The sequence below is a fragment of the Rhipicephalus microplus genome, chromosome 5 (genome assembly GCF_043290135.1).
Source record: "Rhipicephalus microplus isolate Deutch F79 chromosome 5, USDA_Rmic, whole genome shotgun sequence".
In the NCBI taxonomy this organism is placed as follows: Eukaryota; Metazoa; Arthropoda; class Arachnida; order Ixodida; family Ixodidae; genus Rhipicephalus; species Rhipicephalus microplus.
Window position 1 is genome coordinate 32,955,373 of NC_134704.1, and position 51,868 is coordinate 33,007,240.

The 51,868-nt window shown below is 44.9% G+C and overlaps 3 protein-coding genes and 1 long non-coding RNA gene across 5 annotated transcripts; 3 read left to right on the forward strand and 1 right to left on the reverse strand.

Annotated features, from left to right (window-relative positions):
- Nucleotides 1-1,414: 1,414 nt before the first annotated feature.
- Nucleotides 1,415-9,345, forward strand: LOC119174749 (uncharacterized). 2 transcript variants are annotated; one of them, XM_037425791.2, is made up of 3 exons: nt 1,415-1,594; nt 7,480-7,692; nt 8,884-9,345. In XM_037425791.2, exons 1-3 carry the CDS (start codon nt 1,525-1,527, stop codon nt 9,186-9,188), a joined length of 588 nt encoding a protein of 195 aa, XP_037281688.1. In that variant the 5' UTR covers nt 1,415-1,524; the 3' UTR covers nt 9,189-9,345. The 2 variants fall into 2 exon arrangements, with proteins under 2 accessions (XP_037281688.1, XP_037281687.1); XM_037425790.2 differs by having other exon boundaries at nt 1,420-1,594; nt 8,881-9,345.
- On the reverse strand, nt 2,817-4,719 carry LOC119174750 (uncharacterized). The gene is made up of 4 exons (XR_012895320.1): nt 4,354-4,719; nt 3,833-3,929; nt 3,201-3,761; nt 2,817-3,020 (listed from the first exon to the last, which is right to left on the reverse strand). It is a non-coding gene; the product is annotated as an uncharacterized LOC119174750 (long non-coding RNA).
- Nucleotides 9,346-14,235: 4,890 nt separating the features above from the next.
- LOC119173929 (uncharacterized) lies at nt 14,236-19,781 on the forward strand. The gene is made up of 5 exons (XM_037424712.2): nt 14,236-14,571; nt 15,623-15,729; nt 16,397-16,590; nt 16,672-16,789; nt 17,710-19,781. Exons 1-5 carry the CDS (start codon nt 14,256-14,258, stop codon nt 17,899-17,901), a joined length of 927 nt encoding a protein of 308 aa, XP_037280609.2. The 5' UTR covers nt 14,236-14,255; the 3' UTR covers nt 17,902-19,781.
- A 7,676-nt stretch (nt 19,782-27,457) lies between these two features.
- On the forward strand, nt 27,458-46,615 carry LOC119174748 (uncharacterized). Its single transcript, XM_037425789.2, has 10 exons — nt 27,458-27,707; nt 29,452-29,640; nt 33,984-34,109; nt 35,593-35,739; nt 37,545-37,673; nt 39,848-39,958; nt 40,827-40,970; nt 42,177-42,365; nt 43,920-44,087; nt 46,416-46,615. Exons 1-10 carry the CDS (start codon nt 27,635-27,637, stop codon nt 46,541-46,543), a joined length of 1,404 nt encoding a protein of 467 aa, XP_037281686.2. The 5' UTR covers nt 27,458-27,634; the 3' UTR covers nt 46,544-46,615.
- Nucleotides 46,616-51,868: the final 5,253 nt, after the last annotated feature.

The following is a 51,868-nucleotide window of genomic DNA, read 5'->3' on the forward strand; positions in this document are numbered from 1 at the left end:
CATATTTCTGCCCATTTCCGTCTGTATGTACTTCACGGAGGGAACAAAACGCTATCCGATGTAATCCCATGTCAGTGCGGCCTGTGCCCTTCTGACCACCCTTTTGCTTTAGTGCGTGTATATGCATATTAACGTATAAACAAATGCATTAATTAAATAAAACACATGAAATTGTCGAAGTTATACTAGTCACAAAAGTCAGACAAGACCACGAAATACACACACCCACTTCGTTACATGGGATAATTTGCTATATAACAGAACTCTTGCGGAGTACTTGCTTCCTACTGAACTACGAACGTGGTGCTGCTTCTCCGAGTGAACTGGACTGTGCGCTTGTTTTTCTTTTTTTTTTGAAAGCGAAAGCCTAGATGCCTCATTCAACGCAAAATTGGACCATCGACGTCTCGAGGAGTCGATAAAGAGTGATACAAAAGATCACCTTATTACGTGCTTAGTCCACCACCACCATATCACGTCAAGATGACGTCTCAGGTCACTAATGTTATTCACGTCATAATGACGTTACGTCACCTGATTACGTCATATATGGAACAACCGTTCGGCCAAAGGTAGTCCAATCACGGAGGCAATGCAAAATCAGGTGAGCTGCCTTCAATCTCGAAGGTGGTGCTAAACCACGTTCGGAGCAGAAAGCTTTGGAAGGGTGGATGTCAGGATGAATACATCGGCTGTGAGGTAAAATACAATGGTTTCCGCCTTTGAGTCGTCTTAGGACAATGAATAAAGGACCATGCGTGTTTCTTTGATTGATTGATATGTGGGGGTTTAACGTCCCCAAACCACCAAATGATTAGACAACCTGGGGTTCTTTAACGTGCACCCAAATCTGAGTACACGGGCCTACAGCAGTTCCGCCTACATCGGAAATGCAGCCGCCGCAGCCGGAATTCGATCCCGCGACCTGTGGGTCAGCAGCCGAGTACCTTAGCCGCTAGACCACCGCGGTGGGGCCGTGTGCGTTTCTTTGATAGCTGTGTAGCTTTTCCCGCATATACGCCGAGTTAGAAAGTTCATATAAATAGAGAGGCATTTCCAGCAGTGTCCCTGAATGCTGCTGCGAACGTTCTTCACCACTCCACCCTCTCCTCATGCCAAGGTCAAAGTCCAAGCCGAGGGGAAGCATCGCGTTGTTTTCGTCTTAATCACCGCCTCGCAGTCGGGACCGCAGAGATCTACAGCATGCCGAGAGCATAGAAAAGACGCGAGTGCGAACGAGGAGGAGGAGGAGAGGTGCAGCGCGAAATATGAGGGAGACATAATCTCGGCGCCGCGTCGTAAGCGGATCGTGTGTCTCTATTTCTTTTTTTCTTTTCCCGATTACGTGTTATCGTCTTCGTGGAGGGCACCGATAGGCAGGCGTCGTGACAAGTCAGCCACCGGTCGCTTCTTGCGTATTACAAGAGAGAGCGGAGACAGACATACTGTACGGGAAGCGCGTGTTGTCTGGACGACACTCTCTTAGGACCTCGCGACTTCTGAAAGAGCAGTCGCGACTTCATCATGAAGCCCAGGACACGCTGCATCGCCCTGGGCGTCCTCATCGTGGCGCTGTTCCTCACAGAGACCACAGGTCAGTGGGGTCACGATGTGATTTATTTTTACTTATTGATTTTAATTCACGCGCACATGTGAAAAGAGTGGCAAATAGGCGTGGACTAGAGGGGAAAAAATCCGCGCAAGCACTCTCGCCCCCTCGAGTATATAGCACAGCTCATGACAAAGCTCAGTATGCACTTTGTACAATGTGCGCACAAAGCATGGCAGATATGCAATAAACGAAAAAGGAGAACAACGTTTTGAACGAGCTACTACGCCACTCATGTAATAATGCCGTGATAAAATGAATGATATGCACTTGTTGACATGCAAGAAACCACGAAGCGAAAAGACAAAACAAACCATAAAACACTTAGCTGTCGTAACACGTTCCAGAGAGGGGAAATCATTGAAGTTTTGAAATTATGACAAAGTTAAATCTTGTAAATTATATCCTACCCTACATATGAGTTCTTTAGTCCTGGAAGATCAGTATTCCCGGACTGAAAGCAGGAAGGACTGACAAGTGCCTCGGCACCCGCGTACACCTAGGCATATATTTGAGCATTGAATAAGTAGCACTGTTCGAATGTTTGTATTAAAGGGACACTACAGAGAAATAATGATTTGATTTGGAACTGCGAGTACTCTAATGCCACACGTTTCACTAACATAAGTTCATTATTAGTGGAGAAAATCGTGGTTGAAGTTTCAGTTTAAAATTTCGCGCTGTAATCTACGCGATTTATGTCCAAAGTGTCAAAATGCATCTTCCGCATTTTCGCAATATTATTTTCTTTGTAACATGACCCCATTACTATTTCCTCGCACCCCGTTGCCTCCACCCTCGTCACGAGGCTTTTTTTTTTTCATGAACACGGTAACACCGATGGCACAGCTTCCATAACAGCTTAGCTGTTTAAGGGTGCGTATTTGATGCAGTCAGACTATCGACACGACGTGGCCGTGCAAACGATTCTTTGCAGGCGCATTGTCACCGCAATTGGCTTCGGCAATGAACGAGAACAGTTTTACTGGAGCTGCTGCTACGAGTTTCAGTGCAGAAATATAACGTCTAAGTACTCTTGCGCTGTACATTTTTTTGTGCCTTACCCGATTACTATAGGAAGATCTGGGCCGAAAGGGGTTTGCTTAGACGTCTTAGCTTGCAACAAGAAGATTACCAATGAAACTAAACGCCAATGCGCTCAAACTAGCCGAAGCCAGTGAGCATTAGAACAGCGGCAGGGAAGAGATGCGTTCATAAAAATCTTTATTGGAGTGGAATCGCGGAAATATTGTCCGTGGCGAAACAGGACTGCACATCCTCTCGAAGGGCACCAGGTGACAGCAAGGAACCACTGTCGACAGGAGGAGAAAGACTGAAGGCGGGGAGACTGCAGCACGAAGCGGCACATCCGCGAATACTGGAGGCGGCGTCCACAGATGACTTCGTAGACCTGTGGTGTTGAGAGAGCGTCAAAACATGCTAGATGTGCACAAAATTTGCGCGGACAGCAAGCTAACCAAAACACGTTGAACAGGAGTGCGCTACACTTCAAATGAAACAACTCGCCCAGCTGCAAGTATCCACCATACCACGAGATATACGTAAATACATTACATAAGGCAGCCCTTACAACAGCCCCAGTTTTGGGAGAGATGCGCTGACGCAAAGTTATTGCTGACGCTCCGGAAGACCAAGGGCGAGTAGATTTCATGTGATAGGAAGGTCGCCATGGTAGGGTTGCATAGCCGCGTCCGGGCGAGGAGGCAGGCCGGGCGTTGAGGCACCTTGGTCACCAAGCCCTCCGGTGACCCACGAAGAGCTGTCGACGCCTCTCGGCAACGATCGGCGTGGTCTCGAACGACGAATGCAGGAGCCACAAGTGTCGCCTATCTGCAGTGACGAAAGAAAAATATTGAAATGCGCAAGCGAATATGCGATGTACTCACCCGATAACCTACGCGGCGCGTAACGCGCTGAAGAAATGGAAACCCGGACATCAGATCTGACGAGAATCGCAGTGAAGGACGCAGATGAAAAATGGCGTATTCACTGCCATGACGCTATAGCTTTGCGAGTTCGACAGTCGATGAACATTGCGTTAGGCAAGTGGCACGGTGCGTGTGTGAACATTGCGGTCATCAGGAAGGTAACGAGGTTCACAAACTTGTAGCAGGATTCATCGGCGGCAAGCCTATAGAAGTAGAAGAAAAAAAAAGGGACAATTAAGCAGAAAAATAGCAACGGCTGACATAATGTGCTTACCTCTGAAGGCAGCGGTCGGTTTGGCGGAACGTCAAATGCGGTCGCGCATACGTTGAAGACACGCGAAAAATCGTAGCAATGCGGGAAAAACCCGAAGCTGGAAGCAGAGAAAAGGTTAGCATGTTCGTCGATATACCCAACACGCACACCATTCCGAATGCCGAACTGGTCCGGGCAAGCACTTATCGTTCAAGAGCACTTCAGGCGCGCGGGCATTCCTTGACACGACAACGTGCACCGTTTGCAGCGGCATTCGAAACGGGCCCTGTTCGTGACGCAAACGCAGAAGAGGCAACCCTAGACAAGCTATGCCTGCCTAGTGTTATCTCGGCCTGAAACTAATGTGCGCAGACAACCCCTCGCGCTTCCGTCACTGACAGGACCCGACACCACTGTTCAGGAAACCGAAAACTCAACTAGGCGTTGCAATGCTGCACGCAATTTTGTTAACTGCGGAGTGCCAACCTAGGCGCCTGGTTTCCTGAACCACAATCGCACTCACTAGCAATGATTGACCTTACTTTGACGCAGTCCGTTGTTCCTAGCCGGGCCCTTGGTGGTCCGATGACGGTAACGTCCAGGTGTCTCCGACGACTGGCCATAGGTCCCAGTACGCGGACATGGCAAGAGTACAGTTCGGCGTGAAGCGTCGGTCCATATCTAACACATCTAACACGGTTATCCCTGGAACGTAGCGAGGCGTGGCGGCGACGACAAATGATTCCCCCGCGCTGCTGCGTATCGCGTTTATTAAGACCAAGCTAGCCATCGTGCGCACGCGCTGTTGGCCGGCGCCAACCGTTCGTGGAATTTTCGAGAGCTTCATTCTCGATGAAGACAGGAGGCGCTCATGCATGTATGCGAACCGTGATGCTGCGCTTCTGCTCTTTCTTATCGGCAGATTGGCTTCATGAAACCGTCGTCTTGGCGTGTTGGTAAACTTCTCGCGCCTAACCGAAGCCACGTGGATTTTGCTAGTGCGCGGACATCTTTGCAGAAGTAAGAAAAAAAATAATAAACGCTGTCTTAAGATTTCTCATCGAGGTGCTTAAATTGAAAGTAAACTGCACAGTATGCGCGAAGTAAGATTACTTTAAAGATAATCCCCGTGCTGATTGATAGATTGATATGTGGGGTTTAACGTCCCAAAACCACTACATGATTATGAGAGACGCCGTAGTGGAGGGCTCCAGAAATTTAGACCACCTGGGGTTCTTTAACGTGCACCCAAATCTGAGCACACGGGCCTACAACATTTCCGCCTCCATCGGAAATGCAGCCGCCGCAGCCGGGATTCGAACCCGCGCCCTGCGGGTCAGCAGCCGAGTACCTTAGCCACTAGACCACCACGGCGGGGCGATCCCCGTGCTGTTGTTTTGTTGTTATTGTTTATGTTTTGATCAAACACACTAAAACCGTTCCCCGCCAGGACTCCCACAGGACTCGGGGGTGCTCGAAACGGAGACAATAGCCCATCGTTGGAGCACGGGATAATATCAGGCATTATACGTCCCTAAACCACGATGTGACTATAATTGACGCCGTGGTGGAGGGCTCCGAAAATTTCGACCATCTGACGTTTATCGTGCACTGACATCGCACAATACGCGGCCAACACCTCCATCGAAATGCGACCGCCACGGCCTGGATCGAATGCACGGCCATCGGGTCAGCATGTCACTGTACGGGGTCCTGTGACATTCTTCAAGATCTTTCTCATCAAAGAAGGCGTTGAAAGCGCCGCTTATTGTTTCCAACAGAAACTTGAGGTTTAACAGCATGAAAAAATACGCGGTGGACAGGAAAAGAACGGGACAAGCGCTGACTTCCAACTACGATTTTTTATTGACAAGAAGGCTTTTAATATACCCGAGTGAAGAGAAAAAACAGTGAGAAAGTGACACATGTAAAGATACGAATTATCATCAACAATCACTGAGCCTGCTACGCCGAACCTCGTCCCTAAAAAAAAACAAAAAAAAACATAGCTCTCTTTCTTTCAGAGCAACTGATGGCTTGCTTACGCATGCGCTCGTTTTAAGCGCCATCTGAGAAGCCTCAGAGATTATACGCTCTTGTTCTTCCTTCTTTAGTCTTACCTTTGTCTTCCTTTAGCCTTACTTTTAGTCTTCCTTCTTTAGTCCTTCTTTAGTCTTACCTTTTAACTCTTGTCTTTTCGAACCGCGGAGTGCACCCACACGTGCTCACGTGTTGCGCCAGGAAGCCATCTTTGCCATTACTAACATTATTGGCGTGTTGCCGTAAGTGTTCGTTTAGGCATCTGCCCGTCTGGCCCATGAAACATGCACCGCAAGACAATGAGGTCCTGTACACCACGCCTAGCGCACAGTCGACGAACTGCGTCCTGTGCCTAACCATGTACTGCTTTCCGTTTCTCTTTACGGGGCAGGTCCTGTTTGTCAACTGGGACAATTTGTCAGAGGCACTGAAGACCACCTTCACGTTGAGGCGTTGTCCTATTTTCTTCAGGTGGTGTGACACAGAATGCATAAACGAAATGACCACCACCTTCTCCCGCTGCGGTGCCCTCTCTGTAAGCGTCAATACCCATACGTTTCCTTTCCCTGTGCATTGATTCCGCCACAGAAATAAACAAAGGGCGCGGGTACCGTTCTCTTTCCAGGTGCTTCGACTGTGCTAGGAGACTAGCTTCCAAGACGTAGTGGCAGGACTTCTCTAAGTTGTTTTCGAAACATGACTGTACGATGACTCTCTTTACTAATTTGCTATGTGCAGACGAGAATGGCAGAACGGGATTCTGGGAATGAGGCTCGTAACACCGTTTTAAGGTGATAATGCCATCCATTTAAAGGCGACAATGCCATCCAAGGCTTTGAGAAGGCAGCCTTATTAAATGCAAAAGGTCAGTGTCGATAACACGAGTGATGCAAAAATCATCATCATATGATCGCCTATTGATACGACGTCCCGGATTGCCGAAATTGGCGTCATAATGACGTCACATCACGAGACAGCACATGATGACTTCATCGCATGACATCTTCTCTTGGTCAAAGGTGGGCCAACCACGGAGGCCCTGCCAAACCACATTAGGTGCAGAAGGTTCCGATTCTTACGATCTCGAATGCTGTGCAAAACATCGTTGGGCGCTGAAAGCTTCCAGATGGGATCAGTAAAATCGACTGAGAAAAAAGAGAAGACGGCTTTCGCCTTCGAGTACTCTAAGGTACATGCAAACGGGCAGTGTGCCTTTTACCAAGATAGATACATGCTTATGAAGCGTAAAACACAAAATAAAGATACACACAAGACTCTGCTTAGTACCCATGTGTTTGTTTTGTGTGTGTGTGTGCGCGCTTCATAAGCGTGAACCAATTCCTGCTAAATCAGGTAGCTGTGTTTTTTTCATCATGGGGAAGCTGAGAATATGCCAAACGTATCAGCGAGGATTTCCTGCACATACAACGAGATCAGTAGCATAGCCAGAAGCCTTTTTCGAGATGGCGGGGGGGAGGAATATATGTATATCCGCGCGTGGATTTGTTTGTGTGCGTGTAAATGTGCCCATGCAAAACTGAAAATTTGGGGGGGGGGAATTGAGCCCTTTCTTCACTCCCCTCTGGCTACGCCAGTGAACAAGACATTGACATCGCTGGCGCACGCAGGTGTTCCGACTGAGCCGTCGGTGGCGACGCCCGAGGCTTGCCCGGTACCTCAGTGCTCGGGACCGAAGTGCCGCGGCACCAAGCTGGGCCCGAACGGCTGCCAGGTGTGCGACTGTGACGGGCCCGAGCAGTGTCCCGTGGTGCAGTGCGCCCCGGGATGCATCGCCGAAGAGTCCGCACCAGAAGGGCGATGTCCCACCTGCGTCTGCAATGGTGAGCGTCCCATTCGATTAGTAAGCGCTGTACAAGTAACGCCTGCTTATAAGGTGAAAGCCCGCGAAGCGATTGAAAACTAATTTCCACCTTGAAAACTGTTCAAAATCTTTAAAAAAAACAATAATTAAACTTACTAGAATGAAGATAGGAAAGTCGTAGTTTTCGGCTAAGTAGTTATTTGACCTGCAGGATTATGAGATGTTGAGGAGAGGGAAAAAAAGAACTATTTCTGCAGTCCTGCAGTTGCATGGGAGCACGGCTCAGAGCCGAGTTATAGGCAAGCGCTGGGCAGAAATAACACATTTCTCTTTTCAGCTTTAAGTCACATACAGTTCGCAAGTGTTTGCGTGGGTCTATGTTTAGAGAGCTTGAATTAGGTTGGTGTTGCCTTTACCGTGAGGCTCACGGGACGGCTTTATGTTCTCCCATAGTATAGTACCAAGTACTCAAAATCATTAACCACTTTTTTTTAAACAATCGCGCTTGTGATGCCTGTCAAGTTGAGCTGCCGTGTTGGTACAGCGGTTATAGTGCTCGACTGGTGACCCGAAAAGCGACTGGATTAAATGCCGGCCGGGGCGACCACATTTTTGGTGGAGGCGAAAATGCCCCAGGCGCGTGGGCTATAAGCACGCGTTAAAGAACTTCAACGAGTGGTCCTGAGTTATGGAACCCTCTGATACTGCGTCCCTCATATTCAAATCTTGGTTTAAAGACTTAACGGTTGATTAGTTTAATCTCTTGCGTGAATGCAGCATTGGAGAAACAGTTGTCCAGTGTTAGGTATCGCTGTCGCTGACGATCTGCCGTGGGCGCTAGTCTTGCTACGACGCATATCACGACGAAGAACAAGCTTTTACGATTTATGGTGATGTGAGCATAGTCTGCGAATGAACTTTCTTGCGCCATTGACTTTTGGTGGCAAAATACAAATAGCTAAATGAAGATCCCGATAGGCGAATGGTAGCGTATGCAAATAATGACGTGAGCATAATTTCTTGCAGTGGGTGCTAACGGCAGTCTTTTGAATGCTTATATCATTTATCCACATGAAACTCGTTGAGCTCGTGCATTGCGCGTATATTAACGCATTTGCGGAATATCACGATCCTTTTGCTGTGGTCTTTTATTTTTTCAAGACAGGGCTAGTTAACTGAAGTCCTCGTTTGTTCGTTTCTCCCGCAGCAGCGCCGGCGTACAGCAACCGCGCGGTTGACGTGCCCTGCTTCACGCCCCTTCTGCGCGAGGCCCTGCGGCGCCTGGCCGAAGTTGAGGAGCAGCTTCACCAGTTGCGCCTGCTGACCCAGGAAAACGGCGTGAGGCTGCACAGGCTGTTGCCTCCCGTCGAACATCACCCGCATCAGCATCCGCCCCACCACCCGCATCACCAGCCTCATCATCCGGCGCCACCGCACGCCGGTAACCCGGAAGCCCCGCCCCCGCCCGCAGCGCCGGCTGGTGGCGATGCGAAGCATGCCAACAGCACCGCTTGAACAGTGTGACTAACACGAATGCTCGAGTGCAAGCATGACTTTACACTTGCTTCTGCGATGAAGCATGGTGCCTGAAGGAAGAACGTGCACTAATGGCGCCGTTCCGTCGCATGCGCCGCTTGCACTAACGTTGCCAATAAACTCGACTGCCACTTCCGCTGCTTTGCTTGCGTTCATCCTACTAGTTGTTCAAGGCTATAACAGCGTCACTTTAGACTGACATGCGTGACAGAGTAGAAAGCACACGGCACTGACTGTCAATTGAACTTTATTCCAGGAAACAAATAGTATCAACTATCATAACCTGTCATTTGCTAGTATAAACTTCAGTTGACTGTTCGCGCCCTGTGTGGTCCTTTTGCCATTTAGAACGCGTAAGGACACTTGTTTTCAGCCACGCGCGCTCCCAACCAATGCGCCTGTTTTTCCACCCTTCGATTTGTAGCCACTCGTCTTGAGAACGCTATCGTTGTAATACTAATCGCGTAAGAACATCTTACTCTGCGAGGGTGTGTTTCGTGACAAACTTTTGCTTCGACACCCACAGTTACGACATATTAAACAAAAGGCGTCTTCGAATCGAACATGTTTGCGACTTTATATATCACAGTGTATTGATGTTCTAATATTGATCACAAAGAGTCCGTTTCCATGAACATTACCCAAACATTGTTCCACCATCCTGATTTTTTCCACGGCGTGAACGGGCCATCAGTGCGTCTTTCAGCTCAAACAGCGATGACGCACTCCAAGCAAGTACGCATTAAAAGTGCTTCATACTTAAAATTAGACCAGTTCGCTTCTGCAATCAACGAAAGGCGGGATATTCAGTGCGAAATTCGCGAGTATATACCACGAGACTGAAGGTAAATGATGCGCTGCAGAGGTTCACACCGACACATGAACAATTACAAAAAGAAGGCTTGGCGCATAATTGTTATTGATGGTCCTGTTGAAGTGACATTCACGCCTGGTGTTTGTGAAATCTAGCCCAGCAAATGCCATGGTGACCGGGAGTTGTAGACGGAGGGTTTACGTTGAAAACGAACGGTTAGTCGGCTGGCTACAAATCACCTATATACACCAATGTTAATCACGGTTTGTGTCATAACAATACCATCATACAGAAAGCGATCGTAAACATATATAGTTCTACACCAAATTAACGCTCAACATCCAAGCAGGGACTCAGCGTTAATATTTCTAGGAAAACATTCTTAAAAGCCATGTCTGCTGCATGATTGCAGCATAGATAATACAGGAGGCGTAACTGCCTTAATTCCGTTGTTATTTGTGGCTACTGCACGTAAAAAAAACGCGGTTACATAATAGATTCAACTTCAGGAAGTCCCAAAGTGAAAATTTGTCTGGGCTAACAAAATTAGTACAGATATCGTCTGATAAACGAACGATGCGACATAAAAGATAGTAAGATAGTTATTTGTTTGTAAAATTCTAACAAACTATAAAATAGGCATAAAACCATGTGTCCTGTTTCTGTGTGTGCTAAAGGTGTAAAATAAAGCTACCGATTTAAGATTAAATGAACACGTAACAGCCAGCAGCAGTATTATAGAACGCAGAGGCTAAATGAAGTAAAGAAATAAGCTCCACGAGGTGTTTAGAAAACAAAACTTATTGGCGGCACTACGAATCACAGCCCTGGCCCAGAATTCAATAACTCGAAACAAACAAGTATGAGTCACCACCGGCGCATTTTGACAACAAATACTCAGTAGCGAGGACCGCATAATGCTCGACTATCAAAAAACAATAATAAATATTTAAGCGAAAGAAACCGCCGTGGGCATGCAGCAGCAGCACCGTGCAAGAGGCAAATACTGTTTGTGTTTACTGTTAGCAATATATCAGCTTTAGCTACTTAGTTATATCGAATCTTCACACATAGATAAAACTAGAAATAAAATGCACAGGTGCGTGTTTGGAGAAGAGCAGCGGCCTGTCTTGTGAGTTCATGGGACTTGAACGTGTAGCACACTTCCTAAGACGAGGGCAGCGCAGAGCAACTACATTGAAAATAAATAAGCATCTATTTACATGAACATCCTACACGCTTTTCACAATAAATTAATGGAACGAAGCCGCCAGCATGTGGATACTACCATATAAGAATATGTGAAGTTTAGCTGCCAAAACCTTGATATGATTATGAGACACGCCGTAAAGGAGTGATCCGAAAGCTTTGGCCATCTGGTGTGTTTTTTTTAATGTGCACTGAATTGCGCACGGTATACGGCCACGTTTCGATAGAGGTGAAATGCGGTCGCGCTCGAACCCACGACTTTCAGCTCAGGAACCGATCAGCGCAGCCACTCTACCACCGAGACGGACCGCCAGAATGTGGAGACTAGAACCGCGGAGATTGTTAACACGCGTTGAGGTCAGCGCAGTCTTCGTGCACTTCGTACGTCATATTTAGATTGGCTTTTTACGTAGATACGACCAGCTGACTTCCAGTTACAACCTTTCTGATACAGTGACCAAAAATCTTTATCCTTCTAAACGCACAACTACAAGACACCGGGGTCCAACAAAGGTTGATGATGCCGAATTAGACTCGGACAAAGGGCCTGGCTGCCACTGATGCAGAACTTACGCTACACATATATAGTTCCTTCTTGGAGCACCACGCCTTGCGTGTGTCGACAGGGCCGTTCCACGCGCTTCCCGCACAGCCGCAACGCACGTGCCGGGACCCCTACCGCACGCAAGCGGGGGGCAAATTAGCCAATTGGCGACGCTGCAGAGGTTGAAAGAGCGTCGCCAATTGGCTTATTTGTCCCCGCTTGAGTGCGGCAGGGGTCCCGGCACGTGCGTTGCGGCTGTGCGGGAAGCGCGTGGAACGACCCTTACTGATGTACCTGAGCTAGTCGGTTGTAAAAGGCAGCAGTAATGCGGCATAGTGCACGGTGTTGCTATCGCTCGACATGGAGCTCCCAGCGAGTGGAGTTATAGATGAGTGTGTTGATGACTGACAACTCGTCTCGGTAGGCGTAGTGACATTCGTTGATACGCTATACGCATTCATTGTGCCTCTTTCTGTCATCACTTAGCACTCTTCCTGCCGTGTGTAGAAGTGGTAGCTCATGGATGAGAAAGGGATGAGCTCGTACATGTGACGTATATAGCACGGCTTGGAGTAATAGCTGCGTCCACGCTGCGCTGTTGTAACTTATATCTTTCAAGCACTTTACTTGGCAGCGTTTGAGAAGCATGTTGATGGCGTGCTTCTCGCATCAGACGACTAAGTGTCTGGCGACGATGTATGTCCCCGCTCCTTCTTCCTACATTCCGTGGTCACCGGTGCACTTACGGAGCCTGCGGGACAAGTTCCGTGACCTTGAACATAAAAGCAACCATGCGCTTCTTAAGCGCCTAAAGCATGAATGCTCATAGTGTATCGCATGCTTACGTTAGGTTAAATGCATTAGGAACAAAGCTTCCCATTTTCAAAGTGACTGATGCACTTCGCGTGGCATACCGCATGAAGCGTACGAGGCTTCAAGTGGGTCACGTTTCACAAATGATATATAAGAATGCACCAAAGGCGGCTTAAAAGTAAGATAACGTTTACGTTATACGATATCGTAAGCTATTTCAATAGTTATACGTTACAATTAATCGATATAACTTAAACGGGCTTCCACAAAAGTTTCAAAGGCAAGTATTTCAAGAATAGAAGTTTGTTGAAAGATTTAGAACCAAGGGAGGATATCACTGGGAAAAGTGCAGTGGTCAGTTTTTTTTTATAGTAAGTGAGTATTACTGCAATATAAACAGCTCGGTATTTCATCGAAGTCGTCCATATTGCATTTTTTATTCAGAAGTGGCAGTGCACAGGTGATGTTAAGTATTTCAAACTCCACCATCGTGTGATTACTGTTCGTACAAATCGCAATTATTTTTTTTCTTTATGCACTGATGATTACTATCGTACGTGTATACCAAAGATATGCCCAGGAGCCGTAAAAACAAACGTAGAGCGAAATCACACGCTATTATTCCAGTGTTATAGATTTTGATCGACTCCATGGAAGTTTTTTTCTCACTGCTGAAGTTATTGTTGCGTTTACGTGCGTGTGTCTTAAAACATATTGCTTACGTTATATGTCACTGCGACACTCTAAATAACGAATCCTGAATATTTATAATATTAACAAGTAATAATTACGACTGGTAAGAGTTTGTCTTAAAGCCCCTGTTTTAACACTTCTCACCACCTGTCAGGTTACCGTACTCATTGGTTTATAGCGATTTATGTTGTTAATATTGTTGTTGTTGTTGTTGTTGTTTATGATGATGATGATGATTACCCTATATCTTTATGTTCTTGTGGCTGTCGTAATTTACCCGGCTTGCAAGTAGGCAATATTGCTCAACTAGGCCCACTAACAACCCTTACATTGTCGCGATAAAAACAAATTTCATGTTAAGGCTTTGGCATCACGCAGTGATACGTTACCTTCCGTTGTGCATTAATGTAATCTATTATTGTGTGGCTTCAAGTGTTATGAGTTTATGAGAGTATATCGTAATCAGGAGCCAGCCGCTTCAGTGACATGTAAGGCGAAAAGCCAGGCAAACATCTCCAGCTCTTCCTTAAATCTCTCTCTCTCTCTCTCTCTCTCTTTCTTTGTACCCTTTAAGAAAAAAAAATATTACTGGATAACTTCCCATTGGGTCAAACCATGATATTGTGCGAAGCCTTTAATGGGTTGAGGCAGAGACACAGTCGACAAATTATTACACAGTCATGTTTTTACCGCAACTGACCTTCGATCAGTACCAATACTCAATTTGTGCACATTACTCAGATTGGCACAATAAAGAAAAGTAACATTCTTTTCGTGCTCATTTGAAAAATGGACGAAAAGTTGCTCCTGAAACCGTTATTTACTTCCTGCAACAATGCTGTGCATGACATACGGTCATAGTTTTGTAACGCTGGAGCCTGAAAAAAGAGATAGAGAGAGAGAGAAATGGAATTGTGCAATCACGACTTAAAATGTATAACACCGATTCGTTGCATGTCTCTTTGGAACAGCCATGACCACTGACGAGGATTCTGCGGGCGGTGGTGGCGAACCAAGCGTCGACAAATTTGCGAAGGAGAGAAAGTTGGGTCGCGTAGTGAGCAACTCTCTCGAAGCGAAGCTTCACGGCGAGGATTACGGCAGTGACAAGGGTGGCTGGAGGGAACAGGGAAGGAGTGAGCCAAGCCACAACAAGAGCCACGGGCACCACCACCACCACGGCAGGGCACCCGGCCTGCACCACGATTCCGAGGTGGCGATGCATCAAGGCCATCGACACAGGCCGCACAACGGGCTGCTGCAACGGGAAGATGCCAAGAAATTAAAGCGTACGTAACGACTTTTGTAACGCTAGTTCACAAGTAGTTGAGAGAGAGTTTTACCGTGGAGCTGCTTAGGTCGATGTTTGTCGTGTGTCGCAGGTAGAAAACTATCGTCATCATAAACCGGTAGGCACTCAGTGACCGACCAAGCATTCTGTACAAGTGGTTAACAAGAGAAGTTGCACGAAACGTGCCCGCCATCTTTGCTGTGACCCAACCCAAAGAGAACAACGTGAGTTTATGACAGCAGGCGACAAAACAAACAAAACAAAGTCACGACCGCAGCACCGTCCATGTACTACGCAGCAACATGGTCTGCAAACAGTCACGGTTTCTGACCGATTCTGGTTGCTTGAAGAAATCGCAGGAACGCCATCAGAGCGATTAGTGTTAAAGGCTGGGTACGCCAGGGCTCTGAGATTTTGTTCTCTGTAAAATGGTGGTTGTCCAGCTGATTTGGCGTGGCTGAGAAGGTCGCTTTTTCGGAGTTGAAGAGGTTGTACTCGTATAGAAGCAGCGAAGGTGCGTGACTTTTTCGATGCACCCGCATACTTCACCCTACGGCCAGCCAGTCATTCCACTAACAAAATGAGTAGGCAGTTGAGATGTCTATGGGGCGGCAAGGTACTGTCACGTCAGGATAGACTAGGCTGCATACATAGTTGGAGATCAGGTTCCAAAGTATGCAGCCATGCAATTGTAAGATGTCGGTGCATGCCACAAGTTCAGCGTTAGATGACGGGCTAGGACACGAAGCACTCTCCTATAGAGTGTTAGTTGAAGCTAACGGGATGGTTCAGTCAGTAAAATTAAATGAAGGCTTTGAAGGATGTCCATCTGGTCGGGAAGAATCATTGAATAAAGAGACGAACGGGAGCCTTGCAAACAAGCCTCCCGTTCTCGGTGTCAAAACGTCTTATTGCATTTTTATTGTTGTCTTTTTATTGAGTATTTTTATTCAGTCAGTAAATTTGTGTTTGCGTAATTCAACAAAAGGCGCCACCTGGTATACGATCTTATAGTAGTTAAATCATATTACCTTTTTTCTACAACGCAGTGTCGGCGACCCAATACGACTTCGCCATCTGCAAGCTCCAGCCAAATACGGCCATTGCGAAGGAACTTCAGCAGCCCGTGACCGGACTGATAAGTCTCTGGCAGCAGGTAAAATGAAGGAAGTATTAAGTGCACCATAAATTTGATGGATTCCAAAATGTGCTGAAGATAGATCTATGTGAAAATAATTAACTCGCATATAATTAACTTACATTAACTCACGACTCCTGTGCGAAATCCAGCTTCTGTTCTTTCTCAGTCGACATACAGACCCTGTCCCGCTCTCCTCCGCAAGATATCGGCACAAAACACGATTTAGCACCGCCTCCGGGATTGGAGGCATCGCGAGCTTTCTTCCCGTCCCCTGGTTTTGCAGCGCCTCTGTGATCGGCCCATGTTTGACTAACTGCCGCTGGGAGGGATGTCTAAAGGAAAGAGAGGAGGACGTAAAGAAGGAGAGAGGGGAAGGGGCGTGCATGCACTGCAAGGGTGGTCACGCCGAACACCGCATTGAGCTCGACCATCAGAAGGCCTTCGGTACGCGGCACCGATACAGCGTAATCCAGGAAGTAGCACTCCGCTCTGTAGAGTCCGGACATTACGTCACAACTTCCAGTGTTTGGACGTCCAGAGGGCCCACGATGCGGCCTTACTGTTCCATCGTGGCAGGGGCCTACAGTGTGCTAGGGCACACGTCTTCGGACTTTCTAGAATATATATATTTTTTCTCCAAACAAAACCAAATTATGGTGTACGCTCACGTTGCTTCACGCAGAAAGGCGGCCATGATCTGAATGTGCACGTGCACGTCATGGGACTCAAGGTCGACGAGAGCGCACGCGATCACCGAGCCTTCATGCACGGCATGCACGTGCATCAGCTGGGAAACCTAAGCGACAGCTGCCAATCAACGGGACCTCACTTCAACCCCACCGACGCCACCCACGGAGACCGCAGGTCCATCATCAGGTAGGTGCCGCTGAGCTCAACGCGAAGTAATGTTCAAACAAAATTTTAAGAGCTCAGGACTATATTGATTTTGTAACGCAGACACGTTGGGGACTTCGGAAACATTGCATGTGACAAGCATGGCGAAAGCAATGTCGTCTTCACTGACACCGTGGCGTCGCTCACTGGTCCACACTCCATTGTAGGTCGTTCCATCAACGTAAGTACTACTGTTTTATTTTTTGTTTCATTGTCCCATAAAAGTCAATGATTAAAAAGGTATACTTAGCTCGAGATAGTGAGAGAGGAGGAAGGCAGAGAGGTTAACTAGATGCTGGTATATAGCATGCTCGAAGTTTGGCCACCAGCAAAAGACCATGTGTGTAAAGGAGAGAAATACCGGAGGGCATGGTTAGGGTTTAAGACCTAGGGGTTTGTTTTGTTAGTCATACCACATTATGTTGCAGTATGTTATAGCATTTTCAAGTTCTTGTGTTATTTCGGTTATTGGTGCTGTATTTTTGCATCTATTTTTTTTTTGTATCCACGGCTTTGACTGCAGTCAAACTGTTTTTGGTCTTCGCACTCGATAATGCAAAAACCGGGGATTACAACTCTTTTCAGTTTGGATGGAGCCGAAACGACATTTCCAACCTTGATCACAGCACGTCGTTAGGCATTCCACTTGTTCTTTTTTGTTTTTTTGTATAAGTAAGGTTTTTTTTTTCATACGAATGGGATGTGCGTCTCATCTCCGGTTTATAAACTATGTGACCGATTAATTTGGTAGCTTGACACGTGGATAGAAAGCTGGTGGTCATTATATCTATCTATCTATCTATCTATCTATCTATCTATCTATCTATCTATCTATCTATCTATCTATCTATCTATCTATCTATCTATCTATCTATCTATCTATCTATCTATCTATCTATCTATCTATCTATCTATCTATCTATCTATCTATCTATCTATCTATCTATCTATCTATCTATCTGTCTATCTGTCTGTCTGTCTGTCTGTCTGTCTGTCTGTCTGTCTGTCTGTCTGTCTGTCTGTCGGTCGGTCGGTCGGTCGGTCGGTCGGTCAAATCAAACAATAAATAAATCAGTCAATCAATCAATTATGTTTGTGCAGATTCACGCTGGCATGGACGATCTGGGCCGGAACCCGGACAATCCAGCGAGCGTGTCGTCTGGAGATTCCGGGCCTCGGGTGGCCTGTTGCATCATCGAAAAAGTCGACAAGCTTCCACAGCTGAGCAGCAAGGCCGCTCGACGGATCCTGCGTGACATCATGCAGCCGTTCAGTGACTTCGAGAGCGAGTGAAAGAGTGTCCGCTTGAATCAGAGAGTTTCGTAATAGTACCATAGAAGGAAATCTGGCACTAGTGTCAATGGCAGCTGCAGTGCACGGCGCTTCAGCCAGCACTGGATAGTACACGGATTCACCAAAGTTTCATTCTTTCGTGCTCCGCGTGTCTTCATGTGGCCTGCAATGGCTTTATCGCAAGACGAAGGAAGGAGGAAGAAAACAGAAAGAGAGAAGGCAGGGAATATAATGATGAGAGAAAGAGAGTGGACGGAATAGAAGCTAAAGAAGAGAGAGAGAGAGAAACAGAAAATTAATCCAGCGTGCAGAACTCCACCGCAAGGCGACGTTGAACAAAAGTTCAGCAGCTCCACTTCGTCACCTCGGTTCCTTCAAGCTGGCCAACTGAAGTCAGCCAACCATGATCACAACGAGTCAGTCTTCAATCAGAAACAAAAGCCAACACACAAGAATGATTTTAGAAAAGCCACAACTGTGCTTAGGGGTGCAAGCGGGAAGACTAGGCAAATCCATGTACAACGAATCGTTGCCGTGATGCCTGAACGATCGCAGTGCCAGTGTTCTCTCTAAGAATATTTCAGAAAACTCTATGGCTTCAACTATGTACAGCGAAAAGCCTTTATAACGAACTTCTAGAGACTTTCAACGTACTTGGTTAAACAGGTCGCGGCGTTGTATAGATCATGCAGCGCAACGTTCATATTGGCGCTGGGACGTAATGATTCATCCTTCATACGAGTAATGTGCTTGAAGATGCATTAGTTGAAGTGGTTTACGATGGACAACGGGATGACGGGAGCCAGCATGAGGCGCACTAAAGCCAGAACATTCAAATCCACAACGCTCTTTGGTCTAAGTGCCTTCTCGCATTCACCAGGTCGCTCTTTTAAAAATAACTTTAGCACCAGTATTCGAAAAAAAAGTTATGCGTGGCAAACAAATCTGGCATAAGAAAATTTCGTGAATACAAGCCAAGATTTTCTGTCTCATATTTGTTCATGATCCTTCATTTTACTTGCATGCTAGTAACCCAATTACCATCATTCATTTATTGTGAGAGAGACTTACAATTAACATTACGGTCTCTCAAGTAAGTCATATATAACGAAAGTCTTCTCACATCGTACCAAATTCACCGTGATCATTTTGCTTGCGCAAAACACTCCCGATATCAGGTTCGCACGGAGTATATTAACTGACGACATTTACGCGCGGCAAACTCCAAGTGGCCTCGACAACTGCATCTTGGTTTTAAAAGCTAATCTTTGAAACACCCATGGATGTACTGGTGTCACTTGAGGCTTACACAAGACTGGCTTTCCATTATACTTGTCGACGATTGGCTGGTACACTTATTTTTTTGTTCGTTTTGATTTCATCTAAGGATACGCATCCCTTAATTTCACGCCATAGAAAATACTATATATACGTAGCAAGCATTTCCTTCGAAGTAAATCCCACAGACGAAAAGGACGATCGTAATGCTGTAGGCAATACCTCCTTTTTCTACAAACTGAGCATGTCCCCGTGACTAAAATGCTACGTTGCGTTAGTCGGTGGAATGCATGTTTTACAATTGCCTCAGTCTAACGTACGAGGTGCTTACTTAGGTGCTGTTCCTGATTATTACAAAAAAAAAATCCGCTTTTAATGTACCAGCTCATGGGTGTACTTGCCAATGGCTTTGGAGTACTTTACGCTACTTCCCACTAAAACGGGTCGGAATAGTTATATCTACGCATAAATAAATCAAATGTGAGAAGCTTTATAAAAAACGCCGTCATGACATTATGTATTATTACTTTTGATACTGCTCTACTTTCTAACAAAGCATTGTATCCTTCTGTATATAATAAATATATATCTGTGCACCAAAACTTTGGTTCTTTCTGCTTGTCAGTAGAGCAAACTCGGGTATTTGTAATTCATTCTGTACTTCACTCTGTTCTGCATATCACTCTGTTCACTCCAACTTGGCACAGTTGCGATGTCGTGCACTCAAGCGCCAACACTTTGACTCGTGCACTTGGAGTAAGGAAAATCACGTTTCCTACGGCGATGAAAGTTTGCCGGTCACCGGAGGCACACTGCTCCAATTGACATTCGAATCCCAGTGTGCCTCACTTGTTGACCCCTCCTCGTGCGCGTACACAAGAAATGGCTCGTTCTAAGAGCACTCGACAGAGCGGCCAGCTCGCATCCGCTGAGAGATACGGCAGTTCGCGTATACTATGTCTTTTTAGTCGCGAATTGTTTTGGGGCTGGGTAGAATGACGCCACACAAAGTGGGACAACGTACACACTCTTCTTATTCATTCGTTTTGTTTGTGTTCTTCGCTGCAACTTCAGAGCTGTTACCATGATGCGTGGGGGAACGAGAGAGAGAGATCGCAGACGACGCAGAAATGTTTTCTGTGGCCACCCCTCACAGGCTTTGAGGAGGCATACCGCAGTCCTCGAGTTTCGATCATATCATCTAAGTTGCCTGCGCTGACTCGAACAAAAAAAAAAGAAATGCTATCTACAGGTGACCCTAATTTTGAAGTTAGGTGTCTGGTAATGCCACCCGCACGTCGGCGTTCGCATTCACTGGTGTATTCTTTGAGTTAACATTGTGTTTCATCGGACTGCCAAAGCAGATCGCGGAGGCCAGGTTGAAGGAAGCGTGTAGTTGATATTTGCTCCGCCAGGTGCCGTTCCGATACTGGAGGCCGGCAATATCTCATTGAACTTCACCAATCGAATTTAATTACGTAACATGACAGGGAATGGGTCATTATTTTGAGTAAAATTATGCCCCGATGCCATTAGTATTCAATATAACTCCTTATTTTGAAGCAATACAATATATATTTATTTTTAAGACTTTTTATGAATATTAGGTAAACCGAAAATAAGCGCTTGACCGTATAAGTTTGAAAGGGAAGCAAGAGAGGGGCACATTCCTCGTACCAGTGAGAGAAAAAAAAAACATTCGGTCTAGCCAAAGCCCACGTATTGCTGCTTAGTCACGCGAAAATGAACTAAACAAGCACCGCACTGAAAACTACTTGGTCAGTTTCCCGCGCATTTCTGTTTTCGTCTTCATTTCGAGGGCTTCGCCCTTTTCCCGCAACTGAAGCACGCAGACGTCGCTTTCTCGGAAAAAAACGAAAAAAAAAACAAAGGCAGGTAACACACTTCCTCAGCGTCTCGGTATTCTTGAATAACACCCTCTTTGGGACACGGAACAGATCGGTCGAAAAAAACAACTCGAGGGTTCTCTTCGGCGGCACGAAAGACTCGAAACGCTCTATTTTATCTATCTCTCACTGAAGATAGCTATTGGGTTACACAGCGAACGCGACGTTCAGATGCGCCAACGGTGTCAGCTAAGTTGGTTATCTCCCGAGCACGTGTTGAACACCGCTGTAGATTCAGAGCCCGAAGCGTTTGTCTGAGCTTACACGTGCTGGCACAAACTTTGCTGCATCGACGGAGCCAACGTATTTCTACGAGTTTTGTTCAAACGGGCGTTGTTTTTATGCCTACGAGGTGGCTTTTAATCTGTTATACTAAAAAAAAAGAGCACTGAAAGAGTGACACGTGCATAAGTAAATACTTCGAAAATCGCCTTCTGGTAAGGAGTTGACATATTTGAAGAGGTTGCTTTCTGGGGGGGTTCTTGACATATCTCCACACGACACGTGCCTCTACGAGTCAAGCAAACGCACTCAGAGTGCGATACTGCAAGAAAAAAAAAATGACGTGTCTCAGAGTCGGATGAAGTAATCAGCGGGAATGCACGAGTCCTGATGGAGAGGCCTTCTAAATATTGTTGACTGTGACTGCCTTAGACAGGTGTGCTGTCTGCATTCCCCGCCTCCGCACTGGCCCAGAGTGGAGGCGGGGATGAGCCAAGGGGGGGGGGGGGGGGGGGGAGGGGAAGAGCCAACACCGCCTCCATGCCTACCGGAGGGGGTAAGAGGGTTGCACCCCATCCTCCCTTAACGAAAAAAAATTTCTGGCAATTCCCCTGATGACTGCACAGTTTTGCAGGGAATCGTTTCTGTGGAGATCACATTCCATGAAAGCTTTCTTAAAAGAGAGAATAGACCAGGTTCGTATAAACAACCAAGACGACAAAAACAAAATCAATAAACATGAGTACACACGCGATGAAATCACGTTTGTAAACCTTGGGGTCTTGGGTGATAATTTTCTCGTCAGACGGGCCTCAATACACGCCATGCCGATGCTCCATATGTGTCTTTTTGCTCAGTGACTTCCATAAATTCTGATGATAAAAAAGAAGTGGTTGAAGGCAGTAGGCCCTCATGTGTCCCTGGCCAATTTATCCACACTAGTGCAGCGGGTAACTGACGTGTCAGTCTCTAAGCAAGATGCGAAGCGACAATATACAAGGAGTTATGTACGCAGCGTCAAGTGCTGTGTCCAATAAGCAATGATTCGTATCATGTCCCTGAACGCACAAACGTACACCTAAACAGCACATCTTTAGTATACATCTGCGTGTAAATAGGCACGCAGTAAGTGATACCAGACATATTATAACTTGTCCATCGGATACAGCGGCTCTATATCACTGCCTTATTCCGTATTGGGCTTGTGCATCTGATAGAGCATATATAACGCACTGTCTTATCGTGCATCGGACGTCCTCGACTGCGTCCTCGTGCTGAAAATATTCTCATAAAAAACGTACGAAATTCCACGTTGTCAATCATCGTATTATCCGAGCACTTCGCTCTGCGACGTATTAAGCGATATTTAATTGACCGGTGCTGCAAACATAGCCTTTCGGAGCTGCATTCACGTGCAACTTTTTTAAGGCATCACTGGATGCACGCGAAGCCGAGGTTACGGTTACCATCCTACGTCCTTGCCTTTACTTGTCTGATATCATTCGACGAACGAAACTCATTCTTTATCTACTGCCCGCATGCAGCATAATTTACATAGGAGAGAAGCCTCATTGACGTGATGCGTTTTCATGTCTCAGTATCCTTAATAATCTCAATCAAAAAGAAACACGACCGTATACCTGGACGTGATGTGATCGTCTACGGATGCCGAGCGTCAAGACGTGAGTGCTGTTTCTTGTCCGCCATGATCAACGCTCGATCGCTCATCCCGAGGCAACATACTTGACACGAAGCAAGATGCCGGCTACGTTTCGATTCCTGATTCGCAAGTTTCCTGACAGCAACTTAGTTAACGTCTGTCCAGTGACATACTGAAATCGCTCAGAAGGATGTTCTGAATGTAAATTTTTTAAGTGGGGAAACAAAGGAAAATGAATAGGCGGCTAAATAACGAACACTCCTAAAACTCAATGACCACATCATATCTTGCAGCTGTTTCTGGCGCAGCACTACTGCTGTAGCTTGTTTTATGTTTTTATCTAGTAACCTAATCTCTCTCTTTTCATGATCGTAAGTCTTCAACAACAACAACAACAACAACAACAACAACAACAACAACAACAACAACAACAACAACAACAACAACAACAACAACAACAACAACAACAACAACAACAACAACAACAACAACAACAACAACAACAACAACAATAATAATAATAATAATAATAATAATAATAATAATAATAATAATAATAATAATAATAATAATAATAATAATAATAATAATAATAATAATATTAAACTCTTATACACTCCTTTCAGACGATTCGAAGTTCACGCGAAAGCAATATTTTTTTTTAGTTTTAAGTAAACTGTATTGATACCCCTCGCTTAAACTTTAGGCATCATACAAGTTTTTCGCACTGCCTCAGGGATTGGAGTCGTTGAATGCCTCCGATCTTCGAGGCAGTGAGGACCACACCACGTGAGGGCAGTCCCTCAAGTGGTTCAGTAGTGCCTCCGGGATCGGACCAGATTTGGCCTAGCGAATAAGCCGGAATATGGCATCACGTTATGACACGGCAGGGAGATGTCATGATGACGTCACAAATTTTGGCGATCTGTGACATCACAACACGATGATTTGCATCACACGTGTTGCCGCCCATGGTCACTTTCAGCGTTTTGAGAAGGCATCCAAGGCTTTCTTCCTAAAATAGATAATGAAATCAGGGAGACAGTTTTTATAGCTCTTATCCTCACTGAAGTGCCCACATCTTTGGCGCAAACACTTCACAAGGAAGGCAAAGACAAAAAAAAATGATTACGCTTTTAGCATACGGCACCAAAACTGCTATCGGTGTGCGATATAGTGATACTTTAAGTTTGCAAATGGTGTAATTGTGTGAACGCTAGCTTAACAGAACATTCTTTTGTTAAGCCTTCCTTTTTTCATGGGTCTACTGATTTCGCCATCGAGGACTCGATATGATCTGGTTGCCCACGTGATTCGACTGTGGTAAGATGGATAACCTGCGAACACATTAGGTACTGCTGAGTTTTCGTCCAGAACAAAATATCCAAACAATTAAAAAACAATTTTATCGGAAACATTCATTTTTGTTGCCATACTACAATAGCGAGAACAATTCAACCTTTCACTGTAAGTTTCATAAGGTTTCAAATTTGGCGTGAATACCACAAAGCCAAACGTGTCCTTGTTTTTGTCTGCGCTCGCGTATACCATTACGAAAAGCTCCTGTATCTAGCAACCTAATATTGCCAACCAATTTCTTGGATTCACTAACTCACTCCATCGCGCAGGAAGTGGAACCAATCTCGATAAGTTGTGATAATGCGCATGGCTACAGATAGAAAGTTTGAGAATAGAGCAAAGTGGCTAACTGTTAATGTATGTCGTACAAAATCGCTGAAAGCGACAATATCGACTTTTCCGAAGAAACACAGAATACCGTGCAAACAATTGTAATCAAATATATCCTAGGGTATCTCAAGCATTCGCATTAGATGACCCCAAGGCGAAAACAATCTCCATTGTATACCTGCTTCTTTTTTTTCTTCCTTGATCGTACAAATCCTACCATCATGTTGACGTTATTATGGCGTCACAAATTTTGGCGATCGGTAACGTGATGACTACGACACAGAGTGATGGCGTTGACGACACAACAATGACGTCATGGGACTTACAGAATTACATCGGTATATCACGTGTCTTTAGACGTGCTTTCGACCAACTTTTATTACTCAGTTGTTATTTTTCATCATTCGTGCTTGTGCCACCACCTTGCGATTTTTCCTCACCTCTCACCAAAACTCAAAATTTCTTGACTCAATAAGGCATGAGGATTTACCGTTAATTAACGCGGGTTGTCTATTAAATAATTTTTCTTCGTGAGGAAGAGCAAGCGCCCGGTGAAAAACAACAGTGCAGTAAGTTAAATAAATGTGACAGCGTCGCCAATCAGCCTGTAACGAATATTTGTTTTTTCTCTCATGGATTCAGAGTACATTTAAGAATTGATGTCACACTGCACTTCAAAGGAGTGGCACGTGCGTTGGATCTGCAATCTTTTGTCGTCGACTTCTCAATCGTAACCTCATTGTTTCACGGTGAAGTCCTCGAGAGAAAGAGAGCGAGAGAGAAAGACGCGATATGATACGCCCGATTCTCACAACTAAAGAATGGATAACATATGATTTGATGTGCAGAAAAATGCATAATTGTGTCAGCATATTTAGAACAGTTCAAAAACCAATAGAAGCTGTGCTCTTATGTTCTATGTAAGGTATCGAGTACTTCATATACGCTTTGAAGGAATGTTCAACGAGAAATGTGGCAAATAAATGAGCACAAAAGAAAGTACTCGACAAGGTCAGTTCCAGAGAAAACATCGATATGGCCTCAACTCATTCGTGCGTGCGAAAGAAAAGCAGCAAGTAGTCACTCATTAACCAATTTCCATGAGAACAAACACTTCATCCTGCTAGAACATAGTGGTTCCCTGTTTATTAAACTTTGGAGCTGACTCTGTATAGGTGAGCGGGTGATTACACGTATACAAGGGTGCATAGAAGTTTTTTCCTGTGCGTCTTGCGATTCCCATGTCATCTGCATTCCACACCCTCTCACAGCAAATAAAATCACACGGCACTGGCCCACCTGCTCTTCAACTTGAGCTCTAAGGGATTTGTTGCGGTTTCAACGAGAAACCGGACTGAATGACAAATTGTGACAGACATTGTTGGCGCACTGCACTTGGATGATGCTGTGGTAATGACCTTGCAGCATCGTGTCAACCTCATCTTCTCTTCAGTTCTTTTACAACCCTTCCTTCTTCCCAATTGAGCGTAGCAAATCGGTGACTTCGTCAGGGTGACATATAATTTAGCCTGTTTGTCTGTTCGTTATCTCTATTTTTCTATTTCCTCATTTAAATGAGATAAAGAGAGAGCTCACTGCTCCTTAGTAAAGATAGTCTACATCATCTAAGGTGTACTAGCCCCGATGATTACTTCTTACTGATTGGTCGCGCCTCTCCATGCAATCACGCCCATCGCGTCCTGTTTATACAATTTCGCAGGTATGCTGACTTGGCCTCCCTTTTGAATAGCAGTTTTTCGTTGCTTTTCAGTGTTCGTGAACTGACGTGCATCTTGTCCCTTCTTTCCCTTTTGCTTCTGTTCATTCCATAGTTCAACTTTTATTACCAGTCTTTACTTTTTCGTAATATTGAGCAGGCGTTGTGCTCCTGTCCGTTACAGTTGTCATCTATTTTTGTTCTTGTTCTTGCTCACCTTTAACTGTGGCTAACACCCACCTTGAGGTGTTGGCCGAGAATGGAATGGTCTCATAGAATGCTGTTTACTCCTCATATTACTCTTTGTATTTTGCACATGCGTATTTTATGCCGAATACCAACAATAATAATAGGTCAATGCATATATTCGAAACGTAGCTCCCCTTGCATCGAACCAGCTTACACTGTGTTCAGGGATGTCACCACGAACACTTTAGAAGTGGGGTGGGGAGAGGGAAGAAAATTGAATAACTTTCGGGAGGGTTCGCCCCCCTCCTCCGTGGTCATCGGCAGGTCTTTTCTTTTTTTCTGGGATAAGAGGGGGGGGGGGTGCACACTAGTGTTGCTACGCGGATGAGGGAGGGGGAAGGTATTGCTGTGGCTCGAGTGAGGGATGTGCTGGGGTGTCTTGAGGGGGACAAGTGCCCCCTTTGCACCACCCTACTAACGCCCATGCCCCCCCCCCCCCCGAACACGCAAATGAGCGTTATTGCATAATTACCCAGGTCAGCGCACAACATAGCTAGAATATTTTTTCCCAGTTTGGGTGTGGAGGTGGGGTATCCTATGTATGCAGCGTTTGTATGTGAGCATGTGCATATGCATATCCAAAATAAAAAAAAAATCGGGTATGGGCTGAACTCCATCAGCCACCATTGGTCGTTAGCTACGAAGGTGACGATATACACCCTATTCATGAGCAGCTAGAGAGAGAGAGAAGCAGAAAATAATGAGAGAAAACGAAAGGAACCAGCCGTACGAAAGATCACGGCGAGAGATCCCCCCCCTCCCCTCCATCTTTTTGGAGTGCGGTCGCATCAAGCGCGCAAAGGTCAACAGGGCGACGCGGTCGCAGAATTCTGACGCCGCTGCAGTCTGTACAGGACGATAAGGCGGCGGCGCCTTGGAGTGAGCGACGCGACGCCGGCGTTGGCACCGACGACTCGACCGCGTGCCGTGGCCCCACCACGCGACAGAGTCCTTTGCTTATTTTTTGCGTGTGTGCGTGTGTGGACGCGAGACCGTAGACCACCCGCTGTCATGGGAGCCGACAGGACGCTTCTTCTGTTCTTCTTCTTGGCGGCAACGGCGACCTTCGCCTCATGCGCGGATGGTGAGTGCTGCCTGCATCGAATGTCCAGTCTTGTCTATGAAAAACGAATGATGAAAAAGAAAAGATGAAGCGAGACTTCCGGATATTTTGCGTCGAGGAAGCGAGTGGAAGACGCAGGCTGACAGAACGTACGATGATCCATTATGTGCAAAATTAATAGGCTAAATAACAACGTTGAGAGAGACTTTGTGTCGGGCGTGGCGATCTAGGTTCATGGTGACAACCTGAAGTTGTCTAGCGTACAAATGAGGGATTATTTGCAGTGTGAACTTGACGCAAGGACACTAAAAGGAAGACAACACACGCAGCACTGCCTTCCTGTGTGCTTGTGTCAAGTTCGCGCAGCGAAAAAATTCCTCGTGACTTGCCAACAGGCCCACCTAAAAACTCATGCTGGCACGTAAACGAGTTCAACAACTCGAGTGATTTCAAATTCATTTGGTGGTGATTCGGCCACCGCGGAAAGTAATAAAAAAACGTGGCCTCACACAGGCAACAACGGTACCACAGCGACATAGTTTGTAGCTTTTTTATATGATACTGCTTCATTGATTACGTTGATTCACCCCCTCGTTTGATAGTCCGACCATAACTTGCCCGAGATACTGCCTTACTAAATTACATTGAAAAAGCAAGTGTGCAAGGTTCATTAAGTAAATAGACCGACTTGTCATCTTGCATCATTTTCATAGAATAATATGAAAATACGCAAGCGAAAGCGATACATTGTTCAGAGATATCTTATATTACTTCTCTTGTATCTCGCAAATCTGTGCTACTGGGATATTTTTATTTTTTATTAATAATTTTCGATGATGCACTTGTCCGGAGTTAATGTTAATTAGATAATCCCGTCCGTACCTTTTTAAAGCTTGTTGTATTACGTGTTTCAGTTATTGAATAATGCTCCGTGAAACTTTATGTAGACATTTTCCAAATTCCGTCTGCGTACTACGACACCTTTTTTGACACCCCGTGCGATGCAGTTCTCTTTAACATAAGGCGTGTTTACACTGGTGTGAGCGAAGACCAGGAGCATATATTACTTACGCTTCCATTTCCAAGCAGCTTTTTTATCTTTTTTGACATGGAGTTTAAGGTTTTATGTATAAACCCTTGCTTCATTGGGGTCATCAAACAACTGCTTGCGAGTAAAATAGTTGTTAGACATATTATAATGTACATGTTACGCACGAAAGCTCGTGTCAATACAGTGATAATGACACAGCCATGACACACTATTAGTGTAGTGAGCCTGATCCTGTGACTTGTGGAAACCCTTTTTTCTTCCTTTTTTTGCAATTTATTCGTTTTATTTCTCATAATTTTCACCGCTCACCTCCTTTCTGGTATAATATAGCTCAGCAGAAGTTTTTGGTTAAAGTGTTCAACTTTCACACATTTGTCTCCCTTACATAGGAAGTTCCAATAGGGTCTGCGTTTTGAATAAAGTTTGACCGAGTTAAAGTGCAACCACGTCGGTCGTGCCGGTAACTCACGTGGCTAGAATCTAGTTTTATACGGATAACGCATTATGTTAAACTACGTGTGTAAATATTCAGACAATGGTATTAATACCTCCTCAAGGAGTTCGTCTGCAAGTAAAACGCATCACAGTGAGAACACAGTAAGACGTATCAAATTTGACAAAATAAGAAGCTTTTACATGAACGCTCGATAAGTTTAAAGGACACGCGATGGAACCGTCCATCACGTACCGTGTATTTCCCTTATTGGGCAACAGATAAAACTACCAAGGGTCCACTGGACTGCCCGGAGCCGGTGTGCGCCAGCAAGGACTGCAAGACAAAGGTCGGCACCGACGGCTGCCTGGTGTGCGACTGTAAGGGCGACTGCCCGCTCCTGGTGTGCGGACCCGGATGCCACGAGGAAAAGAACGCCACGGCCAAGTGTCCCGAGTGTGTTTGCGATGGTGAGTGGCAAGAAATACTTGTACACTGCGGCGAGCGTTTATTGTCTCATAGCAAAGCGAGAGAAGCTGCTTGCGTCTGATCTCGACGAAGCCAGGGACAGGTAGAGGCGTAGAGATGATGTAGCGAATAAATATGAACAGGTACGTGTAAATATTTATTTATTTAATTTATTTTATTTATTTTCAAATACTACAGCCCTATACAGGGTTATTGCAGGAGTGGGGTACATTTGCATGAACAGAGTACACTGATTACATGGTTGAACAATCATAGCAAAAAAAAAGAAACAATGAACTACTTATAACAGTGCATCTACAAAATCTGACAGCGTCAATTCACGAATACTACCGGGTAATTCGTTCCACCTCTCAATAACTCTAGGAAAATAACTGTTCCTAAAAAATGTTCGTGTGCGTAAAGAAAGGCTTTAAGATGAGGCTCTGGTAACGCCTAGTTGAAGAACTATTAGCATACGAGATGTAATCATCAGAAGATAGTCGACAAGATGAGTGAACAAATGAATACAGTAGCTTTAAGGAATCGGTATCCCGTCTGGTGGATAGGAGAGGGAGTTTGAAGGAATTCATTGCAGAAGAAGGTGAAAAGTTACGATCGTAGCGATGGCAAATGAAGCGAACCGCCTTCCTTTGTACATATTCAACTTTGTTGACAACACATGTTTTATACGGGTTCCAGACACACCAAGCATACTCCAGTATAGGGTGTATAAGGGTTTGATACAGCAGTAACTTGGTGCATTTCGGAGGTTTAGAAGACGTACGGCGCAAGTAACCTAATTTTTTCAGTGCTTTGGATGTGATGTAGTCAATATGCTGCGACCATTGTAAATTGTGTGATAAGTTAACCCCAAGGTATTTGTACTCTTGTGCCTGGGTATTAGTTGTGTTCTCGGAAGTGTACACATGCGGCAACGGGGACTGGTTGTTAGTGAATGATACCACTACTGTTTTCTGAGAGACAATGCGCATCTGCCAGTATTATTAGTGAATCAATATTATATCCGGAAATGATTTAACAGAAAGTATGTTATGTGTGTACCTAAGTTAAGTAGGTCTAAGGCTATAAACAAATGTGGTCAACAAGAGGCCCCAGGCCCCATGGGTCTCCACTGTTCGGACAGCGACAAAAAATAGCTACGGCATAGCGGGGGCAAGTTCTTTCTGACATCCCAAAGCAGCTTTTTACTGGGCACATCTTTCGTTAACACTGGCAATACGTTCGTACAAAATAACAGGTGCAAATAAAGAAAGAAATACTAACAGCACAGTACAGTTAAGAAGTCTATTTTTGATTACGCATAATTCACACTGGCGAACGTCATAGGTCCACGTGCCAGGCAGATAACTTGACATCCATGTGAAATGAACTGTTAAATTTGCTTATAAATTACCCAAAGTCACATATTACAAGTGCAAAATTAAATCCACACAGTTGTGAAGGAGTGTTCACACAAGATTCGCTCTGAAATCAATGCCAGTCGTCTAAGTATGCCAATTAATGAACTAACTGCGTTGTTCATATGTCTCATATCCTCTCATGCTTTGAGCGCTAAGACAGTTAATATCTACAGATCAGCCTGTTCGCAAACGCTCAATCGATCAATCAATCAATAAATCAATCAGTTATTAATATGTGTTAGGTATTTTTCTCAAATTTAATATTTTATATACAAATTATGCATTTTCATATGTCTAAAAAAAGCGAGAGCGTGGTCTAGAAAAGCGTCATGCTTTTACTTTTGAATGAAAATTAAAAAAAATGAATCGGTACCTATTTAAATAATCTCGAAACAGGCAATAAAGAAGATAATGAACGCTCCATATATACAATGACGTCAAGATATGACACATAAGTTTAACCAAAATTGTATGACTAACAAATGCAGCGACAGCACTTCAACGCCCGACGGGAGAAACCCGCTAAAAAAATTGCTCTAATCAAAATCGGTACATGCTTAACAATAAAATTCGCGGCACCAAAGCCGCGTCACGCTTTAAAAGCCGCACCAACGATAGCGGCCCTATCGGCGTTGTTGGGTGAGAGGATTTAAGGATCATTATATGGGATGAAGGCACGAAGGAAACGAATTGAATATATTACAGAAAAGAGAATAAACTGGAAAATAATAAGTGTAGCAATGGAAAGGAAAGAATACTGTAGGCTGAAGCCGATCCTGCGAGGGCGCAGGGGGGATGTTTTTTGAAAGAGGGTAACATGACACTTTCTCATTGGGCGGTGTATATAGCGCGTTGCGAGTCCCAAGCGACGACGAGTGTGTCCGAAACGGTGTCACACGATATTACAGCGATGATACAATGTTACTTCCTAGTTTCGCAACCAAAAGAAAAAAAATTGCAGCGTCGAGTTTCCCTTCGTTTGCTACAAGAAAGTAAAGCAACTCGTGCTTGCTTGTCGCGTTGGTTTTCAGCCTTCGCCCTTGAACGATCACGAAAGGAGAGATGTTGTTCCGCTGAAATGGCGCCCAATTATCTGTTGTTGTTTTTTTGTGGAAACATTCGGTACGGTAAAATGTTAGTGTTTGTTTCTGTTTTATTTTATTTTCTTCGTTATTGGGCATTCCCGTGCGCCCCAGTAAGTCAACGAAGCGCTACGCGTTAAAAAAAAACAAAAGTGTATGAGTCACTAGTTGAGGCGTAAGCGGAGCCAACGACCATGGAAAACTCATTCATCCAGCATCCTCACATAGAAGGCGCGTTACTCATTTTTTTCCTCAGTGATATTTCTTTACTGAACTAATTTTCAAAAGAACCGCGTTTTAAGACACCTTACTAAAGCCAGATTTCGGGAAAACACAACTTCAATTATTGATTGATTGATTTGTGGGGTTTAACATCCCAAAACCACTAAATGATTATGAGAGATGCCATAGTGGAGGGCTCCGGAAATTTCGACCACCTGGGGTTCTTTAACGTGCACCCAAATCTGAGTACACGGGCCTACAACATTTCCGCCTCCATCGGAAATGCAGCCGCCACAGCCGGGATTTGATCCCACGACCTGTAGCTCAGCAGCCGAGTACCTTAGCCACTAGACGACCGTGGCGAGGCCAACTTCAATTATGTTGCTGTAGAAGCAGTTTACATGATGGTAAAATTTTGGCAGTGCAGGGTGGGGCAGTGCATCCTGGTGTTTAGAACTTCTGGTAATTCACATTAACAGGCAGAGCTTGCTGGCAAATGTTTCAAATAATAGGGACGAAGCGCCTTAATTAAGGTCGAGGCCTGTCCGTTGGCGGCGTTGGCGTGCGCCATAGCCATGATGACGATGAAGATGATTACCACGGACGATGACTGGATTCTGCTATATATGGCGTCTCAATAAGCTCTACGATGCATTTCGTATGACTGGAAACAACCAACAACCACAGACCTCGTCTTTGCTAACTTCATGCTAGTTCCGATACCACAAAGCAGTACAATAAGGAAGGAAGAAACGAAATTCACAACTCAACACTACATACCAGTTATGCCCAAGTGACATTGTATATAAATACACATCGCTTGGACACTCATTTACATGCATGAGTAGTAAATATCACGGGTGATTTACGGTAACAACGAATGATCCTACTGCTGCGCCCACTCATCATCATGCACTTCGTAGCCATGCCGTATTTTTTTTAGAATGGTGTTCTCATATGAATGAAAGGGGGGGGGGTGTAAATGGGTGGCAGGCGGTTTTCTCGAACAAAAAGGTCTTCTCAATTAAACTTCTTGCTCTGGAGAATCTGCTATTGAAATCAAGTTATTTAGCTTGCTGCCTACAAGGGAACCTCGAATGATTCTCAAAGCACACCTCTGTTTCACGGGGAATGACCGTATATAAAGCGTGCGTAACAAATGAGGTCTCTCTGTTCTAATTCGTGTTGATTATCAGTAGGCCGCAGATTGATTCTGCGGTATCCATTAAGGTGGTGGAAGGATTAAGAATTCTCAACCGCACGTTCTTATCATGACGCCACTAATAAATCGATACGGATTTCTCAAACAGAAAGCTTCCTAGTTGCCGAAAAATGAGTTCTGGTAGTCCGGGATTGAACCCGAGCCAACGCCTCTCCAGGGTGATCGCTCGTTGGACTGTATCTTGGCAGCGCTATTCCTAGGTTATACACATAAAGAAGAGCTCTACAAAAGCTGCAAGATTAACCATGTGTGTTGTCGGGCTGCACTGATGAATCCAGACGTTGGCCACTCGTTCTTTCAGCTGCCAGTGGGCGCTTCCTGCATGCTGTATAATGGGTAATGGGTAATGCTGTATAATGGGTCGCTGCATTTGCCGCGTTTGGTTCGTGCCCGCACAGGTGACCCGAGGTCAGGACTTCCGCCGAAGCCTCCTTGCGGCGAGCTGACGTGCCCGCCCGAGTGCGAAAAAGAGACGGTGACGCCCACTCACCGATGCCCGTGGTGCCTATGCCCCGTTATCACCGGTAAGTGAAAACCATAGAAAAAATACGAAAAGCATGACTATAAAGGTTGCTCAGTTTGCACCGTACCATTAAAGGCTTGCGTGACTTTACTTTACGTTAAACTACTGTTGTCATAATATTGCCACTAGTACAATCAATGATAGTACAATCAATCAATCAATGAATCAATCAATAGATAAACGAATCAATTTCGTCATGCCACCTAGCGCATCGAGAATGCTCAGTTGGTACGTGTGAAGACCGCGAGTACTGAAGCTGTGTCGTGAATTTCGTGGAGTCCAACTTGCCGTTAGGACACTGCGCTAAAGTTAAACGCGAGTTCGCATCGTTGGAGAAGCGGGAAAAGGCGGTCCATAACTTTAAACTCGAAAAAACTGCGCAAAGGCAGGGCGAACGAAATGAACACGAGGACGGGCACTGACTACCAATTGAAGTTTTTTATTGACGAAACCAAGAATATGTAGATACAAAAAAGAAGGATGAACGATAGGCTTACAATTTTTCGTTCCCTCTCATTACTCCCTGCAGCCGCCTACGCGTCATGAAGCGAACTTGATCCTGCAAAAAGGAAAAAAAGGGGGGGGGGGGGGCATCGCCACGGCACGGCTTACGTTGAACAGGCGTACGCCCCGTACTTTGCCCTCTTTGTAGCCAAGCAGACCCTGTTGAAATACGGCGAGCGGCACTGTCCCCGCGCACTGCTAAACATGGTGTTGAGGCCCGTACTTTGCCCTCTTAGCAGCCAAACAGACCCTGTTGAAATACGGCAAGTGGCACTGCCCCCGCGCACTGCTAAACATGGTGTTAAGGCCCGTACTTTGCCCACTTTGCAGCCAAGCAGACCCTGTTGAAATACGGCGAGCGGCACTGTCCCTGCGCACTGCTAAACACGGTTTTCAGGCCCGTACTTTGACCTCTTTGTAGCCAAGCAGACCCTGTTGAAATACGGCGAGCGGCACTGTCCCCGCACACTGCTAAACATGGTGTTCAGGCCCGTACTTTGCCATATGTGCAGCCAAGCAGACCCTGTTGAAATACGGCGAGCGGCACTGTCCCCGCGCACTGCCCCCGCGCACTGCTAAACATGTTGTTCAGGCCCGTACTTTGCCCTCTTTGCAGCCAAGCAGACCCTGTTGAAATACGGCAAGTGGCACTGCCCCCGCGCACTGCTAAACATGGTGTTAAGGCCCGTACTTTGCCCACTTTGCAGCCAAGCAGACCCTGTTGAAATACGGCGAGCGGCACTGTCCCTGCGCACTGCTAAACACGGTTTTCAGGCCCGTACTTTGACCTCTTTGTAGCCAAGCAGACCCTGTTGAAATACGGCGAGCGGCACTGTCCCCGCACACTGCTAAACATGGTGTTCAGGCCCGTACTTTGCCATATGTGCAGCCAAGCAGACCCTGTTGAAATACGGCGAGCGGCACTGTCCCCGCGCACTGCTAAACATGGTGTTCAGGCCCGTACTTTGCCCTCTTTGCAGCCAAGCAGACCCTGTTGAAATACGGTGAGCGGCATTGTCCCCGCGCACTGCTCAACATGGTGTTCAGGCAGGCCGACCCCCTCGCCAGGCACGTGCTTCACTTCCAAGAACAAGTCCGCCACCAAGACGGAGTCGTCCAGCATCTACGTGAGTGCCACTCCCGTTCCCATCTCACAGACATCGACAATATAGGTCTCTAAACACTGCGCACCCCTGGACGTAGTAGGTTCGCAAGTTTACTACGTGCCAAAGGTTGTGTGGAGCTGATGCTGTTCAGTCACCGTGATAGGCCATGCGTACCATTCTTTTTCAGTTGGTCATTAGGTTTTTCGAAAAAGAAATGCACTGAGGTGCTAGTTATCGGCACCATAAAATTTTAGTTTTTGCCTTTTGTTTAGCAATCTGTCAAGCACTTTCTTTCTGCGTTGTCACATTTCTGTGAACAATCAAGACAGCACAAAACGCCCACCATAATGTGAGCAACCTCGGCCTTGTGTATGCACGTCTTTAAATTTGGGGCAACACAAGGGCCGGTGGTCAGTTCACATTAAATTTATTTTGAAGTTATTAATGACCTATCGTTTATCTCTGCTGCTACGGATTAACTCGTCATCATATAGTCGTTAAATAGACGAGGAAATCTCAGGAATGGCGATCAGGAAGACTCCGTGCTTAACTGATGCGAATGGAAATGAAAGCTATATCGTAACGACTTTCTGCAACGACTTTCTGTAGCGAGTGTCGTGTTTTCTTGTCCTCTTCGTCCCCGTGAATTTGCGCTACTACACCATATGGTTAAATGATTCTGCAACACGCTAGTTTTCCCTGAGAGTCGCTGAGAAAACCCATCAGAATACCATATTCGGATATGATATAAGCTAAAGAATTGAGGTTAACTTTTTGAATCATGGTGTGCCTTATGCAGCCTTCGTTCCAAATCGGGTATACCGAAACTCCAATTTTAACATGTCAAATAGATGTATTTGGCATGTTTATTTCAGAAACAAGAGGAATTACGCATCAAGTATTTCGTTCGGGCTTTCTTCATTTTTTTTTATTCACTGTCGCGTACTACCTCCATAAAGAACAACACGTTAAGCCTGAAGTTAATGCTGGACCGAACGATGGCCTTGGCAAATGGCCAAACACTTCACCACGAGCATATTTATTAAAAAGCTTACGAAAGAAACCAAGGGAGAAGGAGAGACCTTCTTTCGGGTCACACGAGCCACTGATCATGTCATCAAAAGCACTGTTTCATTATTCACGAAACGTCAAAGGTAAAAAAAAGAAAGAAAAAAACTTGCATTCATCGTTGGGCTCTCAAGTATTTCTCTAACCATGGACTAGCGATCTCTTTTCAAGCTTCAAGGAAAGTCGGAACACACTGCATTCAGCCACACGCAGTGAAAACGACATTAAGGAAAGGAACGATTTATGATTCTGGCCCTCGCACTCTTGTTTTTTTGTGTTTTTGTTGTGTTTTCGTAAGTGAATCAAAAGATCGACTAAGATGAAAGCGAGTGAACTAGACTTACACAAAAATATGCATTTTCATCTTAGTGATCATTTTAAGTCTATCTATCTATCTATCTATCTATCTATCTATCTATCTATCTATCTATCTATCTATCTATCTATCTATCTATCTATCTATCTATCTATCTATCTATCTATCTATCTATCTATCTATCTATCTATCTATCTAATGAAAATGAAATGGAGAGAGTGTGTTAGTTTCAAACTGCGTTATCGTTCAGTCATCAAAATTATGTTTCAGTTATTCAACAACATAACCAGAATACCATATTCAGAATACCATATTCAGAATTATTTTCAGATGTATATACGGAATCAGTTCAGGTACGCATGACACAAGCGTGTTTTGCGGTACATGCATAATAAGCCTCACACCCATAATTTTATTGGCCTTGCATGTGGATTCTGCGCAGTCGCAACCAGCGGGAAGCCCGCTGATTCAAATGTTCCCAAACCACCAGAGTGCGTCACTCCCAAGTGTGAAGGAAAGGGCTGCAAGCTCGTGCCAGGAGACCATGGATGCCCGAGCTGCGTCTGCACAGGTGAGTGACCGACCGAGCGAGCGAGCGAGCTAGAATAGCCACCGTTTACTTCGCCACGACGCTTTGCTGTAGGCATTTGTTCTACTTAACGCTGCTTGCTTGACTAATTCATATGACATCGCCTCGTCAGAATTTACCAAGTTTTGCCAATATGCCTGTTAAATGACCTTTTCAACATTCAAACAGTATGTTCTGTGATTGTTTAGTGAGTTACAGATTCTTGAGGCATCCATGCACAAACACAGTAACAAATGGGGTTACGTGGTGGAAAAACAAAGAGCGTTAATTTTATGTTTATGCGCCATTGGTGGTCTTTAAGCAGTGTGAATGTCCTATTCCACTTGTAAACAGATACCATACCACCACACCACACCCCTTTTCGTATTTACCACCGGGAAAGTGGGAGGGGAAGAGAAGAAATTCAGTGCAGAGTTCAGGGCGTAGGTACATCAGCAGCCGCATTTCTCGAAGATAGTTCATGAGATGCATTTTCTGTTGTCCATATCATCGCTTGGCCTTATCTAATTCTCTAAGATTAGGCCAAGTTGGAAAAAAAATGAGCACCTGCTACATTTCTTGATGAGTCCTAGTCTTCTGCATATACAGATACAGATAGCCATACAGATACTTCACACATACGCGTTAAATCCTTTTTTGAGGGTCCATAAACTCTCTTCAGAGAGTTATCGGAGGTGCAACACTAAAAAGAAAAGCGTTTAGGTGTGTTTTTAAAAACATGAAGAAAGTATGGGACCTTCAAAGAGAGTAACGGGTACTTTTTTTGAGAGTTCAGTTCACAGCTAAGTGATGTTCTTAATAGTTGTGTTTCGTAAATGGCCGGATTTCAAGCGGATTTTAATGAGATGGTGAGAAGTAAAAGTACAGGAAAAAAGGCCAGCGAAGCGAGTACAGCAACGTAGAGAGCTATTTGACATAAAAGACAAATCGACAAAACAGTATAGACGTTTACCGGCAGTCAGCCCCACGAAGACCGTAGTATGCCCACCGCCGCACGTATTGATTGCGAGCAACAAGTAGGTCAGGTCATGCATGCACTGGAATCACGAGCTCGGTCTTAATTATTACTGCAGTGCCGGAAGGCTCGTGTGTAGTTGTGACAATAAGCTTTATAAAACATTGTCGTTGATATCAGTGTTTTCCTCAATACTACCGTACCTGAAAACATTGAGTCGGATTTAAAACACCAATCACGATGTGCACTTTTTTCTTTACCTTATAATGGCTTATTCGTCCCTAATGCTAGACATTTATGTATATGTACAAGATATTGTATGTGTAAACAACGCTGGTTACGGTGGTGAAGCTTACAGGCTTTCAAAAGACACTAGCAAGAAGGAACGTCACGAACGGTGTTGCCGAGGAACTCTCCAGTCTTCAACACGTCGGAGTAAACAGCGTTATAATAATGTAGTAATCTCATAGAATAAACCATAGCTGTTCACGTTTATATATATATATATATATATATATATATATATATATATATATATATATATATATATATATATATATATATATATATATATATATATATATATGTATATATATATATATATATATATATATATATGTAGTCCAATAGATCCTCCGTGAGCGGTCACAACGTGGTTTATTCCGACGTTTCGGCCTAGAGTCTGGCCTTCATCAGGATCCTGATGAAGGCCAGACTGTAGGCCGAAACGTCGAAATAAACCACGTTGTGACCGCTCACGGAGGATCTACTGGACTATATGCAACGCTACGGCCACTCAACCACTATGCCTGCATATATATATATATATATATATATATATATATATATATATATATATATATATATATATATATATATATATATATATATATATATATATATATATATATATATATATATGTATATATGAAGGCATGGACATCTGAGTGAGTTCCTGTAATATAAATACTGATACAAAGCGCCGACTATGCAGAAAGTGGCGAAATACAGAAAAAGGATGAAGGGGGTGAACAACTGGACAATGCCATACTATCCTACAAATTCTCCTTGCTCCTTTCTTTTCAGTGTTCGCTTCTTAGACGCTATTTATCAGCACTGCTATAGGTAGGCTAAGTGGCTTGCTTTGTGTTGACATCGGCTATAAATGCTTTTTTTTTTCAATTGCTTTTTCCTCTCGTAGAGGCTGGCCAGAAGAAAAAGGGCGGCAAAGCTAAGGCATCCAAGGTGCGGGCCATCAGCAAGAGGAACAGCACCACTCGCAAGGAGAGCTCAGAAGAAAGTCACGAGTCTAGTATGAAACTGCCCGTTGCCGGCGTATTTTCGTATGGTTTACTTGGGAACGTGTAAACGGTGATGTGACGTATTTAACGCGTTACGTAATTCAGTCCCATCTTACTTGGGCTCTATCGGAAAATTCTCAGTATTATACGAGTGACAGTGTGCAGTGTTAGTGGGATTATTATCCCAGCGTTCATTACCTCGTTTCTCCCATTTCTTTTCTCATGCGACATTCTCCTTTGTATACTGCAAAGTTAGCCAACAGCGAAGAACACTTAAGAAATCAGGCTTTCACCAAGTCAACCCTAGTTATGCGTCGTGTTTTGCTATGATGCAATGCGCGAACCTTAAATTTTGCGTCCCTACATCAGCTGCGCACGAGGCACTCACTGGTGCTGGAAATGGTTCCGCACACTCTCCGCGCTTACATGGGTGGGTACGTGGACCACTGCAACGATCTTTATTAGACTTTATGCATTTATCCAACTTGTCTGTTTACGTGTGATGCGCCTTTTGTGACATCAGTTGAATATGTTGTGGCAGTCTTACGAATAATAATAATAATAATAATAATAATAATAATAATAATAATAATAATAATAATAATAATAATAATAATAATAATAATAATAATAATAATAATAATAATAATAATAATAATAATAATAATAATAATAATGCTGAGGACGACGACGACGACGATGATGATGATGATGATGATGATGATAAACATAACGCATGGAAACGAAAATATCAAGCACTTTCATAAAATTCTGCATTCACTTACTGTATGTATGTGGAGGTCTTTTGCTGTTTCACGAGCATGCTTCAACATGCATTCTTTTTATTTTATTATTATTATTATTTCGTTTTATCCACAGACAGCCGAGAGAGCCACGAGAACAGAACTTCCCGAAGCAGAAGGGAGCACACTAGGCTCGATCACAACGGACACAAGAATGGTCTCAGGCATGCTAACCACACCGCGCCCAACGTGAACGGCACGGAGCTCAGACAAGTGCACCGTGAGTTCGTTAACGCCCGACACAACACACGTTGGCGTTCGTTGCAGCGGGTCAGCGCGCGGACTTGGCGCCATGCCCTTTCCCCGTGAAGGGAGAGGATGAGCGGCTACACGAAGCTGCGTGCCATCTCTCTCCATAGTGGAGAGGGCGTGGCGCCGAGTCTACAAGCTAAGCACTGACGCCCTGCAGCGCGCACATGTGGTCAGAACTTCAAACAAAGCGTCTACTCATCGCATGTGACTGAGTTGAAACCAGTGATGACACGCTAAACACGGAGATGTAGCACGTGCAACAGCACGCGCTGCAGTTAGCCAACTCACTCGTTCACCCCTAAGTAAGGCACTTTGTGTACTTATATGAAAAAGGAGCATTGCCAGCTTCGTAGTATACTCAGCATATGTCATTTATGTGATCGGTCAACCCTTCTCTGACTCGAAAATTTAGGAAGTGTCGATTGCCACCTTCGTCCACGTCTCTTTACCCTAGCATATCAGGTTCTAACTATCATAAATACAAAGAGGAGAAAAGACTATCGGAAAGATGAAAGTTTGAATTGAGAGAGAAAAATGAAGAAGTGAATCTTCTGCCGTCAGTTCCTTCACGAAAGACCATTTGTTTACGTACTGCTAATGCTTGATACAGTAAAAGAAACGTGAGAGAAATTCTTATATTAGGAACTGTAAGTAATGCCGAACAGAAATCTTTATCTCTGTTGCTTCTTGTCTTACGTCACATTCACTGGTTATTAATTCGGAAGATGTTGACAATGCGGGGGGAAACCAATCATCAGTAGTCGTGCACTTCTACTTCACGGGAGAATTGAATAACGCCTTACATAGACACCCAACAACAGTGTCGATAGACAGTTTACTATACTATACATGTTAACATCGGCTGTTAATAATTGCTCGGCCGTACTATGAGGTGTTTGTTCTAAGCGTTGCGCACCAGGCCCATAGCCAGGATTATTTTTTTTGTGTGTGGATGGGGGGGGGGGGGTAAGATTTGTTGAAGACCTTGCAAAAACACCAATTTTATCTCTTTTTTTTGTAAAATACGCTCTCCTCCATGTGATTTTTTTTTGGGGGGGGAGGAGGCCTCAGCGCTCCTCTCCTTTCTCTACAGGCCTGTTGCTTACAAAGTACGTACATACGCGCTCGATCACAACGAGTGCGGAGTTTACACCAGTCCTCGCACGATGCGCAGCTGTTCACACGGCCGTCCAGTGCGTGGTCCCCGTGTGCGAGCCGTACTGCAAGTACCGCCAGGGCGAGCACGGCTGCCTGGTGTGCGAATGCCCGGACGTGTGTCCCGACATGGTGTGCGGAGTGGGCTGCCAGCCGTACTTTACCGATGCCAGCAAGTGCCAGAAGTGCCTTTGCGCGCCTCACGCACGTAAGAGTTGTTGTCGTCCACATCACTTTAAGACCTTTACGGGGCAACTCTGAACGTTCTTTGTATATAGCTCTAGCAGTGCTGCGAAAAGCCCGAAAACTCAAGATTGCCTAACGTTGAACATGTAGAGTGACGTTCACTGGACGCAAACGTAGGCGTCAAGCCCTAACTACAAGTACGCGCCCCAACGTTCCACGCGCTGACTCCTTGTAGCGCGTACGTGTGGTTATGGCTTTACAAGTGACACCGGTTCTGTAAACAGCACTGGTGTGAGGTTATGAAGAGCTGGGCGAAAAGTTTTAGGGACTTAAACCACCCCGAATTTTTTTTATTTTACATGTGTACACGCACAGGTACAAACGCACGCACAAATGTACATAAAGTTTGGTTGTACTCTCCAACTTTCCTAAAAAAAGATTTCTGACTATACGCTACCGGCAGGTAGTAATGTGGATGAACTTTTACTACCCATCTTCTTATTTTGCAGCGTAAACTGTTATGGGCTCTTATAAGCGTTAGCTGTTTTCTGCTAACGTCAGCCAAGCTTTACTATTGAAACGGAGCTTGGAGAGACGCTGTAGAGTATTACAGCACACTTCGGACGAGTTTATTTATTTATTATTAATTTAGTTATTGATCTATTTATTTATTCAATAGATTACTTCCCGGTTCCAAAGGCACCAAAGAAAGAAGTGGGGAAAACGCAGTAATAGGTGCAGTTAAAAAAAGAATATAGAAAGGTCAAAAGAAAATAAGAAAAGATTAGAAGGCATATTGCAAAGCAATCTTGAAAGCTTTTTCATTTGTTTTGTTGGTGATTGAGGTGGGAACGTGGTTCCTGGCAGCGACTGTTCTACGAAGAAGAAAGCGATTAGAGAATTTGAAACGAAAGAAGGGAAGTTCAAGGGGTTGTTTTCCTTGTTAGCCACAACCTAACTGAAAACGAACAGAAAGCGAAACCAATTGAGGATAGTATAGAGAACGTTATTCGTACTTTTTTAACTGTATTGTAGCAATTATGATACGAATGTGAAGAAACTAGAGTGGTCGAAAACGACAACTTGCCGGCAGCAGGGAACGAACCTGGAACCTTCGGATAACGCGTGCACAGTTCATGATTTCATTGATTGATTGATTTGTGGGGTTTAACGTCTCAAAACCAATATTTGATTATGAGAGATGGCGTAGTGGAGGGCTCCGGAAATTTTGCCCACCTGGGGTTTTTTAACGTGCACCCAAATCTGAGTACACGGGCCTACAAAATTTCCGCCTCCATCGGAAATGCAGCCGCCACAGCCGGGATTTGAACCCGCGACCTGCGGGTCAGCAGCCGAGTACCTTAGCCACTAGGCCACCGTGGCGGGGCAGTTCACGACTTCGTGTGACAAAGATGGCAGACCCAAGTAATAACAATGATCCATCCTTGGGCGATGTGTAGTGAGAGGTGGAGGGTATACAGGGCGTCCATGATCACGTAGCTGTTCGCGCCTTGCGGGAACGGTGTTTGGGCCAAAGCGGTGCGCCGCGGTTGATGGCCCGTTTCCTGTGGCGCAGGCCGGGAGCAGCTGGCCGAGGTGTTCGCATCGTTCTGTTCGGAGCACACGCTGCATCGGATGGTGGCCGACTTCGACGACTTCCGGGACACCCTGCAGCGGCTACAGCACCGAAGCCTCGAGCTGCAAGAACTGCTGAACCGCGTCGAGCACGCCCGAGGCATCCACGGTGCGTATAATGGCGTCGTCATGGCCGTGTCGCGAGTGTGACGCAGAAGACGTCTATATAGCCAGCTTACCGAAGCCGACGCAGCTGTATTCACTGCGTCTGACTTCGTGTTACCGCAACACTGAACGGGCATCGTGCTCGTTCTCTCGTAAGAACGGGTCAAAAAGGTCTATTTACTCTTTCGTTTCTTACGGAGCAAAAAACGCGTTTAACTCCTTCAGATGCTTCGCGTCTGTAAAACTCTTTTTTTTTTTCGAAGAGTAACCTGATCGCTGAACAATCGCGATATTCAAGCATGTCATTAAAATGGGTTGCACTCACGCCTGAAGTCACGTATTCAAGCAATGCTGCAGAAAAAAATCGGCAGATCCCACGTACGTGGGAATCAACATTATGCGAAGCAAGCGGAGGGAAGGTGATCGTACTACAACTTTTTATTGAGCGACACGTCATGAAATGACGCTAAATATATGTACAAATGTTGCACGCACAGAGCTGCAGATGCTTATATAACTAGTTGTTTGCACTTGCGCAACGACGTCAACAGGAACATGCGTATTAGTAATACTAGAAACTGATATGAAGCTGATGCTCGCAAGAATGCTGGCCCTGGACACTGCTACATAAATCAACTTCAGCGCATTGCGACTAACCACAATCAACGTTAACCCGACGTGACCGCTGAATCAAAGGAGTATATATGTAATGTTTATAAAATTGGGTAGGCAGCACTGCAACCACTATTGGCGTTTCACGAAGATTAGCAGCTATTTGAAACAAAGTTCTGAGACCTGGCGTAGCTTTGTGGTAAAATGCTTCTTTGCCACGCAGAATGCTTGGGTTCGATTCCAGTGGAACCCTCACATTTATTCTTTTAATTCGTCTGGTCGACGCTACCAACGTAGGGTATTGCTTAACGCTCATGCGTTAAAATTACCCATGTGTGTTCTCGTCGTTCCTTGGTAGATACTCAGTGTGAATTATATACCTGTGGCGCATACCCACATACCAGTGGCACGTACCTTCCCGTGAGTATGTGCCACTGTCTAGCGCGAAGTGTTTGATGACATATGCGACGGCATTGTGGCATTATTAATGTCTTGACCAGCGTGTCATATTCGTCAAACGATCTTACCCTTGCATGCTAATTTTGGTTCACGCCAAGTTGAGAGGGTGACCACGAGATCACTCGAACGTAAGCGGATAGATAGATAGATAGATAGATAGATAGATAGATAGATAGATAAGCTCTAAGTCGCCGAAGTTCGCTAAGAAATGCTTCGCATTTAATAAACCGAGAGGCATATTATGAGCGTAAAAAGTTATGTTTTGCCTAAAGACAGCTATAAAGTATTTAGTAAAAATTAAGTGTATGCAGGTGCACTAAACCTGTAACGTTATGAAGGGTGGGAACTTGGACATGTTGGTTGGTTGGAACAACTTTATTCAGGTCCTACGGGATGCACCCTTGCGCGCAATGGGAAACTCCTACGTCTGGACCACCAGGCAAAACATTTCGAACATGTTGGTAGGACATAATAATGCAACGTTACGGCAACAGCAATAGGGTTGGTGGAAAAGACGCATGCACATCTGTATATGTGTTCTTCGCTATAACCATTTTTCTTTGTGCTGCTAAATGTATTATGTACCGGTCACTAGTACAAACTGAATGATAAGATAGAACATATGATGAGCAAAAAAAAAAAGATTTAGCAAAAGAAAGAGAGAATTGTTCTCAGTAGCCAGCCTTTTTTCAAAAAAGACAAGTGCTGTGAGTATCACGAATTTTTCCAACTGGAGAGGGATGGTAGAAGACGGCTACAAAGTGAAATGGTTATGCTTCTGCGGCTCAAACACGTAAGATTGCAGCTATCTATATTATTATCGTTTTATCGAAACACAAGATGTAAAGCTTTGAACACGATTTTCGGTCCTGTAATTTTTTCTCTCTTTGCAGCTCTGCCTGAAGCAGCTCGCGAGATATGTTACATTTGCTAGTGCCAGTGCCTTATTTATATTTTAATGTGCATAATTTCATAACAGCCAATATTATTGCACACTAGTTAGCATTACCCACCCTGTAGTTGATGATAGAAGCGCGGGAAGACTTTAATAAAAAAATTAACACTGTGGTTATCTCCCCATTGCAAGCCACAGTCAACCGAAATCAAAATGAACTATAAGAAACCCTACCCGGCATAAAACCTTCTTGAAAACCCCAAGCGAAGCAAGTGCATATATACCGCTGACTGTCATTTCAAGCTAGAAGCTTGGCCTTTACGTAAGCTGCTTCTGTTCTTTTTTTTTTTTCTGTACACACCACAGGACCGGTGCCCGAGGAAGTCAGGGCGAGCTTCGGAAGGCATCATCACAACCATCACCAACCACTGCACCATCAAGCTGATCACCACTACAAGTATCATCCCAAGCTCGACGAAAGGCACCACAATTGAGCGTTTCCATTTCTATCACCGTGTTCTATGCTCATAGTAACGCTATCAATAAAGGTCCTTCACATATGACAATGAATTGAGTATTTGAATGCTTCATTTAAATTTGGCGCAAGATAAGCCCAGTACCGTCGTCGTCTTTATTCAAAAGGCCCAGATGCTTCAAGAAACACAAAAATTGACTGTGGGCGTTGGTGTGAACACGGGGAAAAAAAGTCATCCTCACGTAATGACTTCACAGCATGAAGCCACAAATCTCTAAAACTTGCCACGCCATCTTACGACATCATCTTTTGGTCAATAGTGGGCAGATCACATAGGTATAGTAAAATCATGTGAGGTGCAGTAAACTTGAAAGGTAACTATTTTTAAGTCAAAGCAACAAAAACTTGATATACGCTTGGGCTTCGCCTTTACGAGTATAGAAATCATAATCGGCCCCGCTCAAGTCGTCTTCAACCACGCCGCAAAGAAAAGAATCTTTGTGCACGTCACACAGGTCATTTTAAACTATCCTACAATACGTGCGGTAAGTATAGTTGTGAAGGGCTCACTATGCCATAAATCTACCTTTTGAAATTTGGCGAAGTATGTAAGCCACTAAGCGTCTATATAATGAGGTGCCTCGACAACATGCGCAGGTGCGCACTTTGTAACGGTTGGGCTGCTTAAAGCCATCCACTCGTTGCACAATCCCCAACTTTTGACGCCTGGTGCGATTCTAGAATTCCACCACGCAATATTGCAGGCGTCTAGAAGACTTCTTCCACAACACAACTTTCTTATAGCATTTTTTTTTTACAAAACCATACCAAGCACCAACTTGGTCCCGTGCTAGAACAGCTGCTTGTCACCCAGTAGATTTGGCTTCGATTCTCACTGTGGCCGAAGAATTTTAATATTTATTTACTCGCATCTATCACAAATTTTCACTCACGGACAACACAAAATTTTCCCTTACAACCAACGACGCCAACTCCGCAATTTCTGCGAAACGAGCCTTCAACGCTATCGCGTTTAAACGACGCTAAGAGCAGAAAGTTCGTGGAGGGGGACGAGTTGCGATTAAGGCATTGAGGAGAAAAAGACGAACATGGCCTTTGCCTTCAAGTCGTTTGAGCCGACTGCATAATGAACTCTGTAAGTTTTTTATATTTTTACTAGTCATATACTGCTACACCAAGACAAAAACTGAAAAACCCGGTAGATACGTGCGCTACTGCGCAACCCTTGTACTACGCAACCACTTATGCAATTTAAGTTTCCCGCGCGGTCAATTAACTAGGTGTAATAACGGAATTCTTTATTAACCTTGCACAAGCATTAACAAAGAGGTAGACTCTTTTTGTGCTGCGATGCTGGCAGGTTTCTCGACGGAGAAGAAGAAAAAAAGATGATGCACCCCCCCCCCCCCCTCCCCGAGGTTGACCGCAGGGGAGTGAAACACGAAGCTTTCCTGCCTTAGTAATGACTGTATTTTGCTGTAGAGTATAGTGCCAAACACCTCGAAGCAATTTTTCGCAAACAAATTACATTTTTTATTCATAGCTACGATCAAATAGAGAGCGTTTTCCATTCCGCTTAAATGTGTCATTAAAGGTGACAAGTCAATGGGTTAAAGAACTATTACCGTTCCCGTGCAAAAACCACTATCCTAGCCGGGCGGGTGTTTGGGTGTCGTTTGTACACCACCCACCTTTTTTGAAAACTTTCCATTTTGAATGTGTACGTGTACACTTTTACGTTTGGCCCGGCAATTCGTCTGGGCAGACACCATTGTGCGTAGGGCGGTCTGCTAGGGAGGCTTTCAACCCTATCGGCGCCCAGTCTGCAAGACGCTGTCCTGCAGATGTTCCAGGTATAGCAGTCGGGTCTCAACGAAAGCTTCGCAAGACAAGCCTTTTGTTGAACAGGCCTGAACAGCGGGGGACGGTGCGACTGTGGCTGGTCTTATTAGGTCAACTTCTCGACTCGGCTTTTGTCATCTACGCGAGGCCATCGCAACGCACCGACAGCCCGGAAGTGTGGGAATGCGTCGAAGAAGCCGTTCTCAGGGATCGAGCGTTTGGGCTGCCATGTTCAAGAGAGTTCTGGAAGCCTGCCTGTAGCTGAAAGCAGCCATGGACCGCTGCTGACGTTCTGGTCAGCGGTTATCTCCCCAGAGAAGCTCAACCTTCCCTCTCCTGATTCTACCTCCTCGCCCTGCGGTGCCTTCAAGGTGGGGGCCGGGTGCGTCATTGTGTGGTGCGCTCATGCTACCATTGGACCTTTTTGCCCAGCCGAGTGGTGCAATATCTGCACCCTTTCTGGTGGGTGCACCATTGAGACTTTGTCACCTGATTTGTGGCGAGTGTGCTCACCGCCTTCTCCGGACCTTCGTGTATGGAGACGGGCTATAAAAGCCGAAGCATTTTGTAAATAAGGGCTGAATCATGAATTGAATCTCTGTTGTACACATAGATGAATCTGCTGAATTGTTGTACAGTTCAACCTCTTTCCATCATGTAAATAAATCTTCGTTCCGCCTCTCTTAACGCGTCCCCTCACTGGCGAAGATCGGCTATGTGGACGACGGCGGGAAGCCAGGTACCTTAAAGAAGCCCAGCGTTCCTGCAATCGACATCGAGCCCTTGACAACACGCACACGTACAAAAGCCTGCACGAGCACACATAAAGTATAGTTAAACACGCTTCCTCGAAAAAGAATTCTTGCCATACTAATGGCTACAACACGCTCGCAACACGCCACGCCGAACGCGTAATGTGCTCACGGCCTGAAATGAGACAATTTAGGGCTAATTATCGCACATACTTTCGCTTCTACCATCTTCAGGTTTAGCTCGCGTCACACCGGCGTAATTTCGACAAAAAAAAAGAATACATAGCCATCCTCATGTGTTTTACCGGTGATCTCAACTTCGTAAATTTACATAAAATACAAGTCTCTCATTTCAAGTATTTTCTTGGGTTTGCTTTATAAAAATCAGAAGTAGAGACTTTACACACATAGAATCAACTCAAAAGACTACGCCTCTTTATTGGCATCATTGAATTATGAGACATCGTACTATAGGGGTTTTTGAGGCCATATTCTCGGAACTGCAATTGCACGCGATGACATTCGTAGACCCCTTGAATCGAGAAAACCTCTGAATGGCGAAGCACTTTGCATTATAATTTGTGCAATAAAATTAACTCTGTGAATCGTACGTGCTTCAGTAATGCTGTTGGAACACGCTATGGAGTCATCAGCACTGAAGTACAATGCCAACCGTTCTTAGCATCTAATCTTATATAGCACGGTACTGAACTGAACTTCTCCGGTTTCATTTGTAGAACGCGTAAACCAATTTCGAGTGCGAAGTGCGGTGCGTTAGAAGAATAGGAATTAGTACAGTTTTCTACATGATCAAGTTTTACTGAACCGGAGCCATCTCAGGTTCTTAGTATAGGAAAGAAGAGTACGAAAAGTACTTGATGTTTTTCTCTGACATGTACAGCGGGAGGGATGGGGATGCTGCGATTGATGTAGAGAATGAGTTCAAGTAGTCCATGTGTTCGTATACGAAGCTCTTAGGCTGATGGAAAACCTCCTATAACCTATAACGTGAGGCCCCAAACGATTACTGTCGTATATAAACACTTCAGATAGCTGTGCCTTCTCTGCGCAGAACCTGCTAGGGCCCTCGCCATGCCCGAACCTTTAAATGGCGGCAACCACAGAAAGAAGAAGCCTTGAAGAGCCTGGCAAGGCTTTCCAGCTAGCTAAAGTTCAGCAGCAATGAAGTGGTAGCACATATAACCAACCCGTATAGACATGACCAAAAGAGCATACATTATGTCTGTATGCAGTCATAAAAAAAAACGCTTACTCACTGTGACCAATACTTAACGTGAACCATGTTCACATTAAATGTTCTTTTTTTCGTGCATCTGCAGGCATTCGTTAAACAAGCCTTATCTTTCTCACGCTGTCCAGAAGCCTCCCAATTACTGATTTTCTTAATGCAGCTAATGAAGAAGCAATCTTAATGTTTTTAGATGTATACTGCCAGCAATATAAGTAATGTTTTGCGCTATTTATAAATCACTAATTTATGAGGAGCATAGCGAAAAGCACCGTCGCATAAAAAAACAGACAACCTTAAATGAAGGGCATTCCACACGAAGTATTACAAGAGACAAGCACCACGCGTCAAGAGAATTTCTGACGCTATTGAGCTTACTCCGACTGGCCGCGAGGCAGCAGCTACCACTGTCTCCATCGTTACCATACAATGCATCCCAGTCGGAGAGCCGAAAAGACGGTGCGGGGTTGAAAACAGCGGTCGTTGTGGGTGGCTATGATGACCACCATTGCGCACTCATGGTGAGACGGCACCGAATGCACTGCAGTATATTTCATCGTCCACAGGTGACTTCCGTGACGGAGGCTTGCAAGTGGTCACTGTGATCTCTCACCAGCATGAAGCACACTTTCCTCATAATAATGGCACCGCCATCGGCTCAATGCTCACTGCGAGGTCTGGTTTTCTTGGAGCCAGTCCCTGCCAGCATTCTTTAACATACTGCATTTCAGTATACATTAGGACAATGACAGAGGAATCAGCCTAAACATTTATAGGTTTTGACTATCAGGGTACGAGCGGTGAGCGGTGATATCTTTGTGCTCGAACCGCATTTTTTCTCATTCCTTCTACGTCTGCCTCTTTTATTTCTCCCATTTGCCCTCTCCTCACGTAGTGTACCAAACCGGCTACAGCCTGGTTAACCTCCCTGCCTTCTCTTTGCCTTTGTCTCCCTATCTCCGTTCTTGAAGTTAGAAAACCACTCTGATGAAGCATCCCAGTATCGATTGTCATCCCTTCTGCAGATGAACGTCAAAGTGGCGGTAAGAACAATAACAGATAACGGAAATTTTTGCATATGACCTTGCTACCACTGTCTACCGTTCTTCTCCGTAGAAGTGGAAGTCACATAAAAGGTTTTCTTCACAGTAATCTTCACTCTATCGCGATATATAACCGCAGCTCTCGACTTTATTGTAAGCATGGAAGGACAGCCCAAGAAATAAAGGAACACAAGCTTTCTCACGAATAAAAATGTTATCAAAGGACGCGCAACCACTTGGCAAGCTTTTAACACTTTCAACTTAAATCTAAGCAGCAGAGTAAATAAACGTAATGGCTAGTGTAAACAAAAGCGAGTTAAAAAATGCAGCAGCAAAAGCAGCAAGGCACAAGGCGAGGTCCCGAAGTAACGACTTCCTCGCATCCAGTGAACTTTGACCGATAGCTGTCGGTTCGCAGCCCCCAAATCCGGGCAACA

Bases quoted from the DNA above. Each gene is read 5' to 3' on its own strand.
- LOC119174748 (XM_037425789.2), top strand. From the start codon at position 27,635: ATGGGAGCCGACAGGACGCTTCTTCTGTTCTTCTTCTTGGCGGCAACG. The intron at 27,708-29,451 runs GTGAGTGCTGCC...ATTGGGCAACAG, and splicing joins CTTCGCCTCATGCGCGGATG to ATAAAACTACCAAGGGTCCA. The intron at 39,959-40,826 runs GTATGAAACTGC...TTTTATCCACAG, and splicing joins AGAAGAAAGTCACGAGTCTA to ACAGCCGAGAGAGCCACGAG.
- LOC119173929 (XM_037424712.2), top strand. From the start codon at position 14,256: ATGACCACTGACGAGGATTCTGCGGGCGGTGGTGGCGAACCAAGCGTC. The intron at 15,730-16,396 runs GTAAAATGAAGG...TGCTTCACGCAG, and splicing joins TGATAAGTCTCTGGCAGCAG to AAAGGCGGCCATGATCTGAA. The intron at 16,591-16,671 runs GTAGGTGCCGCT...TTTGTAACGCAG, and splicing joins GACCGCAGGTCCATCATCAG to ACACGTTGGGGACTTCGGAA.
- LOC119174749 (XM_037425790.2), top strand. From the start codon at position 1,525: ATGAAGCCCAGGACACGCTGCATCGCCCTGGGCGTCCTCATCGTGGCG. The intron at 1,595-7,479 runs GTCAGTGGGGTC...TGGCGCACGCAG, and splicing joins GTTCCTCACAGAGACCACAG to GTGTTCCGACTGAGCCGTCG. The intron at 7,693-8,880 runs GTGAGCGTCCCA...TTTCTCCCGCAG, and splicing joins TCCCACCTGCGTCTGCAATG to CAGCGCCGGCGTACAGCAAC.